The sequence below is a fragment of the Coregonus lavaretus genome, assembly GCF_964263955.1.
Source record: "Coregonus lavaretus genome assembly, chromosome: 39".
NCBI classification, from domain to species: Eukaryota; Metazoa; Chordata; class Actinopteri; order Salmoniformes; family Salmonidae; genus Coregonus; species Coregonus lavaretus.
The window spans coordinates 15,215,853-15,287,941 of NC_140026.1; the positions used below are offsets into that span (position 1 = coordinate 15,215,853).

At 44.1% G+C, this 72,089-nt stretch overlaps 1 protein-coding gene and 2 long non-coding RNA genes across 4 annotated transcripts; 1 reads left to right on the forward strand and 2 right to left on the reverse strand.

Annotated features, from left to right (window-relative positions):
* Positions 1 to 8,743: 8,743 nt before the first annotated feature.
* LOC311112798 lies at positions 8,744 to 16,744 on the reverse strand. The gene is made up of 3 exons (XR_014610906.1): positions 16,430 to 16,744; positions 10,919 to 11,179; positions 8,744 to 10,730 (listed from the first exon to the last, which is right to left on the reverse strand). It is a non-coding gene; the product is annotated as an uncharacterized lncRNA (long non-coding RNA).
* Positions 16,745 to 17,532: 788 nt separating this feature from the next.
* Positions 17,533 to 20,564, reverse strand: LOC311113168. Its single transcript, XR_014610971.1, has 3 exons — positions 20,279 to 20,564; positions 19,902 to 20,150; positions 17,533 to 19,717 (listed from the first exon to the last, which is right to left on the reverse strand). It is a non-coding gene; the product is annotated as an uncharacterized lncRNA (long non-coding RNA).
* A 1,210-nt stretch (positions 20,565 to 21,774) lies between these two features.
* LOC311112767 (neuralized-like protein 4) lies at positions 21,775 to 57,571 on the forward strand. Of its 2 annotated transcripts, none has more exons than XM_084155905.1 (30): positions 21,775 to 21,948; positions 34,676 to 34,879; positions 35,189 to 35,489; positions 35,619 to 35,684; positions 35,858 to 36,285; positions 36,837 to 36,948; positions 37,591 to 37,679; positions 37,761 to 37,833; positions 40,704 to 40,977; positions 44,704 to 44,903; positions 45,165 to 45,250; positions 45,498 to 45,660; positions 45,859 to 46,069; positions 46,206 to 46,297; positions 46,402 to 46,480; positions 46,737 to 46,912; positions 47,203 to 47,331; positions 47,449 to 47,594; positions 47,728 to 47,946; positions 48,206 to 48,304; positions 49,208 to 49,351; positions 50,775 to 50,945; positions 51,126 to 51,284; positions 51,927 to 52,106; positions 52,726 to 52,816; positions 52,919 to 53,026; positions 53,698 to 53,842; positions 54,166 to 54,278; positions 54,649 to 54,823; positions 55,031 to 57,571. In XM_084155905.1, the coding sequence occupies exons 1-30, from the start codon at positions 21,784 to 21,786 to the stop codon at positions 55,233 to 55,235; spliced, it is 4,803 nt and encodes a 1,600-aa protein (XP_084012031.1). In that variant the 5' UTR covers positions 21,775 to 21,783; the 3' UTR covers positions 55,236 to 57,571. The 2 variants fall into 2 exon arrangements, with proteins under 2 accessions (XP_084012031.1, XP_084012032.1); XM_084155906.1 differs by having other exon boundaries at positions 44,704 to 44,885; positions 46,206 to 46,282.
* The last annotated feature ends 14,518 nt before the right edge of the window (positions 57,572 to 72,089 follow it).

Consider the following 72,089-nt stretch of genomic DNA (forward strand, 5'->3'; position numbering starts at 1 on the left):
GGTTGTCCTTCTGGATGGTACTCTCATCTCCACAGAGGAACTCTGGAGCTCTTTCAGAGTGACCATCGGGTTCTTATTCATCTCCTTGACCAAGGCGCTTCTCCCCCGATTACTCAGTTTTGCTGGGCGGCAAGCTCTAGGAAGTCTTGGTGGTTCCAAACTTCTTCCATTTAAGAATGATGGAGGCCACTGTGATCTTGGGGACCTTCAATGCTGCAGAATTTTTTTGGTAACCTTACCCAGATCTGTGCCTCGACACAATCCTATCTTGGAGCTCTACGGACAACTCCTTCGACCTCATGGCTTGGTTTTTGCTCTGACATGCACTGTCAACTGTGGGACTTTAAATAAACAGGTGTGTTCCTTTCCAAATCATGTCAGATCAATTGATTTTACCATATGTGGACTCCAATTATGTTGTAGAAACATTTCAAGGATGATCAATGGAAACAGGATGCACCTGAGCTCAATGTTGTGTCTCATAGCAAAGGGTCTGAATACTTGCAATGCAAACATTTCTAAAAACCTGTTTTCGCGTTGTCATTATGGGGTATTGTGTGTAGATTGATGAGGGAATATTTTAGAAGAAGGCTGTAACATAACAAAATGGGAAAAAATTCAAGGGGTCTGAATACTTTCCGAATGCACATTTAACCCCTTTTTTTTTGTTGCCTCAAAACTACTTTCATTAATTTTTTTAACCGGTACCAGGGTACCTTCAGTTGAGTCCCGTGACACTTGTGGGGGTCGTAGCTAGCCTATGCTGGTTTACTTTTTATTTGTAAGGAAGGTAACATGCGTTGTACACGTAACTACAGTCAGTCGTTATCTAGATAATTTTCATAAGCACCTGGCTAACCACAGATCTTTGACCTAACCAAATTAGCTTGTTAGCAGCTAGCAAACAAGCAAACAGGGCTTGCCTTATCACACGGCTCCAGCAACACCTCTTGTTTACGGAGGTCGGACAACAATAAAATGCACGTGTGCTTATCGGTGTAATGGTTACAATCCGGTACATAGCGCAGAACTATCCTTGCTTCTGATCGACGGAGAGATCTAAGGTTAGCTAGTTAACTACGAAGGTTAGGGTAATTCCAAAAATTATATTAATTAAAAAATGCTAAGTTAGGTAATTTGAAAGATGCTAAACAACAATACACACAAGAAATACACTATATCAATTATTTAAATGTGAAACTACAAAAAGGCTATAATATCTACTAGTTATTCTATTTTACTTTACTTGCTGAGAGTTTTCTTGGAGACATTTAATTTTTTACCCCACCCTGCAACATCTTGAGTGATGACGTCAAAGCTTGTGACAGGATGTGTAGTTCTGTATGATATCCACATTAGCGGCTAATTAGGGGGGGGGGGATTGATCAAAGTTACCTTGTCCGAGAGAGATTTACGTAGTTATCACAACATCAAGCCAGGGTATGCCTACACGAAACACAGAGCTTATATGAAGTCGTTCTAAAATCCACCATGGAAAAATGAATGGTGGTAAAACGATTGGAACCATTTCAATGTTTGACCACTAGGTTTTATGGGTATGGGTATTATGACTCATACTGTGGTACTCAATTGGGCTGCAGCTACCCATACTTGCATTTTCTTTTGTGACTTGCTCCTCAAGAAATGATGGCGGCCATGACAGAAGCCAAATCTGAGTTGGGTTGGGGGAGTGGTTTCTTGCATGTGTCCTTGCCACCACCAAGACACACCCATCTTTTAGAACCTTGCCCGCAGCTGTTTTCCCCCACTCAATCACAACAAACCTCCTGCAGGTTGAGTTCAATAACTACAGGCAGATAGATGTATGGTGAGATGTCGGAGGAAGCTTTGAATAGGTCAGAAGCCTACAGAGTAATATGAGAATGCAATTGTTGAATGTATGTAGATATTCGAAACTAAGTGTTTTGATAACTTTCAAATGTGAGAACAGGTCCATGTAGAATAAACCACCCTTTACATAATACCATAGAAGCAGTGTTCTGCTAATATAACAATAATCAGTTCAAATCAAGTTTTATTTGTCACATGCACCGAATACAACAGGTGTAGACCTTACCGTGAAATGCTTACTTACAAGCCCTTAACCAACAATGCAGTTTTAAGAAAATAGAGTAACACAATAAAATAACAATAATGAGGCTATATACAGGGGCTACCGGTACCGAGTCAATGTGCGGGGGTACAGGTTAGTTGAGGTCAATATGCACCTTTCATTGTCATTCCCAGCCGATACAGATACTGTGTCTATCGACATTTTGTCTGGTGGTAATGGCGCTACCTTGGAAAACATGTCAGTGTGTGGTATACATCCCGTATACAACAGGAGTTCCTTGATCCTGGTGCAGAATACACATGGTTTTACACTCCCCATATTGACTGATACCATTCAATTCAATAATAAGAAAAGACAATACAAGTGAAAGTTGTGTCTAGTAAAAATTTTATGCCGAGTGCAAGGTCTCTCTCCATTCATAGACATCAGTATCAAGCCTATCTGTCGGTCAGGACTCCATCACATCATCTTGCAAGTCTCCAAGTGCTGGCTCAATAGATGCATCTGTGAACACATACACACATAGTCACTGTTCTATTACCAATGGCAGTTAGGATAGGTGATATCTGACAAACAAACATATACTGTGTTGAAGTTTTAACAGGTCAGACTAAACCTACCTAATTCTGGTCTCCCCATCGATGACTGATGGTGAGCAGGCAAGAGGTGAGGCTGGTCTTTGCCAGGGCCCCTCATCAGAAATACTGGTCGGTCACACACACATACACACACACAGAGCACTGATTACATTATCAATGGTGGTTATGATTAGCATGGTGGAACCAAACTGATCGCTGCATTCACCTTTCTATTCCGTGTCAAATATCATGATACAGTGGGGAGAACAAGTATTTGATACACTGCTGATTTTGCAGGTTTTCCTACTTACAAAGCTTGTAGAGGTCTGTAATTTTTATCATAGGTACACTTCAACTGTGAGACGGAATCTAAAACAAAAATCCAGAAAATCACATTGTATGATTTTTAAGTAATTAATTTGCATTTTATTGCATGACATAAGTATTTGATACATCAGAAAAGCAGAACTTAATATTTGGTACAGAAACCTTTGTTTGCAATTTCTAGTAGGTCTTGACCAGGTTTGCACACACTGCAGCAGGGATTTTGGCCCACTCCTCCATACAGACCTTCTCCAGATCCTTCAGGTTTCGGGGCTGTCGCTGGGCAATACGGACTTTCAGCTCCCTCCAAAGATTTTCTATTGGGTTCAGGTCTGGAGACTGGCTGGGCCACTCCAGGACCTTGAGATGCTTCTTACGGAGCCACTCCTTAGTTGCCCTGGCTGTGTGTTTCGGGTCGTTGTCATGCTGGAAGACCCAGCCACGACCCATCTTCAATGCTCTTACTGAGGGAAGGAGGTTGTTGGCCAAGATCTCGCGATACATGGCCCCATCCATCCTCCCCTCAATACGGTGCAGTCGTCCTGTCCCCTTTGCAGAAAAGCATCCCCAAAGAATGATGTTTCCACCTCCATGCTTCACGGTTGGGATGGTGTTCTTGGGATTGTACTCATCCTTCTTCTTCCTCCAAACACAGCGAGTGGAGTTTAGACCAAAAAGCTATATTTTTGTCTCATCAGACCACATGACCTTCTCCCATTCCTCCTCTGGATCATCCAGATGGTCATTGGCAAACTTCAGACGGGCCTGGACATGCGCTGGCTTGAGCAGGGGGACCTTGCGTGCGCTGCAGGATTTTAATCCATGACGGCGTAGTGTGTTACTAATGGTTTTCTTTGTGGTCCCAGCTCTCTTCAGGTCATTGACCAGGTCCTGCCGTGTAGTTCTGGGCTGATCCCTCACCTTCCTCATGATCATTGATGCCCCACAAGGTGAGATCTTGCATGGAGCCCCAGACCGAGGGTGATTGACCGTCATCTTGAACTTCTTCCATTTTCTAATAATTGCGCCAACAGTTGTTGCCTTCTCACCAAGCTGCTTGCCTATTGTCCTGTAGCCCACCCCAGCCTTGTGCAGGTCTACAATTTTATCCCTGATGTCCTTACACAGCTCTCTGGTCTTGACCATTGTGGAGAGGTTGGAGTCTGTTTGATTGAGAGTGTGGACAGGTGTCTTTTATACAGGTAACGAGTTCAAACAGGTGCAGTTAATACAGGTAATGAGTTGAGAACAGGAGGGCTTCTTAAAGAAAAACTAACAGGTCTGTGAGAGGCGGAATTCTTACTGGTTGGTAAGTGATCAAATACTTATGTCATGCAATAAAATGCAAATTAATTACTTAAAAATCATACAATGTGATTTTCTGGATTTTTGTTTTAGATTCCGTCTCTCACAGTTGAAGTGTACCTATGGTAAAAATACAGAACTCTACATGCTTTGTGAGTAGGAAAACCTGCAAAATCGGCAGTGTATAAAATACTTGTTCTCCCCACTGTATGTGAAGTGAAATAGAATGGTAAACGCAGCAATCAGGCTGGTTCCACCAGGCTAGGTTATGAAGGTGAATTGGGACAAAACTCGAAACTGTTTTGACCTTTGACCAGGTCAAATGTTACCAACCTGATTCAAATATCCTCCCTGTTCCATTTATAGGAATACTCACAATACAGCGCAGGTCTGCGTGATGCTGAGGGTCCCCTTGCTGGTCTTCTCTATGTTGCATGTTCGGCTACAAACTGGATATCTCTTGAACAACTGCAGCAGGCAATCCTCATAAACGATGTACTTCCTCATCTTATGAGGTAGTGTTGACTGGGAGGGCATGTGACAGGGTGATACAATAGACAGCCTAGTGGTAAATTGCATTTTGTTAAAAAGGACAAAGCTTTTTGATAATGCAATTCACAACCAAAATGACTACTATTTGTATCTGCTTGTCTGGGTAATTAACCTACTACACTGAACAAAAATATAAACACAACATGTAAACGGTTGGTCCCATGTTTCAAGATTCCAGAAATGTTCCATATGAACAAAAAGCTTATTTCTCTTAATTTTTTTGCAAATTTCTTTACATCCCTGTCAGTGAGTATTTCTCTTTTGCCAAGATCATCCATCCACCTGACAGGTGTGGCATACCAAGAAGCTGATTAAATGGCATGATCATTACACAGGTGCACCTTGTGCTGGGAACAATAAAAGGCCACTCTAAAATGTGCAGTTTTGTCACACGACACAATGCCACAGATGTCTCAAGTTTTGAGGGCGCATGCAATTGGCATGCTAACTGCAGGAATGTTCACCAGAGCTGTTGCCATTTAATTTACTGTTAATTCTAAAAGAATTTGGCAGTATGTCCAACAGACCTCAAAACTGCAGACCACGTGTTTGGCGTCGTGTGGGCGAGCGGTTTTCTGATGTCAACGTTGTGAACAGAGTGCCCCATGGTGGTGGTGGGGTTATGGTATGGGCAGGCTTAAGCTATGGACAACAAACACAATTGCATTTTATTGACGGCAATTTCAATGCACAGAGATACAGTGACAAGATCCTGAGGCCCATTGTTGTGCCATTCATCCACCGCCATCACCTCATGTTTCAGCATGATAATCCACGTCGCAAGGATCTGGACACAATTCCTGGAAGCTGAAATGTCCCAGTTCTTCTATGGCCTGCATACTCACCAGATATGTCACCCATGTACAACAGCGTGTTCCAGTTCCCACCAATATCCAGCAACATCGCACAGCCATTGAAGAGGAGTGGGACAACATTCCACAGGCCACAATCAACAGCCTGATCAACTCTATGTGAAGGAGATGTGTCATGCTGCAGAAGGCAAATGGTGATCACACCAGATACTGACTGCTTTTCTGATCCACACCCCTACCTTTTTTAAAGGCATCTGTGACCAACAGATACATATCCCAGTCATGTGAAATCCATAGATGCTTTGAGAGACTAGTCAAGGATCATAATAATAATAATAATAATATGCCATTTAGCAGGCGCTTTTATCCAAAGTGACTTAGTCACGTGTGCATACATTTGAACGTATGGGTGGTCCCGGGGATCGAACCCACTACCCTGGCGTTACAAGCGCCATGCTCTACCAATTGAGCTACAGAGGATCATATCACCTCTGCCTTACATGTCAACCTAGACCCACTTCTATTTGCTTACCGCCCCAATAGATCCACAGACGATGCAATCGCCATCACACTGCACACTGCCCTATCCCATCTGGACAAGAGGAATACCTATGTAAGAATGCTGTTCATTGACTATAGCTCAGCACTCAACACCATAGTACCCTCCAAGCTCATCATTAAGCTCGAGGCCCTGGGTCTTAACCCGCCCTGTGCAACTGGGTCCTGGACTTCCTGATGGGCCACCCCCAGCTGGTGAAGGTAGGAAACAACATCTCCACTTCGCTGATCCTCAACACTGGGGCCCAACAAGGGTGTGTGCTTAGCCCTGTACTCCGTGTTCACCCATGACTGCGTGGCCAAGCACGCCTCCAACTCAATTATCAAGTTTGCAGATGACACAACAGTAGTAGGCTTGATTACCAAAAATGACGAGACCGCCTACAGGGAGGAGGTGAGGGCTCTGGGAGTGTGGTGCCAGGAAAATAACCTCTCATTCAATGTCAACAAAAGAAAGGAGATGATCGTGGACTTCAGGAAACAGCAGAGGGTGCACCCCCCTATCCACATTGACGGGACTGCAGTGGAGAAGGTGGAAAGCTTCAAGTTCCTTGGCGTACACATCACTGACAAACTGAAATGCTCCACCCACGCAGACAGTGTGGTGAAGAAGGCGCAAAAGAGCCTCTTCAACCTCAGGAGGCTGAAGAAATTTGGCTTGGCACCTAAAACCCTCACAATGCACAATTGAGAGCATCCTGTCGGGCTGTATCACCGCCTGGTACGGCAACTGCACCGCCCGCAACCGCAGGGCTCTCCAGAGGGTGGTGCGGTCTGCCGAACGCATTACCAGGGGCAAACTACCCGCCCTCCGAGACACCTACAGCAACCGATGTCACAGGAAGGCCAAAACGATAATCAAGGACATCAACCACCCAAGCCACTGCCTGTTCACCCCACTATCATCCAGAAGGCGAGGTCAGTACAGGTGCATCAAAGCTGGGACCGAGGGGAATGAAAAACAGCTTCTATCTCAAGGCCATCAGACTGTTAAATAGCCATCACCAACATATTTTCCATAGCCGCGGGAAGTAGGGGTTCTGAGGGTGCTGCAGCTCCCCTGAAAAATCTGGAAAAAAATTACAAAATGAAGGAACCAATGGGATGCTCGAGAAGGGGGGCATGCAGGAACGCCCCGAATTAAGGGCTGCAGTTGCACACTATTGTTTTCAAAGGGATTAGTTGCTTTTTAGGTGTTTCCATTATTTTGGCAGTTACCTGTAGCTCTGTAGCTGAAGGTTCTGGAGACCAAGTTTTGCATGATGAAGTCACATGGTCATGTGAAAACTCCTGGCCATAATCACAAGCTACAGTAGCCACAACTGGGGCCTGTTCAGAAGGGGGTTCATTTCATCTCACCCGGGCGCCCATGTAGGAGTGTTTTACATCGGATGAAAGTTGATTGCATTCGATTTGGAACTGGGCTGCCTCCGGGGTATGAGCCAGGTGCCCTGTTCAAAGCCCACGGCGAAGTCGGCTCAAAACAAAAGTGACCCAATTTAAGCACGTGTAGTAATTAGTAGGATTCTGTGTTTTCCCATGCAAAAGGTACTGCTTTTGATAAAAACGCTTTATCTGCCTTCCCTATGAAAAATAGAAAATTCAAACATTTACTTAGGGAAAAATAGATGTTTCTGGACGACGCACCATGCTGCCTTATTGACAACATGACAGAGCGACAGATTAATATTCAATTTGAGAAGGGTGCTCCTCCCTCCCCGTTTCAGCCAATGACGTGACGGCCTTTGCCCGGTGCCCCGCGGCTTAGCATAATCGAATCCGCCCAAGGATGTTGTTACAGAATGTTCCGATTCAGAAATGTATAGTGTAGAACCACAGGTGGCCGGTGCCACCTTAATTGGGGAGGACAGGCTCATCGTTATGGCTTGAACGGAATAAATGGAATGATAACAAACACGTCAAACACAGTGTCCATGTGTTAAACACCATTCCATTCACTCCATTCCAGCCATCATTATGAGCCTTCCTCCCCTCAGCAGCCTCGTGTAGAATAGATGTGATTCGTTGTCAGATAAAATGAATAGAGCTGACATGATTCCTTATTCTAGTTCCATCAGCACCTGTCAGAATGCAATAGTGTGTGATTGAGGCCCACAATTCAGGGCGTTCCTGCATGTGGGCATTCCATATCAGTTTTTCACGCCCGCAATCACAGCCTTCTTGAATGTTTCACATCATTGAATACAGCCCTGCTTGATCTTGATGACTTCTAAACATGGATGTGCTAATTCAGGGAGGCATCTGTCTGCTCAATGTATTATTGTGAAATAAACTTCTTGAGGGCTTGAGTCGTCATTGAATAGTGACTGGGTGATAGTCACTCCAAAACAAGAATAATAGAGCCTATCATTAGAGCCTTATATTTTACACAGTCAACGTATGATTTTATCAGATGTTCATCTATTCTACATTACTGACATCTGTATACAAATTTATTTCAAAATTAATGTGTGGTACTACGCTCAATCATAGCCAAGTCTAACGGTTGTTTATGGATTAACAAGTAAACATACATGTTTGTAGTGAAACAACATTTTACAACTTTATTCACAATTCCAAAATAACAATGAATAACAAACCATTATCAGAATGAAAGTTACAGGTTGTGCATGTAACCTGCATTCCATTTTTGTTTACATGCACATTATTCATACATGGTACTTTTATACAAGGTATTACATGTCAGAAATACAGTTTGATATACACATTACACCTTAAATGGCACGCAGACATTTCCGGTATGCATGATATGGCGTTTTCAGTCCTAACTATTACAGATTATGAGCTTTTAATTCCACCCCACCTATTGCCGTAGACCACCATCTCTTGATTTCCATGTACCATATATTTCCAATATATTTAGATCCCCTCCAACATTAGAAAGATGAGAAATTGTCATTTCCAATGATATGCAATGATTATTTTTTTTTATAGTCAAACCAACGCCGCAGCCTCCTCTGGACAACCCTGAAACATATGGATTCTGAAATGGGTGAAATCCTTATATTTCTTGCCACATTTCCCACAGACGTGGGGTTCGGTGACAGAGTGAAGTTTCAATATGTGGGTTTTAAGGTAGGACGCCAGAGCAAAGGTTTTATCGCAGTGATCGCAGGTGAACGGCTTCTCTCCGGTGTGCAAGGCTGCATGGACTTTAAATGATTCGTGTTGATAGAAGCCCTTGCCACATTCGTCACAGGTATAAGTCGGTTTTTCGGTGTGGGTGCGTTCGTGTCTCTTGAGCCCACGTTCACCTTTGAAGCCTTTCCCACAGTGGCTGCACGCAAACGGCTTGCTGGTCAGGTGCGAAGCTTGATGAATCTTGAGGTAATAAGACCGAATAAAGGTCATTGGGCATTTTTCGCAAGCATACGGCTTGGAATCCGTGTGCGTCTTCTTATGGTCGTTAAGAGTATACTTGGTTTTGAAACACATCTGACACTGAGGGCACTGAAATGCTCTCTCTTCTGAATGAACACTTGCGTGAATTTTCAAATTTTTATTTTCTGCGAAGCACTTCCCACATGTCGGACATTGAAATGGCTTCTCTCCCCTATGGACTGATGCTTGGTGCCGTTTGAGCTCGGAAGGAGTCTTGAAACCTTTCCCACACAATTCACAACGGTGAGCTCCTCCTCCACTGTGAGTTAGCTGGTGATTCTTGAGGTATTTCAACTTTGGGAAGGTTTTTGGACATTTGTCACAAGCATATGAATCTGAATCTGAATTGTGCAACATTGTGTGTTCCTTGAGGCCACTTTTACTTTTAAAACACTTCTGACACACGAGGCATCGGAACGGTTTCTCTGTTGAATGAACGCTTGCGTGAGTGTCCAAATAATGCTTTGTTGCAAAGCACTTCCCACATGTTGGACACTCAAGCGGCTTCTCCCTTCTGTGGACCACTGCTTGGTGTAGTCTGAGCTTCCAAGCAGTCGGGAAACATTTCCCACATAGTTCACAACAATAAGGTCTCTCTCCTGTGTGAGTCTGTTGATGCAGTTTTAAATTACTTGAATTCTTAAAAACCTTACCGCAGTCCAGACAGTGGTGCTCTTTCCTGGTGGTGGTAGTCTTGTTTTTTTTTATGTTGGGCCTTTGCTTTATGTTGTGAACAGATACGTCATTCGAGGTTTGTCCAGCTTTAGCATTCTCCTCCTCCCATTGGTCATCATTGGCATTTTCCTCACTTCCGTCTGATTCTGCCGCCGTGGGTTGTGCTTCTGTTCTCTTCTTCTTCCTCCTGGGTCTGGTGGACATCACAGAGTCCCCACTGGGAGTTTGGGGGTCTATACTTGGGGCCTTTTTGTCTGTAGGCCTGCTTGCTGCCTTTTTGTCTGTAGGCCTGCTTGCCGCCTGTTTGATAGACTCAGTGAGTGAGGAGGAAGGTATTTTAGCCAGAGATATAAATGATTGTTCCATCTCTATGGTTTTAGCTCTGATCGTGGTCTCCTTCTTGACATTTGTAGTGTTGGCAGCCTCAACACTGGGAGTTGGCAGGTCAACCTGAAAAAAAAAAGATTGACATTTTTTTAATTGTAACTCAGTCGCAGAGCAGTGCCCAAGTGTACAATGGCAGTACCAGTCAGTCCTGGGATTCAAGGATAATAATAGTAAAAGGCTCATTCCCACAGATAACTTCAGCCCCATGGTCAAACTGCACAATTCTGGCAAACATGTAAAATATAACATACCTCAAAATCCTCTGCAAACTCTGGTGATAATGGTGCTTCCGTCCATTCCTCCTCTTCCACAGTATGTGGGGCTCTTCCCACTGTCTTTTCAGGTATCTCCTTACCATCAGTCATCTCCAATAGCTTCATTTTCAGAGATTTAATCTCACTTTGACTCTGGCATATCTCTGAACGCAGGGCTGCTGTGCCTTTGGAGATCAACTGGTTGATTTTGATGATAGTCTGTTTCACAAACTGTTTCATCACACATGTCAACTGGACCTAAAATCAGAAAACAGATATATACTTATTTTCCATTCCACACCAACCTTTTTTCAAGCGGTTGACATTTGTCATCATGAGTCTTGCCCTGGAGCAGGGTTTCCATGTCATCGGTTCTCTCACCAAATTGGGGTACTTTGAAAACGATGTTGCGGGTGAAAATGTATTGGTTGCGTGTTTTTGGCCTACTTATAAATTGCACCACGGCTGCCATGGCATTTCTCTTTTGCTGCAGCAGCAGGCAGCTGAGTCACGTGAGAGAGGAGACTGAGCAGCACGCGAGTACATCGTGACAACAGTCGCTCGGAGGTGGTTTAAACTGGACTTTGCTTATGGAAAACCGTATCAAGCGAAGGGTTTTACCCATGCTCAGTTCTTGGGTCTCGAGCGCTGCGTGAGTGGAAATTTGAAATGGAAGTTATGGAACTCCCTCGCGTGCTTCTGTTACGGGGAAAAGTCCACAATGAAACTGACATTAAATGTGGAGAATGATACATTTGCATCTGTTGGCCATCAAGTAGCCTAATAATCAAATGTAGCCTACCATTTGATACAATAAATATAAATATGTTGAAATGATGATCACTGGAGTCTTTTTAAATCAATTTGTGCCACTTGTGTAGCGCACCTGGAGCTGGCAAACTGATTTAATAAATAGCCTATAGCTTTATTTATTGTTGTTGTAGCCATGTGTTATTATGCAATTATTAATGGCCATTTTAAGTTAATTAAATTGGAAGTTATCAATTGTGATCATTATCACACCTCTATCACAATTGACGATAAACTGTTGTTAGAACGCAATTAACGGTATCAGTCAGTCAGATAAGCATATTCAGTTCATATCCATATTATTAATCATATTTGATTCAGTGATTGAAATTACGATCCCAGCCTATTCCAGCAGGCTATTGGGCAACACAAGTACTTCTTACCTCGAATCGCCTCACTATTCATGCTGAATAAATTATTCTGTCAATTTGAACTAAGCAAGCTGCTAAATCCTTCAGTTTAGGCGCCATCTTGCCTTACTAGCGTTACTGTAGGCCATCTGAAATGAGACATAGGCTTATCAGGGGCTCCTGTCTTTGCTACCTGCATCTAGCTAAGCAAACCATGGCAAAGTTGAATTACAATCACAAACCCAGATTTTAGAAATGACAAGTCAATCTCGCAAATAGGCAATTTATAGCGGTTTGTAGTTTTGACATCTGGCACATAATAACGGCACAATTGCCAGAAAATAGCCAAACTTTCTTTTTTTGAAGTTTGTCCAAGTGTTTCTTGCTCTGTCCAACTTTCATCACTCAAACTCTCCTGACGGATTTATCTATAGTTATGTGCAAAGGCAATTTATTTACAATTATAAACTGGGTGGTTCGAGCCCTGAATGCTGATTGGCTGACAGATCAGACCGTAATCCACGGCTATGACAAAACATTTATTTTTACTGGTCTAATTATGTTGGTTTATAATAGCAAGTTTAACCAGTTTATAATAGCAATATGGCACCGCGTTGCGTCGTGCATAAGAACTGCCCTTAGTGGTGGTATATTGGCCATATAACACACCCCCTCGGGCCTTATTGCTTAATCATAGCAGTCAAACAAGTTAAATCGACATCCATTGATGGAAAATGATCTGGCGAGTTTGATAAGGTTGAATTATGTTTTTTCTTGCGATATATTCAGATTCCTTTATTAGGTCATGTTACGGGTGTTGTTTCGTCTCGGGCTGGCAAACCGTGCCAATATATCCTCCTAACACCGTCTTCGAGTGCATTATCACCTTTTTATACAACGGGTGGTTCTAATCCTGAATGCTGATTGGTTAAAACCGCATTCCAGCTGGCGTCTATTCCACAAATTACCACCGGCTATATCTATGACGTTAAAATGCCTATTAACTCTGTTCAATCTGACTGCACAATCCACTGTCTCAACATCCCAGCCAGGTAATTTATAAACTTGAAAAGCATCTAGACATTATCTCACATTTCTTTTAGACTAACATTTAGTTTTCAACAGCGGAGATCTGTATACTGTAGTACTGAACGTTTCGGGAGTCGGGACGAGACACACAGGCAGGCAGCGTTTCTCAGCCAGTAGAAATCATGAATCAGCTGGCATCATTTTTATGGATATTTACACAGAAATCTAAATTGAAAAAAGGTCAAATGAAGTACAGCTAGTTTGCGGTCTTTCCAGCTTCAGTTTGAAGTGATTGTGTTAGCTGTGTTGTTGGCTAGCTCCTCTGAACAACAGTGTCCTGACGAGAGAGCACATTTTCTATGCCAGTTAAAATCGTGCTTCATTAGCTCATTGTTATGGATGTATCCAAATAAATGTCACTAGAAAACAGCTTAAAACAAATGCAGCTACTGTTGTTATTCTGGCTGCACTGTTTGACGTGACTGTAAGTTAGCTGTAGTTGGCTTGCTAGCAAGCAAATGGTAAGAACGTTGCCAGCCAGTATGGCAATGGAACATTTAGAACGAATGACTGGGTCGCGTCCATAGATACAGAACAAAAATACTGAACGACTAGGTCACGTCTCTGGCAACCGAACCGATAGAACGAACGACCAGCTGGCTTGGGTAGCAACCCTAGATTTGTGTCGGGACTATATCTTGTGGAAGGATGAAATAATATTATTAAATTCATGAAAATAATGTTTTTAATGAAAGTATTCAAATAATGATTTACATATGTTGGTAACCCTTTGTATAAAAGTGATAATGCCCTCGAAGCCGGTGTTTGAAGGGTATATTGGCTCGGTTTGCCAATAACAACACCCGTGCCAATATATTTGTTGAATATTGAAACAATGTTGCAAATGTCAGAGAGAGACTGCAAGGTTTATACAAATCTCCGCTGTTGAAAACTAAATGTTAGTCTAAAAGAAATGAGATAATATCTAGATGCTTTTTATAGTGGAGATCAAGTTTATAAATTGCTTAGCTGGGTTGATGAGACCGTGGATTGCGCAGTAAAATGGAACACAGTAAATAGGCATTTATTTTAAAGTCATAGATTTAGCCAGTGGTAACTTGTGGAATAGACACAGGCTGGAATACGGTTTAAACCAATCAGCATTCAGGATTAGACCCACCCGTTGTATAATCTATCTTAATTCGCTCATTAATGTTATTTCCTGGGAAGGAACTTTATGTGTGGTGACGAATGGTATACTTCAGAGTATTCAGACCCCTTGACTTTTCCACATTTTGTTACTTTACAGCCTTATTCTAAAATTGACTCAATTGTTTTTTTCTCCTCATCAATCTACACACAATACCCCATAATGACAAAGCAAAAACAGGTTTTTAGAAATGTTTGCTAATTTATTAAAATATATATTACATTTACATAAGTATTCAGACCCTTTATTCAGTACTTTGTTGAAGCACCTTTTGCAGTGATTACAGCATTGAGTCTTCTTGGGTATGACGCTACAAGCTTGGCACACCGGTATTTTCTCCCATTCTTCTCTGCAGATCCTATCAAGCTCTGTCAGGTTGGGTGGGCAGCGTTGCTTCACAGCTATTTTCAGGTCTCTCCAGAGAAGTTTGATCAAGTCCAGACTCTGGCTGGGCCACTCAAGGACATTCAGAGACTTGTCCAGAAGCCACTCCTGCGTTGTCTTGGCTGTGTGCTTAGGGTCGTTGTCCTGTTGGAAGGTGAACCTTCGCTCTGAGCGCTCTGGAGCAGGTTTTTGTCAAGGATCTCTCTGTACTTTGCTCCGTTCATCTTTGCCTTGATCCTGACTAGTCTCCCAGTCCCTGCCGCTGAAAAACATCCCCACAGCATGATGTTGCCACCACCATGCTTCACCATAGGGATGGTGCCAGGTTTCCTCCAGACTTGATGCTTGGTATTCAGGCCAAAGATTTCAATATTGGTTTCATCAGACCAGAGAATCTTGTTTCTCATGGTCTGAGAGTCTTTAGGTGCCTTTAGGCAAACTCCAAGCGGCAGTCATGTGCCTTTTACTGAGGAGTGGCTTCCGTCTGGCCACAAAGGCCTGATTGGTGGAGTGCTGCAGAGATGGTTCTCTCATCTCCACAGAGGAACTCTGGAGCTCTGTCAGAGTGACCATCGGGTTCTTGGTCACCTCCCTGACCAAGGCCCTTCTACCCCGATTGCTCCATTTGGCCGGGCGGCCAGCTCTAGGATGAGTCTTGGTTGTTCCAAACGTCTTCCATTTAAGAATGATGGAGGCCACTGTGTTCTTGGGGACATTTTTTGGTAGCCTTCCCCAGATCTGTACCTCGACACAATCCTGTCTCTGAGCGCTACGGACAATTCCTCCGACCTTATGGCTTGGTTTTTGCTCTGACATGCACTGTCAACTGTGGGACCTTATATAGACAGGTGTGTGACTTTCCAAATCATGTCCAATCAATTGGATTTACGACAGGTGGACTCCAATCAAGTTGTAGAAACATCAAGGATGATCAATGGAAAGAGGATGCACCTGAGCTCAATTTCGAGTCTCATTGCAAAGGGTCTGAATACTTATGTAAATAAGGTACTTATTTAAATGTATTTTTTTAGATTTGCAAAAATAAAATAAACTGTTTTCGCTTTGAAATTATGGGGTATAGTGTGTAGATTGCTGAGAAATGTTTTATTTAATCAATTTTAGAATAAGGCTGTAACGTCACAAAATGTGGAAAAAGTCAAGGGGTCTGAATACTTTCAGAATGCACTGTACAAGACACATAACACAAAACCATGTAGACTACAGTATAATACTAATAAAAACTTAAGTTAAGGAATTTGATGGATGTTGGCACAAAACTAGAAGCTGCTCTGGAAAAAGTGTTTATTGGTTAAATGTGGCAACTCCGCTTGCTGCAAGAAAAAAAAATAGGGAAAGTTTTCCGGCATTGGGTCAGGTTTCAGTGATCTTTACTCTTCAAATATTAGCTCAACCTGGCAACCCTACCCTGGTGGCAGTTTCGCCAGCTGCAAAGTAAAAATGGGCTATATCGTAAAAATTTATGAAAACACAAGAAAATTGCTTTTTGGTCTTAATTTAAGGTTAGGCATTAGGGTTAGCAGTGTAGTTAATGTTAGGTTTAAAATTAGATTTTATGACTTTGGCTGTGCCAGCTAGCGACCACTCCGCAGAGCTGCCTCCAGTACATGAATCATCTCAATAAATGCCAACCTGCACTATCAATAGCAAACTAATTAACACATACGTTAACAGTTTCAATTTGTAGAAGTAAAGTTAGCCACTTACTTTAACCTCCAACTTGGATTCTCTTTCAATTTCTCCCGTCTCCACTGCATCAATGTCTGTCCTGTCTTTTGTGGAAAAGACTAAGACCGCCATACATTTGTCAATTTCATCCTCCAACGACGTCATTAAATCATCCATAACAGAGACCAACTCATTATGGAAAGGATCGGGCTGCCACATCTTGTATTTGGTAGTTAATTAGCTATCAACGGCTAATGTTAAATGTTAAGTACAACCACAGACCATATGACAACACATCAACCGATCTATTCTTCCACTAGCTGCTTAACATTGCTGTACGTTATAAAGAAAGGCGCGTTACTGCCACCTGCTGAACTGGATGTTAACACGTAGACCCTCCTCCAAGAGCCTCGTGCGCCGTCTAGTGGTCGATCTTGTAGCACGATCTCTGCAACGTTGCCATCGAAACAATGAAGGAAATAATGGAATCTTTCGCTGTAAAAATGTTTTCTTTATAGCACACTTTCGGGGAAAATAATTTCCTTAAAATACTGTGATATCTCAATGCACAGCAACTGATAATGTCCCATTCAGTGAGCAAGTATCTACTCCTGTCGAGTCATCATAAAGACTTGAATTTGCAGTATTTAGCTGACTCACGTACTGCAATTATTGATTGATCTCTATTTGAATGTCTACGTATTCTTAATGAACAGTATCACTGAAGCATAATGAATGCCTTATATAGTGCCTCCTGTGCGGATGCTGAACGAACCAGACACTGGTTCTATGCGTTTCCCTTTCTAAGAGGATAGTGCATTGACTTTTCTAAAGGGCCTGCAGACGGTTTATCCTGGTGAGGTCACATGGGCATGTGAAAACTCCTGGTCCTAACCACAAGCTCCAGCGGCCACAGCTGGGGCCTGTTCAGAGAGATGTTGTTAGATAATGTTAGATTCAGAAACGTATCGTGTAGAACAGATATGATTGGTTGTCAGAATAAGGAATCAAGTCAGCTCAATTCATTATAATGCTATAGGCAACTGTCAAAATGTTTCACATCCCTTCATGATCTTGATGACTTCTAAACATGGAGATGTGTTAATTCAGGGAGGGTGTCTGTCTGCTCAAGGTATTATTGTGAAATAAACGAATTGAGGGCTTGAGTCGTCATTGAATAGTGACTGGGTGATAGGCTCTATTATTATTGTATATTGATTAACAACTAAACATACGTTTGTAATGAAACAATAACTTATTACAACTTTATTCACAATTCCAAAATAACAATGAATAACAAAGCATTGTCAGAATGAAAGTTACAGGTTGTAACCTGCATCCAATCAGGGGTGTAATTTAAGAGGGGGTTATAGATCCACTCCAAAGTCTGTATACATAAAATATATTTTCAAAACGAATGTGTGGTACTGTGCTCTATCATAGCAAGTAAACGTGCATTTCTGTAGTGAAAAAATAACATATTACAACTTCACAATTCCAAAATAACAATGAAAAACATTTAAGTCAAACCAACACCGCAGCCTCCTCTGGACAACTCTGAAACATATGGATTCTGAAATGGGTGAAATCCTTATATTTCTTGCCACATTTCCCACAGACGTGGGGTTTGGTGACAGAGTGATGATTCGCTATGTGGGTTTTAAGGTAGGACGCCAGAGCAAAGGTTTTACTGCAGTAATCACAGGTGAACGGCTTCTCTCCGGTGTGCAAGGCTGCATGGACTTGAAACGATTCCTGTTGATAGAAACCCTTGCCACATTCGTCACAGGTATAAGGCGGGTCTTCGGTGTGGGTGCGTTCGTGTCTCTTGAGCCCACGTTCACCTTTGAAGCCTTTCCCACAGTGGCTGCACGCAAACGGCTTGCTGGTCAGGTGCGAGACTTCATGCCTCCTGAGGTAATGCGACCGAATAAAGGTCATTGGGCATTTGTCGCAAGCATACGGCTTGGAGTCCGTGTGCGTCTTCTTATGGGCGTTAAGAGTATACTTGGTTTTGAAACACATCTGACACTGAGGGCACTGGAATGCTCTCTCTCCTGAATGAACACTTGCGTGATTTTTCACATTTGTCTTTGTTGTGAAGCATTTCCCACATGTCGGACATTGGAATGGCTTCTCTCTCCTATGGACTGATGATTGGTGCTGTTTGAGCTGAGAAGGAGACTTGAAACCTTTCCCACACAATTCACAACGGTGAGCTCCTCCTCCACTGTGAGTTAGCTGGTGATTCTTGAGGTATTTCAACTTTACGAAGGCTTTTGGACATTTGTCACAAGCATATGAATTTGAATTTGAACTGTGCATCATTGTGTGTTCCTTGAAGCCCTTTTTACTTTTAAAACACTTCTGACACACGAGGCATCGGAACGGTTTCTCTGTTGAATGAACGCTTGCGTGAGTGTCCAAATAACTCTTTGTTGCAAAGCACTTCCCACATGTTGGACACTCAAGCGGCTTCTCCCTTCTGTGGACCACTGCTTGGTGTAGTCTGAGCTTCCAAGCAGTCGGGAAACATTTCCCACATAGTTCACAACAATAAGGTCTCTCTCCTGTGTGAGTCTGTTGATGCAGTTTTAAATTACTTGAATTCTTAAAAACCTTACCGCAGTCCAGACAGTGGTGCTCTTTCCTGGTGGTGGTAGTCTTGTTTTTTTTTATGTTGGGCCTTTGCTTTATGTTGTGAACAGATTCGTCATTCGAGGTTTGTCCAGCTTTAGCATTCTCCTCCTCCCATTGGTCATCATTGGCATTTTCCTCACTTCCGTCTGATTCTGCCACCATGGGTTGTGCTTCTGTTCTCTTCTTCTTCCTCCTGGGTCTGGTGGACATCACAGAGTTCCCACTGGGAGTTTGGGGGTCTGTACTTGGGGCCTGATTGTCTGTAGGCCTGCTTGCTGACTGTTTATCTGTACTAGTTTGTCTGTACTGTTTGTCTGTACTAGCTGCCTGTTTGTCTGTAGGCCTGCTTGCTGCCTGTTTGTCTGTAGGCCTGCTTGCTGACTGTTTGTCTGTAGGCTTGCTTGCTGCCTTTTTGTCTGTAGGCCTGCTTGCTGCCTTTTTGTCTGTAGGCCTGCATGCTGCCTTTTTGTCTGTAGGCCTGCTTGCTGCCTTTTTGTCTGTAGGCCTGCATGCTGCCTTTTTGTCTGTACTAGCCAACTGTTTGATAGACTCAGTGAGTGAGGAGGAAGGTATTTTAGCCAGAGATATAAAACATTGTTCCATCTCTATGGTTCTAGCTCTGATTGTGGTCTCCTTCTTGCATTTTGTAGTGTTGTCAGCCTCAACGCTGGGAGTTAGAATGTCAACCTGAAAAAGGATTGCAATTTTTGGAATTCTAACTCAGTCGCAGAGCAGTGCCCAAGGGTACAATGGCATTACCAGTCAGTCCTGGGATCCTAGGATAATAATAGTAAAAGGCTCATTCCCACAGATAACTTCAGCCCCATGGTCAAACTGCACAATTCTTGCAAACATGTAAAATATAACATACCTCAAAATCCTCTGCAAACTCTGGTGATAATGGTGCTTCCGTCCATTCCTCCTCTTCCACAGTATGTGGGGCTCTTCCCACTGTCTTTTCGGGTATTTTCTTACCATCAGCCATCTCCAATAACTTCATTTTCAGAGATTTCATCTCACTTTGACTCTGGCATAACGCTGAACGCAGGGCTGCAGTGCATTTGGAGATCAACTGGTTAATTTTGGTGATAGTCTGTTTCATCACACATGTCAACTGGACCTACAATCAGAGAACAGGCTACTTATGTTTCATTCAACAACAAGCTGTATCCAAGCTGTTTATATAAAACAAATGAGTAGCACGTAAGATAACATTTTGTATTTTTAGAAGTAAAGTCGGCCACTTACTTTTACCTCCAACTTGGATTCTCTTTCAATTTCCCCTGTCTCTCCTGCATCAATGTCTGTGCTGTATTGTGTTGAGGAGACCGAGACCGCCATACATTTGTCAATTTCCTCCTCCATTGACATCATTAATTCATCCATAATAGAGACCAACTCATTATGGAATGGCTCGGGCTGCCACATCTTGTATTTGGTAGTTAACTATCAACCGCTAATGTTAAACGTTGAACACAAAACTGATGAAGTTCAAAAGTACAACAACACACGGATATATCAAAGACAGTACAGTGGATATATTCTTCTGCCAGCTTGACATGACATAGAAAGGTGCATTACTGCCACCTGCTGTACTGGATGTCAAAATTTATGTACATCTTAATGTTTTAGTAATTTAGGCGACGCCCTTATCCATTTAAGTCATTTAGCAGACGCTCTTATCCAGAGCGACATACAGTTAGTGAGTGCATCCATTTTTCATACTGCCCCCCCGTGGGAAACGAACCCACAACCCTGGCGTTGCAAGCGCCATGCTCTACCAACTGAGCTATCCAGAGCGATTTACAGGAGCAATTTGGGTTAAGTGCCTTCCTCAAGGGAACATATACAGATTTTCCACCTAGTCAACTCGGGGATTTGAACCAGCAACCTTTCGGTTTCCGGCCCAGCGCGCTTAACAGCGAGGCTACCATCTTGTAGCAAGATATCTGCAACTTTTCCAATGAAACAGTGAAGGAAATAGAGCAGTGGAGCTTTCATAAAACCTATAAAACCTAGCGGTCCAACAGGGAAATGGTTCCAATCGTTTTTACAGATTTCATTTTTCCCATAGAGAATTTTAGAAACACTTAAAATAAGGGTTGTGTTTCGTGTATGTTTTATGGGTATTATGACTCATACTGTGGTACTCTATAATGCAGTCTTTCACTGTACAAATGTTTTCTTCATAGCACAAGTTTGGGCGAAATTATTTCCATAAAATAATGTGATATTTCAATACACAGCAATTGATAATGCCCCATTCAGTGACCAAGGCATACTCATGTAAAGCCATCATAATGACTTGGATTTGCAATATCCAGCTGACTCACACACTGCGATCAATGATTTATCTTTATTTTAATATAGGTATTATTAATTAACAGTATCATTGTAGCAAAATGCATGCCTTATATAGTGCTGCCTGTCTGGATGCTGAATGAACCAGAAACGGTCAGTTCTATGTGCTTGAAATTCCTGGTTTCAAAGCGTTTATATTAAGTTTATGGCAGAAGTATGCATATAAAACAAGGCCCATTCTCGGAAATCAGTGATAAATGTTCTGTTGATTGTCAAGATTTTTTGTCGAGAGAAAGCGGGCTACACACTTCCATATAGAAATGTTGCTTGCTTGACCTTATACCGTTCTTCGAAAAATAAGTGGGCGTGTATTTGGATTTACATGCAAAAAAATAAAAGAGCTTTATATTGTCGCAAACCCGTGTGTCGCGAAGCAAGCCGCCCCTGTGAAGATGGCGGCTGAGCTGCACCCGTGTAGCGGAAAGCTAATCGGACTGTCGAATTCGAACCGAACCGCTCAGCGGAACCAACCAGTCCAGGAATTTAACCACGGTTTGGTTCTAAGCAGAGAGCCGCTGAAAGACCGCGATGTATTCACCGTCCGTATTGACAAGAAGGTAAATAGAACTGTCACTTTCGGATGGGGGGAGAGTGCAACTAACGTTAGTGTCAGTGGGACGGGGTCTCTGTTGTCCGCAGTGGTGCTCGTACCTTCTATTCCTTGCTGCTTGGGCGTGCGCTGTATGACAATCAAGCAGTACAGGATTTACAGCTATAATTTTAGCTATATCCTGTCCAAAATGTACTAACATATTTTTGTAACGGCCCATTGACAACTGACATTGTTGAACAGAATTAGCGAGCTAGCATGGGGTGCTGTTTGTGTGGTCCCGTCAATATGTTTTTGAAGGTGGCTAGCTAGTTAGCTAGTTTAGATGGCTAACTAGCTATGTCTTTGCTACCGACTAAGTCTAGCTCTACAGTAGTTATCTAAGTTATAGCTGACGTTATCGTATTAGCGAGCTTTTTTGGTGTGTTGATCGAACCAGCAGGTGCATCGCTGTCAAAACACTAAGTTAACGTTAGCTAGCTAGTTAGTGACTAGTTTAGTCAAGTGCCTATTATTCCCACGACCAACATTTTTGACAGCAGCACTCTAGCTAGCTAGCAACAGTCACTTGGTTGACAGCAGCAGTTCAGTTAGTGACATGTCCAGCTAGTAGTCAGAGGACGTCTACCTAATGACAACTAGACGAGAGAAGCATACTGGTTGATTCAAGTTAACCTATCTGTCAGGTAGGCCCTATGGCACTACTGTGGTCTTGACCATAGATACATAGAACCCCATTTAATATATTCTCGGTGGTCTTGATAAGAAAAAGACTGGGAGTAAAGGGCAAAGCAGATCTCAGTCTTATCCTAGTTGGTGCATGGTCACCTCGAGGTAGAAGTTGCATTCACCCCTAACCACAGCTCTATGGTCAGATAATTGACAAATGTTGACAAAAACAACTGACCCGTCTGTGTCCGTGGCTAGGGGAAAACTTCTCCCTATTATGCACAGGCTCATTCCTGAAAAACATAGCTGTAGTTTCTTAGTGATGCACATTGTTTTGAGCCCTAATTTATCAGAATGTAGTCTTAGGCTAACAGTTAGTTACTGTTGTTATAGGTCTACCTGCCTATGCAGCATTTAGACTCCTTATCTCTATGCCAACCGCAGCACCTAGTTTGCCTGTTATCCAATTATAATGGCAGATAGCCGGTCTGTTGCCATGATTACCGGTCTGCTGGCCTGGTGGTGTGTCAACAACATATCAGGAGTAGTCAGTGCCCCTCACACCTCTGTGGGTTGTTGGCAGAGGGCATTAGTACTGTTTCCTCCTATGCCAATTTAGCCTGGGTGGCACACAGCTCAGTGAACACATATACAGTAATAATAATAATTGGTCATTTAGCAGACGCTCTTATCCAGAGCAATTAGGGTTAAGTGCCTTGCTCAAGGGCACATCGACAGATTTTTCATCTAGTCGGCTCGGGGATTAGAACCAGCGACCTTTCGGTTACTGGCACAACGCTCTTAACCACTAAGCGACCTGCCGCCCCTATATACAGTGGGGAAAAAAAGTATTTAGTCAGCCACCAATTGTGCAAGTTCTCCCACTTAATTACAGGCCTCTCTCATCTTTTTTTCATCATAGGTACGTCAACTATGACAGACAAAATGAGAAAAAAAAATCCAGAAAATCACATTGTAGGATTTTTAATTAATTTATTTGCAAATTATGGTGGAAAATAAGTATTTGGTCAATAACAAAAGTTTCTCAATACTTTGTTATATACCCTTTGTTGGCAATGACACAGGTCAAACGTTTTCTGTAAGTCTTCGCAAGGTTTTCACACACTGTTGCTGGTATTTTGGCCCATTCCTCCATGCAGATCTCCTCTAGAGCAGTGATGTTTTGGGGCTGTCGCTGGGCAACACAGACTTTAAACTCCCTCCAAAGATTTTCTATGGGGTTGAGATCTGGAGACTGGCTAGGCCACTCCAGGACCTTGAAATGCTTCTTACGAAGCCACTCCTTTGTTGCCCGGGAGGTGTGTTTGGGATCATTGTCATGCTGAAAGACCCAGCCACGTTTCATCTTCAATGCCCTTGCTGATGGAAGGAGGTTTTCACTCAAAATCTCACGATACATGGCCCCATTCATTCTTTCCTTTACACGGATCAGTCGTCCTGGTCCCTTTGCAGAAAAACAGCCCCAAAGCATGATGTTTCCATCCCCATGCTTCACAGTAGGTATGGTGTTCTTTGGATGCAACTCAGCATTCTTTGTCCTCCAAACACGACGAGTTGAGTTTTTACCAAAACGTTCTATTTTGGTTTCATCTGACCATATGACATTCTCCCAATCCTCTTCTGGATCATCCAAATGCACTCTAGCAAACTTCAGACGGGCCTGGACATGTACTGGCTTAAGCAGGGGGACACGTCTGGCACTGCAGGATTTGAGTCCCTGGCGGCGTAGTGTGTTACTGATGGTAGGCTTTGTTACTTTGGTCCCAGCTCTCTGCAGGTCATTCACTAGGTCCCCCCGTGTGGTTCTGGGATTTTTGCTCACCGTTCTTGTGATCATTTTGACCCCACGGGGTGAGATCTTGCGTGGAGCCCCAGATCGAGGGAGATTATCAGTGGTCTTGTATGTCTTCCATTTCCTAATAATTGCTCCCACAGTTGATTTCTTCAAACCAAGCTGCTTACCTATTGCAGATTCAGTCTTCCCAGCCTGGTGCAGGTCTACAATTTTGTTTCTGGTGTCCTTTGACAGCTCTTTGGTCTTGGCCATAGTGGAGTGTGACTGTTTGAGGTTGTGGACAGGTGTATTTTATACTGATAACACGTTCAAACAGGTGCCATTAATACAGGTAACGAGTGGAGGACAGACGAGCCTCTTAAAGAAGAAGTTACAGGTCTGTGAGAGCCAGAAATCTTGCTTGTTTGTAGGTGACCAAATACTTATTTTCCACCATAATTTGCAAATAAATTCATTAAAAATCCTACAATGTGATTTTCTGGGGTTTTTTTCCTCAATTTGTCTGTCATAGTTGACGTGTACCTATGATTTTACAGGCCTCTCTCATCTTTTTAAGTGGGAGAACTTGCACAATTGGTGGCTGACTAAATACTTTTTTCCCCACTGTAGAGGGCAACGGAACATATGGTCCTTATCTTTCATCAGCGATAAAGAATCTTTCAAATAAAAAAAATACGCTTACTGTCGCAGTTTTGCACAGATCCATACAGCTATGGGTGCCTCCATCCGACGAAGCTACACTTCCCGAGTTACGCTTACACACAGGCGTTTGTAGCATGCTAGATGGTTAATTAGCACAGGTGGTCGCCTCTTGTCTTCCGTCTGTTTTTCGTAAACAAGCACTGTAACATGGAGATGTGTCCGTGTGGGAACACTAACCCTATCAAGGTGTGTATCAATTTAACCTTTTGTTGTTTGAAAATTATTTCTCGCTGGTATGAAAGATAAGGTCCTTATGCTTCCAATACCATACCGCAAGCGATGTGTGTTAATGTTCAGATTGAGAGTCGGGGCTCTTAACAAAACTCCCCCGTGCAGAAGACATCTTCGTCCAATGACTCTTATGTGTAATGTAATGGAACAGAGAGTCATGATCAAGGGCTAGAAATAACTATCTAGCTACATGGATAACACTCATACAGCAAGCCTTCACATGAAGAGCATAGTTAGCTAGGCAGATAACATTAACAGATAGGCCTTACTTCCTCCCAACACTGAGTGACCCGATATGTCTTCTCACTGATGATAGTTTCATGGCCAGTATCATCACATGTATCGAAGTTATAATGGACCCCTATCCGGGAATTGCATGAGGGATATCAATATCTGTGTTAGTGCAACAAATGTGGCATTGTTGCTACAGTAATGCTTGTAGTGAATTCACATTGATTGAGCTTGCTCTTGTGTCCCGTCCAAATGCACCAAAACCAAGCTCGTAGATTGATATATGCAATGCATTTTCACGCTTCATATCCAAATAATCTATAAGTAACATCATTGAGTTACACAATCCATTTTTAGATACTTTAGGATGATTTGGACATGAAGCGTGAAAATGCCTATATAGGTACCATTGACTTGCACTGGATTTCTGACACAAATGCTAAAAAGTTAGCGTTTGAAACAGTGATCAGGTAAACAAAACCAAAGCATGGATTGCTGTCATACCTGGTCCATTGACTGCTGACAGGGTAAGAAAACCACAATGTAATTTGGGTGAACTATCCCTTTAACAATGGGGGGATTCTTTTAAATTTAAATTTCAACAAAATAATGTGAATCTTACCTGTTTCTAACAACAAATGATTTCAGAACAATCTGAGATGGTGAGTGTTGAAATTCTCTTTCTTTTGTTTTTGGAGGTGGAACGACCCATCAGTTTGTTCTGGGTGGAATATTATGGTGTTGGTAATGTTGACAGTAGCGTATATGCGGGACAGTAGTTTGGTAAGCAGTAGTATGTGCCTACCTGCCTGGCTATCCCCCCCGGTTGCTGTCTTTGCAGTGTGTGTGTCAGAGAGATAAGGAGCTGCAGCTGATTGTTCACAGATCTGTGTTTGTTTTTCTGTGTTTGTGTACACTTTCGTTTGCAGATGTGTTTCAAGTTTTATTAGTCGTATGTACGGGATATGCATGGTATACATCGTCCAAGAAATGTTTACTTGCAGCATTTCCTTGGACGATGTATGCCATGCCTATCGCGTACATATGACTAGAAAGAGAGCGAAATGGATATGAGTGTGCTTGTGTTTGTTTGTATGCGTATGAGAGAGACTGAGAGAGGGCCTAGATTGCAACATTTGAATTTACACATCTCGCATACTGTGTTGTTTCGAGATGGACTTGGGTGGCTATGTGAGTGGATGATGGAGATGGAGAGAGAGTTATCTTCTCTTTCCACCATAGTGATCCTATTAAATTACTAGAGGGGCTATGTCAGGGATCATCAACTCGATTCAGCCGCGGTTAGATTTTATTCTGGAGTGGATGGTCAGGTTGCCGGAACATAATTACAAATAATTTGAATACTGAAAATTGACTGCAAGAAGCCCAAACAGATACAATATTTGACTAAAACATAATAATTTGAAACCTTGCTTACATTTACATACGATCACATATATCTCACTATTATGCGTGGAAATACTTTGGAACAGTGCTGGTGTTTTTAGTCTTTTATGTCCAACAGAGAACTTTGGGAGCCAAATAAAGTCACCATGCCTGCCACCAGTTGGGGAACCATGGACTATGTCATAAACCCTCAAACTTCCAGAATGGGGTGAAAATGGCAGCCATTTTCTTTAGGGAGAAATCTAAACCAGTCTAATTGGAATGAATGGCAGGAGAGGCATAATCCAGATTTAAAAAAAAAAAAATTAGGGGGTAGATCAGCTTTGATATTGCAGATAGATTGTAACTTCCAACAATGTAATTGTCTGCATCACTTCCAATCCCCCATGTTTTTTTCTCTCGCAAATATATATATCTGTGGAAAAATTAAGAGACCACTGCAATTTTTTCTTAAATCAGCATCTCTACATGTGTGACAGCCATTCCATTTCAGTGTCTGTTGAATTCCAACACAGGCACACCTCATTCTACTGAATTAGGTACTGATTAGGTCATCACCTGAACCAAATCTTATTTAACGAGGAAAAGTATAAAAACCACTGCTGTGGTCATCACTATCCTCTTGCAATAGGACCAGCTGGATGGCAAAAACAGTGCTAATAGTACCTCAAAAGTAATATTAATGAAAAAATAACTATTGACCATTCCAAAAGAGTTGAAAAGGAAAGTTGTGAGTGAGGAAAATAAGGGTTCAATTCTGGCTTTAATGGCAGAGGGATACAGTGAGCGTCAGATTGCTTCCATCCTTAAAATTTCAAAGACGGCGGTTCATAAGAACAAGGTCAAGCAGCAGACATTGGGGACAACAAAGCTACAGACCGGCAGAGGGCGAAAACGACTCTCTACTGACCGCCAACTAATTCGAATGTCACTCAACAACCGTAGGAGGACATCAAGTGACCTACAAAAAGAATGGCAAACGGCAGCTGGGGTGACATGCACGGCGAGGACGGTTCGAAACAGGCTCCTAGGGGCAGGGCTGAAGTCGTGCAAAGCTAGAAAAAAGCCCTTCATCAATGAGAAGCAAAGAAGAGCCAGGCTGAGGTTTGCAAAAGACCATAAGGATTGGACCGTAGAGGACTGGAGGAAGGTCATCTTCTCTGTTGAGTCCAATTTTCAGCTTTGCCCAACACCTGGTCGTCTAATGGTTAGACGGAGACCTGGAGAGGCCTACAAGCCACAGTGTCTCGCACCCACTGTGGAATTTGGTGGAGGATCGGTGATGATCTGGGGGTGCTTCAGCAAGGCTGGAATCGGGCAGATTTGTCTTTGTGAAGGACGCATGAATCAAGCCATGTACAAGGTTGTCCTGGAAGAAAACTTGCGTCCTTTTGCTCTGACATTGTTCCCCAACTCTGAGGATTGGTTTTTCCAGCAGGACAATGCGCCATGTCACACAGCCAGGTCAATCAAGGTGTGGATGGAGGACCACCAGATCAAGACCCTGTCATGGCCAGCCCAATCTCCAGACCTGAACCCCATTGAAAACTTCTGGAATGTGATCAAGAGGAAGATGGATGGTCACAAGCAATCAAACAAAGCCGAGCTGCTTGAATTTTTGCGCCAGGAGTGGCATAAAGTCACCCAACATCAATGTGAAAGACTGGTGGAGATCATGCCAAGACGCATGAAAGCTGTGATTGAAAATCAGGGTTATTCCACCAAATATTGATTTCTGAACTCTTCCTAAGTTAAAACATTAGTATTGTGTTGTTTAAAAATGAACTTATTTTCTTTGCATTATTTGAGGTCTGACAACACTTTTTTGTTATTTTGACCAGTTTTGAACATTTTCTGCAAATAAATGCTCTAAATGACAATATTTGTATTTGGAATTTGGGAGAAATGTTGTCAGTAGATCAGATCTTCAACCAAAACCTAATATTAGATAAAGGGAACATAAGTGAACAAATAACACAACAATTACATATTTATTTCATAAACAAAGTTACGCAACACCCAATTCCCCTGTGTGAAAAAGTAATTGCCCCCTTACACTCAATAACTGGTTGTGCCACCTTTAGCTGCAATGACTCCAACCAAATGCTTCCTGTAGTTGTTGATCAGTCTCTCACGTCGCTGTGGAGAAATTTTGGCCCACTCTTCCATGCAGAACTGCTTTAACTCAGTGACGTGTGGGTTTTCAAGCATGAACTGCTCATTTCAAGTCCTGCCACAACATCTCAATTGGGATTAGGTCTGGACTTTGACTAGGCCATTCCAAAACTTCAAATTTGTTGCTTTTTAGCAATTTTCATGTAGACTTGTGTGTTTTGGATCATTGTCTTGCTGCATGACCCAGCTGCGCTTCAGCTTCAGCTCACAGACGGATGGTCTGACATTCTCCTGTAGAATTCTCTGATACAGAGCAGAATTCATGGTTCCTTCTATTAAGGCAAGTCGTCCAGGTCCTGAGGCAGCAAAGCATCCCCAAACCATCACACCACCACCACAATGCTTGACCTTTGGTATGATGTTCTTACTGTGGAATGCAGTGTTTGGTTTTCGCCAGGCATAATTGGACCCATCTCGTCCAAAAAGTTGACTCAAGTTTGCCAAAAAGCACCTGGATGATCATCAAGACTCTTGGAAGAACGTTCTATGGACAGATGATTCAAAAGTTGGACGACATGAAGTTTTGGACGACATGGTTCCAGTAATGCCTGACGAAAACCAAAATCAGCGTATAATGACACCTTTGTTTTTAAGCCCTGGATTTCTAATCCCTTGATATTATTGTTGGATCTGATTTTAATAGCTAACATCTCAATGGCCGTAATAAATAATAAAGCGGGAAAATAAAAGTAAGGCATGTGATATATCAGAAATTGTGTAATATATAATTATTGTCAACATAAAATATAGTTTATAATTATAAATACAGTTTATATGGGTTTTATACCAATTCTCTGTATAAATAGCCTCTAAAATATATGTAAACAGACCATAAATGTCTCAGTTTTAGTTTTCTTGGAAAGCTGTGAGTGCTATTGTATGATACAATATCAGTACTTGTTGCATTTACAACTTGTCTAAGTTCTATCATCAACTGTTGTCAGCCAGTATATGGCTGGGGATTGACTGCATTGTTTGAATGGAATGTTGGCATATTGGCAGTTAGACACATTTATGGAATCATTCCTCTAAAACTGGCTGGTTAGCTAACAAACATACAGTGCAGGTACACTATATATACAAAAGTATGTGGACACCCCTTCAGATTAGTGGATTCGGCTATTTCAGCCACACCCGTTGCTGACAGTGTGTATAAAATAGAGCACACAGCCATTCAATCGCCATAGACAAACATTGACAGTAGAATGGCCTTACTGAAGAGCTCAGTGACTTTCAACATAGGATGCCACCTTTCCAACAAGTCAGTTCGTCAAATTTCTGCCCTGCGAGAACTGCCCCGGTCAACTGTAAGTGCTGTTATTGTGAAGTGGAAACGTCTAGGAGCGACAACGGCTCAGCCGCGAAGTGGTAGGCCACACAAGCTCACAGAACAGGACCGCTGAAGCGCGTAGAAATCGTCTGTCCTCGGTTGCAACACTCACTATCGGGTTCCAAACTGCCTCTGGAAGCAACATCAGCACAATAACTAATCGTCGTGAGCTTCATGAAATGGGTTTCCATGGCCGAGCAGCCGCACACAAGCCTAAGATCACCATGCGCAATGCGAAGCGTCGGCTGAAGTGGTGTAAAGCTCGCCACCATTGGACTCTGGAGCAGTGGAAACGCGTTCTCTGGAGCGATGAATCACGCTTCACCATCTGGCAGTCCGACGGAAGACTCTGGGTTTGGCGGATGCCAGGAGAACGCTACCTGCCCGAATGCATAGTGCCAACTGTAAGGTTTGGTGGAGGAGGAATAATGGTCTGGGACTGTTTTTCATGGTTCGGGCTTGGCCCCTTAGTTCCAGTGAAGGGAAATCTTAATGCTAAAGCGTATGATGACATTATTCTGTGCTTACAACTTTGTGGCAACAGTTTGGGGAAGGCCCATTCTTGTTTCAGCATGACAATGCCCCCGTGCACAAAGCGAAGTCCATACAGAAATGATTTGTCGACATCTGTGTGGAAGAACTTGACTGGCCTGTACAGAGCCCTGACCTCAACACCATCGAACACCTTTGGGATTAATTGGAACGCCGACTGCGAGCCAGGCATAATCGCCCAACATTAGTGCCCGACCTCACTAATGCTCTTGTGGCTGAATGGAAGCAAGTTCCCGCAGCAATGTTACAACATCTAGTAGAAAGCTTTCCCGGAAGAGTGGAGGCTGTTGTAGAGGCAAATGGGGGGACCAACTCTATATTAAAGCCCATGAGTTTGGAATTAGATGTTCGACGAGCAGGTGTCCACATACGTTTGGTCATGTAGTATAAATTCTTCAAATTCATTATTTTACATTTTATCTTATCACAGCACTGGCAAACAATGGTTGGCAAACTCCCTGACCAAAATGGCTGACCTTTATAGTCCCAGTCAGTATTAGATAGAATGTCGCAGCCCTGCCCAACTGTGGGGAAATAATAACAGCACAGCAGTTTTTCAGGCATGTTCTGTTATTTCTGTATAACAAATAATCAACGACGAAGTTGGCTCTTTTACAATGGGGGTCAATAGGAAATAATGTTTTCCCAAATTTGTGGTCGATGGGAATTCCTTATTACGTGAATATGGACTCGGGAGTATACCATCATAAGAAGATTCATGTCCATTCTAGTATTCTAATTCCTAATTCTATGCCTTCCACACGGTAAGGCATTGCCAGTCTTAGGCTTAGTCTAGATCTGTAACTCAGATCCCTGGACTGTTGTAACTCTCTTACATAGCCTAGCCCTAGCATCTAACCAACTGGAGGAAGACAAGACAGACAGGAAAGAGATGGTGAGAGTGTTTGGGTGGGGAGGTAAGAGCAAAATATTGGCATGGTGAGAAGAAGCTATAGTGGTTTTAAAAACGCTCTTTTTGACACATTGAATTGTATGTTTTAATGTTTCAAATGACAGATTTGAGTGTGCAGTTCCACTCTGTGTGCATTCAATGAATGAAATTGATACACACCTCGTGATCATTCACACTTTCCAAGGGCACGCAATGACAGAATGGTTTTGTGGTGCCGGTGTTGACTTTGGCCTACACATCATGTAATACTGTCATACAAAAAATCACAAGATCTGGCATTCCGGCATCCATCCCAGCAAGTACATTATCATAAATCTGAAAACCTAGCTAACAGACATGACACAGCCCTGTAAAACCCCTCTAGATATGAATCCTCTGGCTTAGTTTACAGTATATTATTGACTCCTGGTTTAACCCAGCTGACCTGACTTCTCCTGTAGGCCTAAGATTTTACTGGGATGCCTTTACTGACTTGATTTGATTTGATTGACTCAGTTTGATTCTCTGTTTGTTGTTCACATAATGTGCCATTATTAGGAGTTGACTGTTAATAGATAAAGTGTAAATAAATGTTAAAAAGGACTCAATAAAGATAGACCTAATAGACTGGTTGTCTGACAACATGACAAAAATGAAGCGTGCGCATGGATGTGGCCGGAAGACTGAACGGTCAGATAGCTAGCAACAATGACAAGAAGCTGCCATGTGGGGAATCGTAGGTGGCTCTTTTCAGCTCGTTGTATCTTGTTATTGATACCATGTCTTGTTTTGACTGATGTCATGTCTATGCTAAAATTCGCTAGCTATCCAAGAACTGTAACGATGTATTTGAGACAAGTGCTCATTGTGCAAAGGTATTTATGTTTTCAAGAAACATTTGGAGACATATATACACTGCTCAAAAAAATAAAGGGAACACTTAAACAACACAATGTAACTCCAAGTCAATCACACTTCTGTGAAATCAAACTGTCCACTTAGGAAGCAACACTGATTGACAATAAATTTCACATGCTGTTGTGCAAATGGAATAGACAACAGGTGGAAATGATAGGCAATTAGTAAGACACCCCCAATAAAGAAGTGGTTCTGCAGGTGGTGACCACAGACCACTTCTCAGTTCCTATGCTTCCTGGCTGATGTTCTGGTCACTTTTGAATGCTGGCGGTGCTTTCACTCTAGTGGTAGCATGAGACGGAGTCTACAACCCACACAAGTGGCTCAGGTAGTACAGCTCATCCAGGATGGCACATCAATGCGAGCTGTGGCAAGAAGGTTTGCTGTGTCTGTCAGCGTAGTGTCCAGAGCATGGAGGCGCTACCAGGAGACAGGCCAGTACATCAGGAGACGTGGAGGAGGCCGTAGGAGGGCAACAACCCAGCAGCAGGACCGCTACCTCCGCCTTTGTGCAAGGAGGAGCACTGCCAGAGCCCTGCAAAATGACCTCCAGCAGGCCACAAATGTGCATGTGTCTGCTCAAACGGTCAGAAACAGACTCCATGAGGGTGGTATGAGGGCCCGACGTCCACAGGTGGGGGTTGTGCTTACAGCCCAACACCGTGCAGGACGTTTGGCATTTGCCAGAGAACACCAAGATTGGCAAATTCGCCACTGGCGCCCTGTGCTCTTCACAGATGAAAGCAGGTTCACACTGAGCACATGTGACAGAGTCTGGAGACGCCATGGAGAACGTTCTGCTGCCTGCAACATCCTCCAGCATGACCGGTTTGGCGGTGGGTCAGTCATGGTGTGGGGTGGCATTTCTTTGGGGGGCCGCACAGCCCTCCATGTGCTCGCCAGAGGTAGCCTGACTGCCATTAGGTACCGAAATGAGATCCTCAGACCCCTTGTGAGACCATATGCTGGTGCGGTTGGCCCTAGTTTCCTCCTAATGCAAGACAATGCTAGACCTCATGTGGCTGGAGTGTGTCAGCAGTTCCTGCAAGAGGAAGGCATTGATGCTATGGACTGGCCCGCCCGTTCCCCAGACCTGAATCCAATTGAGCACATCTGGGACATCATGTCTCGATCCATCCACCAACGCCACGTTGCACCACAGACTGTCCAGGAGTTGGCGGATGCTTTAGTCCAGGTCTGGGAGGAGATCCCTCAGGAGACCATCCGCCACCTCATCAGGAGCATGCCCAGGCGTTGTAGGGAGGTCATACAGGCACGTGGAGGCCACACACACTACTGAGCCTCATTTTGACTTGTTTTAAGGACATTACATCAAAGTTGGATCAGCCTGTAGTGTGGTTTTCCACTTTAATTTTGAGGGTGACTCCAAATCCAGACCTCCATGGGTTGATAAATTTGATTTCCATTGATCATTTTTGTGTGATTTTGTTGTCAGCACATTCAACTATGTAAAGAAAAAAGTATTTAATAAGATTATTTCATTCATTCAGGTCTAGGATGTGTTATTTTAGTGTTCCCTTTATTTTTTTGAGCAGTGTAGTTTACATATTGTCAACAGTCTAAGCCCACCCTGTCTGTCTTGCCTCATAGTTGTGCACCCAACGCTTTTGTTGCTAAACAACCGACCCATCTAACAGAGGAAAAAGTAAATAAACTCATTTGGAATGACGTGTAGGCTTACTAATCTATACAATATATTGAACATAACTGACTAAATGTCAAAATTGACCAATAAATTAATAGATGAATAAATAAATGTAGATAAACACACCCTTCTCTTCCTGCTACAGGTGAACTCTTGGAGCGGCTCCATAGAGATCGGGGTGACGTCTCTGGACCCGGCTGGTCTCGACTTCCCCAGCAGCGCTACGGGTCTGAAGGGAGGCTCCTGGATCGTGTCTGGCTGCTCGGTGCTACGTGACGGCCGCTCCGTCCTCGAGGAGTACGGCCGCGACCTGGACCAGCTGTCTGAGGGCGACCGTGTGGGCATACAGGTAGGTAGCCTATTGGCTTAGCAAGGCGGACTAGTGGCCGGAAGGTCGCCGGTTCAAGCCCCAGGCAAGGTACTGAATTGGTAACAGAAGGTGTACTGGTCTCTGATCCTTGCCGTTGTGCCCTTGAGCAAGGCACTCAATCTCTACAATTGCTCTCCATCCAGCGGCGCTGCTTCATGGCTGACCCTGTGCCTCTCAATTCTCTGTGTATTTGGGGAGGTTTAGATAGGCTAGCCAGAAGTCAAATGTCTGTTTCTCAAAAAATGGACAATGAGTTATCATTTTTTTTGTTTCTGTTCTACTGTACAGCGGAGCGCCCACGGCGAGCTCCACCTGTGGGTGAACGGGCAGGACTGTGGCGCAGCTGCCAGTGGTCTCCCGACGGGCCTCTGGGCGGTGGTGGACCTCTACGGCAAGTGTACGCAAGTGACTGTGGTGAGCTGCGAGCCGCCGTCCTTGGCGGAGAGAGACACTGAGAGGGAGACGGTGGAGGAGGTGGAAGAGGAGGTGGAAGAGGAGGTGGTGGTGTGCGGGGTCAGGGAGGGGGACGTCGGGGGTCTGACGTCAGTGGTGATCCTGGCAGCGGCGACAAACGGGACGATAGAGGAAGGTAGGAGGTTGTTGATGTTTTTGTTGACAATGTTTATCTATTGAAATGGAGGGTTTGTTGTGTCATCGTGTGAAAGGGTGTAGTAATGAGGGAAAGAGGGTTTGTCTTCTCCTTCCTGCTTTGTCTCAGTGCCTGAGCTCCCTCCTACTCATAACCGACCTGACAAGCTCCCCAACAACCTAGAGCCTGAGACTGGTAAGAAAATCAAAACCCTAAAACCTCTACCCCAATCTCTGTTACATTTGGTCAATTGTGCAACTGACTCGCCATCTTTGTCTCTCTTTCTCTCTTTCTTTCTCTCACACAATCTCTCTTCCTCTCCACTCTCTCACACACACACTTTATTTTTCTCTCGCCTGCCCCTGTAGTTCTGACAGAGCACCAGCTCTTTGACGTGTTAAACAATGCCATCGTATCCCTTTACCGCTCAGAGGACAACGGGGGAGGAGGGGGAGACCTGGGGGGGGGTGGAACAGGGACAGACTCAGGAACAGGAAGTAGAGGGGACAGGGGGAGCATCAGCGGAGGGGGATCCGTTAACAGTAGTGACAGCGGGGGCGGGACCGGCAATACTGGAAGCGTCAATAACAGCCCTGCAGGCGGCGGAGGGGCGAGACCCGGGGCACTGACGGGCGGGATGCTAACCAATGATGCGCTGCTGTTCCACGAGAAGTGCGGCACACTGATCAAGCTGAGCAACAACAACAAGACGGCTGAGAGGCGGCGACCGCTGGACGAGTTCAACAACGGCGTGGTCATGACCAACCGGCCACTTCGACACAACGAGATGTTTGAGGTGCGGCCAATCACTTGCTCCGATACTGAGATATGTGAATGCTTGGAAGGAGTTGAAACGAGGGGCTTAGATCAAGGTGTTTTACAACAATAATAACATTTGTCTGGTCATTCTTAATTTGAATGCTCATAAGGAATAGCCTACATAGCACTGTCATAGTAATAACATAACAGCTGTCATTGCTGACACCAGCTGTCATAACTGGTTACGTTAATTTGGTTAGCATCCCGCCCGTCATAACATGTTATGACGCTGGGTGTCAAGTGAAGTGTTACCGAATATTCATATGTTACAGCCACAGGGTGTGAATGAATAGATTAGTGCATTTCCATTGGGGTCTGATGGACTGTAGCTTGAGATGAATAATGTAAAATGTAAAAATATTAAATGTTTCTATAATCTAAAAGAGAGTGAGAGAATTCACTAGAGACCAAAGCAGGGAAGGGACTGCCTGAACTTCTCCAATAAGAAACGCTTGTTTCCGTTTTCCGTTGCAATACTTTTTGCGCCCCTGGTTTCTGAATGCGCCCCTGGTTTCTGTTGTGCCACAGATCCGCATAGATAAGCTGGTGGACAAGTGGTCGGGGTCGATCGAGATTGGCGTGACGACACACAACCCCAACAACTTGGACTACCCAGCCACAATGACAAATCTGCGCTCAGGTACGTAACATACACACACGTAACACGCATACATACACACGCTAGCGAGGTGTTGCTCAAACCCAATATACAACTTGATCTATTCATTCCACAACAAACTGCACACATGTTCAATCCCTCCAGGATTCTGCGATCAATTTTGTTGTTGTTGCAAAAGCAACAATTCCCCGCATATTTTGCGAGGGCTTGCAAGTTTGACCAATCACCGCACTATTTTTACAATAAAACAGTAAAATCATCGCAATATTATCGCATAAAACTGACCCGTCACTGCAGTACAAAAAGAGGGCTTGCATTTTCAACCAATCACCACACATTTACCACATAATATGGTTAAATCAAGCTACACGTCAACAAACCTTTTCCTTCGTTAGCGTGTTTTCGCGAGAAACTTGACAGTCATTGCATATTGCCATGCAAAATGTCATTATCTTTTGCCCGCAAATATCACCAAAAAATCCCAGCGAAATCCAGGAGGGGCTGTTCATTCTTGTTCTTTGCAAAGTATAAGGCTACATTGATAGAAGTTACAATCTATCTGCAATATTAAGCTGATCTACCCCCAGAATAAAAAGAAAAAAAAAAAAGAAGAAAAAAAGTATAAGGCTACATCTTGCTGTGTGTTTCTTTCTTGCCTTCCAGGTACAATCATGATGAGTGGCTGTGGGATCCTGACTAACGGCAAGGGAACCCGTCGGGAGTACTGTGAATTCAGCCTGGATGAACTGCAGGTCAGTGTCTCACGCACAGACACATATAGACACACACATCCCTAACATCTTAACCATGACACTCTGTGACTTCCATTCCAGGAGGGGGATCACATAGGCTTGATGCACAAGGCCAGCGGAGCTCTTCACTTCTACATCAATGGCATCGACCAAGGTGAGAGTGACACGCCAGGAGCATCCGTCAATGTAACGGGGGATTGAATGGCTGTAGCATGGTGTTAGAGCAGGGGTGTCAAACGTCCGGCCCGCAAACGGGTTTAATCCGGCCCGCGAGATGATTAAAAAAAATAAAAATAATTGTAAAGTATAAAAATGCGCTGCAATTTAAAATAAACTGCTGTTCCAATTGCGTCCACTGGATGGCGCAATAGCAATTGTGTTAAGCAAGCAAACTGTTTATACCGGGGCAGAGCAAGTAGGTCAAGCACGTGCAGCCAATGACCTACTTTGTTTTGCCCGCGATATTTATTACGGCTTATACTTTTAACATGATGTGCTTTGGCACCCTCATTGCCCCAATATGTCTCTGTCAAAAAAGAGAAAAGTGGACGCAGAGTGTTCCAAGAAAAATGGTCATCCTATTTATTCACGGAATTGAATGGGAAAGCTGTATGTTTGGTGTGTTCAGAGCATGTTGCAGTGCTGAAAGAATATAACCTTCGTCGCCACTATGTGAGTCTTCATGCCGACAAATATGACAACTTTCAAGGACAGCGGAGATGAGAGAAGGTGAATGAACTGTTGGCGGGTCTGAAGAAACAGCAGTCTGTGTTTACTCACAGCCGAGACATCAGTGACGCTGCAGTGAAAGCTAGCTACCTCATTGCTAATGAAATCGCAGTGGCTTCAAAACCATTTAGTGAGGGTGAATTTGTAAAAACATACATGATGAAGGCAGCGGAGATTGTGTGCCCTGAAAAGCGGCAGGCTTTTGCAAATATCAGCCTGACAAGAAACACAGTTGCAGACAGGATTTCCGATCTTTCAGTGGATTTGGACAGCCAGTTGAAGCAAAAAGTAATGTAATTTATTGCGTTTTCGGTTGCAATTGATGAAAGCACGGACATTAGAGATGTTGCACAACTGGCCATTTTCATCCGCGGAGACATTGACCGTCACCGAGGAGTTCGTGGAGTTGGTGCCGATGACAGATACAACGACAGCAGCTGATATTTTTACCGCACTCGTCGCCGCGCTGGACAGGGTCGGAGTGGACTGGTCCCGCGCTGTCAGCGCCCTCAATGATCGGGAAAAAAGCAGGCGTTGTGACAAAGTTCAGAGAGAAAGTGCAATCTGCAAATGGAGGACGTGATTTTTTGACTTTTCACTGTATTTTGCACCAGGAGGCTTTGTGTTGCAAGTCATTAAAGATGGATAACGTCATGAAGGTGGTCATCCAAACTGTTAGTTTCATCCGATCCAGAAGCCTGAATCACCGTCAGTTTGACAGCCTTCTCAGAGAGAAAGACCACATCTATGGCCTGCCATACCACACTGAGGTAAGATGGTTAAGCCGAGGTGCTGTGCTGAGGCGTTTCTTTGATTTACGAGAAGAAATTGAACAGTTCATGGAAGAAAAGGGCAAACCAGTGTTAGAATTTCATTCCGCAGAATGGATGCAGGACCTTGCATTTATGGTGGATATTACAGAGCACCTGAATAACTTGAACAAACAGCTGCAAGGGCGCAACAAAGTTGTCACGCAGTATTATGACAGCATACGTTCTTTCAAGTTGAAGCTGTCATTGTGGGAGACGCAACTTGCCGGTGGTGATGCAGCTCACTTCCCCTGTCTGAAAAATGTGTGCGCAACCCAACATGTGGCAGACATGAAGCGGTTCAAAGATAAAATAACGGGACTGTTACGGGAGTTTGAGCAACGCTTTCAGATTTATGTTTATATGTTTTTATGTTGATGTGCTATTGTTTTTAATTGTTTTTATTTTATTTGTATATTTAACCTATTCTTGACTCTGTGGTTCTTGCACTTGTTTGGGGAACAGGATTTCATTATTTGTATCTACATTTCTGCCTGAGAAATGACACCCTGATATAGTTCTGTGATCTGTGATATACTTCTGTGAATCACTGAGGCATTGTGTGTTTGTGTGTTCTTTGTCCTCAGAACTTTCAAATAACTTGAGGTGTTTTATGATTAATAGTGATGTTGTGCTTTTGGACACTGTCCACAGGCTCCAGCTTTATGTTTATATGTTTTTATGTTGATGTGCTATTGTTTTTAATTGTTTTTATTTTATTTGTATATTTAACCTATTCTTGACTCTGTGGTTCTTGCACTTGTTTGGGGAACAGGATTTCATTATTTGTATCTACATTTCTGCCTGAGAAATGACACCCTGATATAGTTCTGTGATCTGTGAAACAGTTCTGTTAATCACTGAGGCATTGTGTGTTTGTTCTTTTTCTTTAGAATTTTCAAATAAACTTGACGTGTTTTATGATTAATAGTGATGTTGTGCTTGTACTATTTTGGACACACTGTCCTCAGGCTCCAGCTTTATGTTGTATGTTGATCGTATTAAAACAAAGAAAACAATCTGAAGTTGTTGTTTTTAAGTTATATATATACCATGATTTTTCCGGTCCGGCCCACTTGGGAATAGATTTTCCTCCATGTGGCCCCTGAGCTAAAATGAGTTTGACACCCCTGTGTTAGAGGGATAGGAGCTTTGAGCTCATATGTTGATAGAGTAGCTATTAACATTGCAGTGTGAAGGACAGGCAAACCATAATGCTGCAATTTGTATGGTAATACTGAAAATGCAGCAAAAATGCATGAAGTATATTATTTATTAAGAGGCACATCATTGAAATGCTTGCTATGTTTTACATACTTGTTGTCATTTGATGGATTGTTTACATAATTGTCATGCAGAGGAGTTTTGCCCCATACAATGTATAAATATCATTGTCAGTTCGAGAAACACGTACAATTGCAAATCATTACCACATTTCATCCAAGTCGTTCATAACCTCAATTTGACCTCTTACCCTGCCCCCTAGGCGTGGCAGCGGCCCAGACACCCACTGTGGTCTACGGCGTGGTCGACCTCTACGGCATGGCGGTCAAGGTGACCATCGTCCACAATCACAACCACAGCGACCGTCTCCGCCGCAACAACGCCATCATGCGGGCGCTGTCGCCAGATGTTGGCCGCCCCCGGCCCGCCCTCTCCCTCACACCGGACCCCGACGCCCCTGACCGCCTCCTCTTCCACTCCAACTGTGGCCAAAAGGCAGCCATCATCAGCGAGGGCAGGACGGCGCTTCGCCCTCAGTACGTATTGTAACCATGGCCTTGTTTCGAACAATATCATATCTTTACCAACTGTTTGTAAGATTTAATTGGTCATAGTATATTTAAGCAGTAAGGCCCGAGGGGGTGTGGTACAGTGCCTTGCAAAAGTATTCATCCCCCTTGGCGTTTTTCCTATTTTGTTGCATTAAAACCTGTAATTTAAATGGATTTTTATTTGGATTTCATGTAATGGACATACACAAAATAGTCCAAATTGGTGAAGTGAAATGAAAAAAATAACCTGTCTCAAAGAATTCAAAAGAATATATAATGGAAAAGTGGTGCGTGCATATGTATTCACCCCCTTTGCTATGAAGCCCCTACATAAGATCTGGTGCAACCAATTACCTTCAGAAGTCACATAATTAGTTAAATAAAGTCCACCTGTGTGCAATCTAAGTCAAATCAAATCAACTTTTATTGGTCACATGTCTCCTGAGTGGCGCAGTGGTCTAAGGCCCTGCATCGCAGTGCTAACTGTGCCACTAGAGATCCTGGTTCGAATCCAGGCTCTGTCGTAGCCGGCCGTGACCGGGAGACCCATGGGGCGGCGCGCAATTGGCCCAGCGTCGTCCAGGGTAGGGGAGGGAATGGCCAGCAGGGATGTAGCTCAGTTGATAGAGCATGGCGTTTGCAACGCCAGGGTTGTGGGTTCGATTCCCACAGGGGGTATGAAAGAAAGTAATAATGTAAGTCGCTCTGGATAAGAGCGTCTGCTAAATGACGTAAATGTAAATGTGGAGGCTAAACAACGTTTGTTGTTGAATTACTACATTTAAATACAAGTCACTATACAAGTCACATGCGCCGAATACAACAGGTGCAGACATTACAGTGAAATGCTTACTTACAGCCCTTAACCAACAGTGCATTTATTTTAAACAAAAAAAGTAAGAATAAAACAACAACAAAAAAAGTGTTGAGAAAAAAAGAGCAGAAGTAAAATAAAGTGACAGTAGGGAGGCTATATATACAGGGGGTACCGTTGCAGAGTCAATGTGCGGGGGCACCGGCTAGTTGAGGTAATATGTACATGTGGGTAGAGTTAAAGTGACTATGCATAAATACTTAACAGAGTAGCAGCAGCGTAAAAAGGATGGGGTGGGGGGCAGTGCAAATAGTCCGGGTAGCCATGATTAGCTGTTCAGGAGTCTTATGGCTTGGGGGTAGAAGCTGTTGAGAAGTCTTTTGGACCTAGACTTGGCACTCCGGTACCGCTTGCCGTGCGGTAGCAGAGAGAACAGTCTATGACTAGGGTGGCTGGAGTCTTTGACAATTTTGAGGGCCTTCCTCTGACACCGCCTGGTATAGAGGTCCTGGATGGCAGGAAGCTTTTCCCCAGTGATGTACTGGGCTGTACGCACTACCCTCTGTAGTGCCTTGCGGTCAGAGGCCAAGCAGTTGCCATACCAGGCGGTGATGCAACCAGTCAGGATGCTCTCGATGGTGCAGCTGTAGAATATTTTGAGGATCTGAGGACCCATGCCAAATCTTTTTAGTCTCCTGAGGGGGAATAGGCTTTGTCGTGCCCTCTTCACGACTGTCTTGGTGTGTTTGGACCATGATAGTTCGTTGGTGATGTGGACACCAAGGAACTTGAAGCTCTCAACCTGTTCCACTACAGCCCCGTCGATGAGAATGGGGGCGTGCTCAGTCCTCTTTTTTTCCCTGTAGTCCACAATCATCTCCTTTGTCTTGGTCACGTTGAGGGAGAGGTTGTTGTCCTGGCACCACACGGCCAGATCTCTGACCTCTTCCCTATAGGCTGTCTCATCGTTGTCGGTGATCAGGCCTACCACTGTTGTGTCGTCGGCAAACTTAATGATGGTGTTGGAGTCGTGCCTGGCCATGCAGTCATGGGTGAACAGAGAGTACAGGAGGGGACTGAGCATGCACCCCTGAGGGGCCCCCGTGTTGAGGATCAGTGTGGCAGATGTGTTGTTACCTACCCTTACCACCTGGGGGCGGCCCGTCAGGAAGTCCAGGATCCAGTTGCAGAGGGAGGTGTTTAGTCCCAGGATCCTTAGCTTAGTGATGAGCTTAGAGGGCACTATGGTGTTGAATGCTGAGCTGTAGTCAATGAATAGCATTCTCACGTAGGTGTTCCTCTTGTCCAGGTGGGAAAGGGCAGTGTGGAGTGCGATAGAGATTGCATCATCTGTGGATCTGTTGGGGCGGTATGCAAATTGGAGTGGGTCTAGGGTTTCTGGGATTATGCTGTTGATGTGAGCCATGACCAGTCTTTCAAAGCACTTCATGGCTACAGACGTCAGTGCTACGGGTCGGTAGTCATTTAGGCAGGTTATCTTAGAGTTCTTGGGCACGGGGACTATGGTGGTCTGCTTGAAACATGTTGGTATTACAGACTCAGTCAGGGACATGTTGAAAATGTCAGTGAAGACACTTGCCAGTTGGTCGGCACATGCTCGGAGTACACGTCCTGGTAATCCGTCTGGCCCTGCGGCCTTGTGAATGTTGACCTGCTTAAAAGTCTTACTCACATCGGCTACGGAGAGCGTGATCACATAGTCATCCGGAACAGCTGGTGCTCTCATGCATGCTTCAGTGTTGCTTGCCTCGAAGCGAGCATAGAAGTGGTTTAGCTCGTCTGGTAGGCTTGTGTCACTGGGCAGCTCGCGGCTGTGCTTCCCTTTGTAGTCTGTAATAGTTTTCAAGCCCTGCCACAGGTAAGTGTCACGTGATCTGTCACATGAGCTCAGTGTGTATATATACACCTGTTCTGAAAGGCCCCAGAGTCTGCAACACCACTAAGCAAGGGGCACCACCAAGCAAGCGGCACCATGAAGATCAAGGAGCTCTCCAAACAGGTCAGGGACAAAGTTGTGGAGAAGTACAGATCAGGGTTGGGCTATACAAAAATATCAGAAACTTTGAACATCCCACAGAGCACCATTTAAATCCATTATTAAAACATTGAAATAATATGGCACCATCACAAACCTGCCAAGAGAGGGCCGCCCACCAAAACTCACGGACCAGGCAAGGAGGGCATTAATCAGAGGCAACAAAGAGACCAAAGAGAACCCTGAAGGAGCTGCAAAGCTCCACAGCGGAGATTGGACCACTTTAAGCCGTACACTCAACAGAGCTGGGCTTTACGGAAGAGTGGCCAGAAAAAAGGCATTGCTTAAAGAAAAAAATAAGCAAGCACGTTTGGTGTTAGCCAAAACGCATGTGGGTGACTCCCCAAACATATGGAAGAAGGTACTCCGGTCAGATGAGACTAAAATTGAGCTTTTTGGCCATCAAGGAAAATGCTATGTCTGGCGCAAACCCAACACCTCTCATCACCCCGAGAACACCATCCCCACAGTGAAGCATGGTGGTGGCAGTATCGTGCTGTGGGGATGTTTTTCATCGGCAGGGAGTGGGAAACTGGTCAGAATTGAAGGAATGATGGATTGCGCTAAATACAGGGAAATTCTTGAGGGAAACCTGTTTCAGTCTTCCAGAGATTTGAGACTGGGACAGAGGTTCACCTTCCAGCAGGACAATGACCCTAAGCATACTGCTAAAGCAAGACTTGAGTGGTTTAAGGGGAAACATTAAAATTCCAGGTTGTAAGGCAAAAAAATTGGAAAAATGGCAAGTGGGGTGAATACTTTCGCAAGCCACTGTATATTACATAAATAGATACATTTGATTTAATTGATTGGTTGTTTGTGTGTATTTTTCCTCGGGCAGTGCTTCGGACGACTTCAATCACGGCGTGGTCCTGAGTGGCCGCCCGCTGCGCTCCAACGAGGTGTTCCAGGTGCGCATCGACAAGATGGTGGACAAGTGGGCGGGCTCCATCGAGATTGGCGTGACCACGCACAACCCCGCCTACCTGCAGCTGCCCTCCACCATGACCAACCTGCGCTCAGGTAATACCAACCAATCAGGTAATACCAACCTCTTACCCCTACCCCCTAGCAGGGTTACTTGTAGATCTGAAAGCAATACACTAGCAGGCCCAACTAGCCTTCTTTTTAGGCTAGGGGCTTGATTCATCTACTTTTCCATACTCAAACAATGTTTGGAAAGGGCTGTTTGACTGATTTGATGATTTTGTTGTAGTTTGACTGATGTTCTGGATTTGTTGTAGGTTGACTGATTTGATGATTTTGTTGTAGGTTGACTGATGTTATGGTTTTGTGTCCCAGGGACTTGGATGATGACCGGGAACGGGGTGATGCACAACGGAACCACCATACTGGACGAGTACGGACACAACCTGGACCGACTCAAAGTGAGTGGGAGACATACTTTACAGTCATCCTTAGATTAATAAACTCTATCCCCCTCTCTCTATTTCTCATCCTCTCTCTCTCTCTGTCCTGTTCCTGCTCTCACTCTTTTTCTTCTTCTCACTCACTATCAACACTTACATTCTATCGTACTTCTCACCCATATCACCTGTTGTTGTGTGCTTTGAGGTTGTCAATTTAACACTGATCTCTTTCTCTCTGACCCCTGTCTTCTCTCTCTCTCTCCAGGCGGGGGACACAGTGGGTGTGGTGCGTAAGGAGGATGGGAGCCTCCACTTCTTTGTGAACGGGGTGGCGCAGGGCCCGGCGGCGTGGAACATCCCACTCAGTGTCTACGCCGTGGTGGACCTCTACGGCCAGGCCGCGCAGGCCACCATCATGGACGACATGGGTGAGCATGGAGGAGGGTTGACAAAGATAAAGGTTCCCAAGACAATTCCAAAGGCTTCTAGTGCGTCACAGATCAAAAAGGTTTTGGAACCACGTGTATACTGAAGACATGGAAATGTATCTGTAGATAGTATGTGAATATCCTCATCCAACTAGCTTTGCCTCAACAACCATCCACAACCATTTCTACGCTCTCTAGCAGACCTCCCCCCTCTCCCTGAGGACAGCTCGGAGGGCCCCGTCGTCATGTCGCCCAGCAGCCCATGCTCGGTCGCCGGGGGCAACAGTGCCAACGACCTGCGCTTCCACCAGCTGCACGGCACTAACGCGGTAATCACCAACGGGGGGCGCACCGCCCTCAGACAGAACTGTCGATCCGAGTTCAACGACGCCATCGTCATCTCCAACAGGTCAGTGACACACACACACACACACACACACACACACACACACACCTGCGTCATCTCCAACAGGTCAGAAGGTCCACACACACACACACACACATCATGTGTTTGTGTGTCCTGACTGTGTGTTGTCCGTTTTCAGGTGCCTTCGAGATGGAGAGCTCTTTGAGATAGTCATTCAGAAGATGGTGGACCGTTGGTCGGGGTCAATAGAAGCAGGTAAGATAATGGCAGGTAAGGCGTTTCTATTTAACCCTCTCGACCTTCTCACACAGCCCTATCCACACACACAGCAGTGGGGTGATATATGTTTGTCCGTGTGTGTGTGTTCTATCCAGGTGTGACCGCCATCAGGCCAGAAGAGCTGGAGTTTCCTAACACCATGACGGATATAGACTACGATACCTGGATGCTTAGGTGTGTGTTGGGTGGGGAGATGTGAGTGTTTTGTGTCTGTCTCAGTGCTTGAACATTCTAAATGAATGATTTTCAACCCTCTTGTTTTGAAACATAGATTAGATTAAATCTACTGTTATCGACTCCTACTGTTGTATCTATCTACTACAGTGGATCTCACTAAGAAGCATCTAAGGGAATACCTTCCTCTGTCTTGTGCATGAAATAAACCAAGTTTAATTTGAACTCCCTCTCTCACCCCCCCCCCCCCCACCAGTGGCACGGCCATCATGCAGGACGGCAACACCATGCGTAACAACTACGGCTGTGACCTGGACACTCTGACCACGGGCAGTAGGATCGGCATGATGCGCTCGGCCACCGGCGACCTTCACTACTACATCAACGGGGTAGACCAGGGCGTGGCCTGCACCGGGCTGCCGCCAGGTAAAGGTGAATGGAACCAGTTATCATAAAACCCATTTTACGACCCCATACATGGGCTAGGGGTTGGGGACAAAAGGCTCATGAATTGATTGGATTGAAATGGAACTGATGGTGTGTACTATGCACTTTGATGCTAAGTGTCTCTGAATAAATCCACTTAGCAGCTCTCTTGTGCTAAATCAAGGCTAGTCTCATTGATCTCTTTGTCAAGCGTCTCCACTTTCCAAATATATGGTGAACTTGGTAAACCCCTCTTTCCTCTCTCTCTTGTCTCCCTCCCTCCTTCCCTCCATTAGAGGTGTACGCGGTGATAGACCTGTATGGTCAGTGTGTTCAGGTGTCCATCACCAGTTCCTCTGGCCCTCAGGATAACAGTCTGTGTACCAGCAACATCACAGAAAAAAGCTTCCCCATACACTCCCCAGGTACTGACCATGGATGGATGTGTGTGTGTGTGTGTTATTTTCTCTCAGGCTATGGATCTAAATAAGTTGTTGAACGACAGTCTGGCTCACATCTCTCCTTCTTCCCTGTGTGTGTAGTGGCAGGCGTGGCCCACCGGCTCCACAGTAAGCATGGTAAAAACGTGGTTCTGCTGGGAGAGGGCTGCCAGGCCGTCAGGCTGGGAGGATATGCACACGGCATCGTCTTCAGCGCCAAGGAACTCAAAACAGAAGAACTGTTTGAGGTGCGTAGTGTTCTGTTATCTATTAGACTGCTGTATTTCCATAACACTTGATTAATCTGCTGTCTCATACACACACCCACTTCATAACATTAATTATTGATGTTGTATTATTGTCCCTCCACCCAAACCCCAGGTGAAGATAGACGAGGTGGATGACCAGTGGTCTGGTTCCCTCCACATGGGTCTGACCACCCTAGCCCCTCCAGAGCTGCCCTCCTGCCCCATTTCAGGCCTGTCCCCCTCCCTCACACAGCTCCGGGCCAAGGTCACCTGGCTGCTAGCGGGGTCAGAGGTCAGACGCAACGGGCTCCTGCAGAGACAGAACTACGGCGCCTCCCTGGACAGACTGACGGTGAGAGACAGGACGTTGGATTCCAGAGCTCTGTTGAATCAATAATTTGTACTTATTTTGTCAGTTGTTGCAGAAACAGAGAGAAACATGGGGGGGAGGGAGGGAACAACAGGTTGGGATTGGAGGAAGAAAGAAAAAGACAAAGATGGACACTATAAACATTAGTGCATATGGAATGGATAGAAGGATTGTGATGAATAGATTAATAGCTAAGTAGGTACTACATTTGGTGCCTGAGTTGGATTCTGTGTGTGTCTAGGTGGGGAACCGCGTTGGGGTGAAGAGATGCAGCGATGACACCATGCACGTCCTTATCGACGGAGAGGACATGGGACCAGCTGCCACCGCTGTGGCCAAGGTACACACACACACACTTCATGAACGTACAAACTGTTCTCTCATACACACACGTCATACTTGTTCAATTCACACATTATTGTTTTCCTAGACTTGTGGGGACCAAACAATTTATTCCCATTCAAAATCCTATTTACCTTAACCCCTAACCCTAACTCCTTACCCTAATTCTAACCCTAACATGCTGACCAGACCGCACAGGTGTTGATTTTTTCCTCCCACACCAGACACGATCAGGACACGCAGGTTGAAATATCAAAACTAACTCTGATTCAACTATATTAACTTGGGGACAGGTCAAAAAGTATTAAACATTTATGGCAATTTAGCTAGCTAGATTGCTGTTGCTAGCTAATTTGTCCTGGGATATAAACATTGGGTTGTTATTTTACCTGAAATGCACAAGGTCCTCTACTCCAACAATTAATCCACAGATAAAACAGTAAACCAAGTTCGGGCTTCCTTCAGGCTTCTTCTTCTTCTTTGGACTTTATATGTCGTTTGGCTACCAACTTTAAGATGCATTACCACCACCAACTGGACTGGAGTGTGGACCTCAGTTAATCTTTCAATCACCCACGTGGGTATATGCTCCTAAAAACCAATGAGGAGATGGGAAAGGCAGGACTTGCAGTGCGTCGAGCGTCACAAATAGAACCAAGCTCTATTTTAGCGCCTGGCTACACAGACGCGCGCGAGCAGTGTGAGTGCAATGATTGAATAACATCTGTGTACATTTTATTTTGCAACGCTCGCGCATGCGTCCGGTCAGCATGCAATTGTAAACCTAAGCCTAAAATAGCCTATTTCCTAGTAGGGACCGGTGAACTGTTCGAATGTTCCTTGTTTTACTAACACACAACACCCCACCCCACTAACCCCCACCTCTCTCCCCTACCTATAGAACGTGTATGCAGTGTTGGACCTGTATGGTCGTGTGACAGCGGTGTCCATCGTCAGTTCATCAGTGCTGGAGGACGCAGGGCGCATCAAGGCCCCCTCCCTCTCCTCAGACAGCTGCAGCGAAGGAGAGGAGGACCGCACACCGGTGAGACACGGGTGTGGGGATAGAGGGATAGAGGGAGAAGGAGATAGGTGAGGGAAGGAGGGACCGATGGATGATATGCTTTCGTCTGGATCTTCAGTGATTATAGCTTCACAACTATAATGTTAGACTTTGTTTCTTGTAAAGTAAGAAAATGTGTGGAATTTTTATTTCTCTGCTTTTGTCATGCAAGCATCTCAAAGTACAGAAGGAAACCGGCAATTACTCCATAGGTGGTTAAATACACTGAGTGTACAAAACATTAGGAACACATTCATAATATTGAGTTGCACCCCCTGCCCCTTTTTCCCTCAGAACAGCCTCAATTTGTCAGGGCATGGACTCTATAAGGTGTCGAAAGCGTTCCACAGGGATGCTGGCCCATGTTGACTCCAATGCTTCTCACAGTTGTGTCAAATTGGCTGGATGCCCTTTGGGTGGTGGACCATTCTTGATACACACGGGAAACTGTTGAGCGTGAAAAACCAAGCATCGTTACAGTTCTTAACACAAACCAGTGCGCCTGGCACCTACTACCATACCCCGTTCAAAGGCACTTGCATCTTTTGTCTTGCCCATTCACCCTCAGAATGGCACACATACACAATCCATGTCTCAATTGTTTCAAGGCTTAAAAATATATTTTTTAACCTGTCTCCTCCCCTTCATCTACGCTGATTTTAAGTGGATTTAACAAGTGACATCAATAACGGATCATAGCTTTCACCTGGATTCACCTGGTCAGTCTGTGTCATGGAAAGAGCAGGTGTTCCTAATGTTTTGTACACTGTATGTAAATACAGTTTGTTTCATCTCGATCTCCCTCTCCTCTCTATCTTCTCTCCCTCAACCCTCTTTCTATCTCTATCTCTCCCTCTCCTCTCTCTCTCTCTCCCTCTCCTCTCTCTCTCTCCCTCTCCTATCTCTCTCTCCCTCTCCCCTCTCCTATCTCTCTCTCCCTCTCCCCTCTCTATCTCTCCCTCTCCTATCTATCTCTCCCTCTCCTCTCTCTCTCCCTCTCCCCTCTCTATCTCTCCCTCTCCTCTCTATCTCTCTCTCGATCTCTCTCTCCCTCTCCCCCCTCTCTCTCTCTCTCTCTCCTCTATCTATCCCTCTCTCCTCTATCTCTCCCTCTCCTCTCTATATATCTCTCTCTCTCTCTCTCTCCCCTCTCTATCTCTCCCTCTCCTCTATCTATCTACTCTCTCTCCTCTATCTCTCTCTCTCCCTCTCCCCTCTCCTCTCTATCTCTCCCTTTCCCCTCTCTCTCTCTCTCTCCTCTATCTCTCACTCTCTCTCTATCTACTCTCTCTCCTCTATCTCTCCCTCTCTATCTCTCCCTCTCTCCTCTATCTATCTACTCTCTCTCCTCTATCTCTCCCTCTCCTCTCTCTATCTCTATCTATCTACTCTCTCCATCCATCAGGTTGAGACTGGTGAGCCGGCCCTGGTGCCCAACACAGTCATGACCTTCCTGGAGAACCATGGGAAGAACATCCAGCTGTCCAATCAGAACCTGACGGCGGCCCGCGTCTCCAGCTACAACCAGGGCCTCCTGGTCACAGCACAACCCCTGCCCCGACAACAACTGTTCCAGGTACTGTGTGTGTGTGTGTGTGTGTGTGTGTGTGTGAGTGATGGGGTTAGGGGTGTGTGTGTCAGGATTTGATTGGGGTAGCCAAGGGGGTGTTTAATTGTTGTATAGGGACACATCTTTTATAGTGCATTCTGTTCCCATAGTTGGTGAATGACATTTCGACTATCAATGTTGCCATAGTTTCAGATTGACCGCCTGAACGCGTCGTGGACGTCGTCCCTGTCGCTAGGGGTGATAGGCCACTCCCCAGACCGCCTCAACTTTCCCTCCACTGCGTGCTGTCTGAAACGCTCTGTGTGGCTGCTGCAGAGAGACTCTGTCTTCCACAACTCACTGAAGGTACTGGACACACACCAGTGTTTCCCCTATATTCATTTAGCAGCAGCGCACCGCCGCTGCTAAATCATTGCCGCCACTGCAAATAAAAATTCTGCCAAGATGAGCTTTTAAGATCAGAGTGACAAGGTACAACAAGTTACATATCTTCCTCAGATTGTCATCAGATCGTCTGAGAAACCTCCAAGCTAACTAGCTTGTAATCCTGGAAGTGGAACCATCCCTATTAAGATACAGTAACATTACACTAGTGAAATAATTTTTGCGGTTAATATAGAAGTGGCTGGTGATTTTGAGATCAATAGATAAAATTAAACTGTCCTCGATTTTCAGATGAGTTTCAAAGGAAGAGAACATTTCATTTTAATGCATTTGACTTAAAAAAAGTCAACTTAAGTTTTGTTGAATAACTGAAAAGGTCCCCCCCGCTATCTCTGCCACAGCTACTGAATTAATTCCTAGGGGAAACACTGCGCGCACACAAACACACACACAAGGTACACACACACACACACACACACACACAAGGTACAGATAGCAAGACAAACACAACACGCATCTTAATTGAAATGTACCCTCTCCCTCTCTTCTCTCTTTCCCTCCATCACTTCACCTCCATTCTCTCCCCGTTTTCCTCCCCATCAGATCTGTGAGAACTATGGTCCAAACCTGGACACATGTCCAGAGGGTACAGTCCTGGGTCTGCTAGTGGATGTGAACAGCTGTCTGCACCTTTATGTGAACGGTATGGACCAGGGAGTAGCAGCCCTGGACATCCCTACACCATGCTACCCCCTCATAGACCTATACGGACAGTGTGAACAGGTACGTCTGTCACCCGCCCCCACTCCCATTCAAAACGGTCAGAATTATTTTAGAGGTTGAAGAAGTTCAGACATTTCTACCTGGACATGATTTAATGATGAACGGTCATGGTGGAAAACCAGACCAGCATCCAGGCAGCCCTCTGAGCCTATATCAGGTGGGAGGGCTGGGATTAGCGTTTCTAGCTATTGATCTAAAAGTGGCCCCGAGTAGGACTGAGTCCCAAATGGCACCCTATTCCCTATATAGTGTGCTACTTTTGACCAGAGCCCGGCCAAAAGTGGTGCACTATTGGGCTCTGGTAGCACACTATATAGGGAATAGGGTGCCATTTGGGACTCAGTCCTACTCGGGGCCACTTTTAGATCAATAGCTAGAAACGCTAATCTACTAGTCTTTCGCTCTATGACCTTTAATCTTGAAATACCTCCACCTGGCCAAAGTTACACAGTGTAACAGTCATAATCCCAATCTCATTTAGACGCTCCGTAATCCCAGCCCTCCCACCAGGCCGGTTTAATGATCTCAGTTGCCCAGCCTGGCCTGGGACTGCATAATCTGTGTCACACCAGGGGCCGAGAGATTTCAGTGACACCCTCTGATGTCATTGTCATGGCAGGTTACCATAGTGACCAACGTGTCAACCGTGGGAGGGGAGAGCGGCGAGGCGCGTTGCCAGGGCGACATGGAGAAGGCTGACATGGTTGATGGTGAGAGGAGGAGAGCATGACGAATATGTCAACTTAATACAGGCCTTTTACATCTGTGGCTCTGGGCTGAACCAGTGCTAACCTTTGACATCTGACCTCCAGGGATCAAAGAGAGTGTGTGCTGGACACCCCATCCAGAGGTCAACCCCAACAAGACCTGTGAGTACCAGGCCCTGTGCTCGCGCTTCAAGGACCTGCTCGCACTGCCAGGTGAGGAACATACACACTACTGTCTCTGTGTACTGCCCTCTCTCTCTCTCTGTCTCTTTCTCTGTCGTCTCTCTCTCTCTCTCTCTCTCTCTCTCTCTCTGTCTCTCTCTCTCTGTCTCTCTCTCTCTCTCTCTCTCTCTGTCTCTTTCTCTCTCTCTTTCTCTCTCTCTCTCTCTCTCTGTCTTTCTCTCTCTCTCTCGCTCTCTCTTTCTCCGTCTCTCTCTCGCTCTCTTTCTCCGTCTCTCTCTCTCGCTCTCTTTCTCCGTCTCTCTCTCTCTCTCTTTCTCCGTCTCTCTCTCTCTCTCTCTCTCCGTCTCTCTCTCTCTCTCTCTGTCTCTTTCTCTCTCTCTCTCTCTCTCTCTCTCTTTCTCCGTTTCTCTCTCTCTCTCTTTCTCCGTCTCTCTCTCTCTCCGTCTCTCTCTCTCTCTCTGTCTCTCTCTCTCTGTCTCTTTCTCTGTCTCTCTCTCTCTGTCTCTCTCTCTCTGTCTCTGTCTCTGTCTCTCTCTATCTCTCTCTCTCTCTCTCTCTCTTTCCCTGTCGTCTCTCTGTCTCTCTTTTTCTCTGTCTCTGTCTCTCCGTGTCTACTCGTCTCTCTGTGACTTAATCATAACTTCTCCATATTTCATTTTTCTCTCCCTCTCTCTGCCCCCTCCCCCTATCATCTCTCTCAGATGGTTACTTCAACGAGGATGCTAAGTATAACCTGTGTTACTGTGAGTCGTGCCACAAGCTGCGGGGGGACGAGTCCTACTACAAGAGAGGGGAGCCCCCCCGGGATTACGCCCTGCCCTTTGGCTGGTGCCGCTTCGCTCTGAGGTCAGAGGTTACAGACAGCCAATCAGTGGGCTTCAAAAACTGTCTTCAACCAATCACACTGTAGCTCAGTTGGCTGCAAAACTATGTTCAACCAATCACTCTTAACATCAGTGACGGTGCTCTTCAAGTCCAATGAATCAGCCTGAATTAGTTTTATCTAGTTCAATTAACTAATTACTTAATTAATTACTTATTTTCACCTTGACGGGAGAAGGAAAGTAAAAACAGTAAAGCTTTGAGAACTGGCTTTGAGTATCAATGTCATAGGACTCTGGTAGAGGGGTTATCTAACAACTTGGTGTGTATGTTCTCCCTCCCTACAGGATCAAGCCCCACTGTGAGGTGTCCAATTCGTTTAAGAAGTGGCACATAGCCTACCACGGCACCAGCGTAGGGGCTCTGAGACGCACCCTGGACCATGCTCAGCTGCTCTCTGGTACGACATGGCATTTGTTTCCTTATCCACTTTATGGACTAACTAACTGTTGTGAATTGACCACAGGTTGCTTATTTTGATGAGCATATCACCTCAAGGTGTTTCTCTCCGAAAGCAATAACCGGATTTCAATTGGCCCAGCGTCGTCCGGGTTTGGCCGGTGTAGGCCGTCATTGTAAATAAGAATGTTCTTAACTGACTTGCCTAGTTAAATAAAGGTAAAATTAAAAATAAATTAAAATAATCTAGCCTTTTGGAACTCATGGTCGATTTCCAGAACCATTTCCATCACCACAAACATTTCCCCTAATGATTAAAGAATGGTGATGGTGTTGTAAATGAACTAAACCGTGTTGTCTTGGTGTTTCAGGGACGTCGTCCATTTTCTCTGTGTCTCCGTTGAAGACGGAGGGTCCTAACGGCTACAGTGAGCCAGAGGAGAACAGCAGCAACAGTCTCCCTGACAGGGACAGGGAGGCGCCCCGGGTACAGCTGTCCCCCACCATGCGCTACTCCGGCCTGGAGATGTTCGCCCCCAAAGTGCAGTACGTGTCAGTCAATACCACTATTTTCTGCCCTGTTATTTGTCCCATCTATTGTTGCATCTCTCTCATGCTCTGCTCTCTATCTGCCTTTTGCTCTTATTCAAATTTAAGTGATTATTACTGTCTTGTTCTTTCACTATCTTGCTTTCATTCTTCTTCCCATGACTCCTGCTGTCCTCACTCTGCCCTTTCACTCTCTCCCTCCAGATTCCGGGACCCCCGTTCTCACCGCTGTCACCAGGCCCAGGTGGGTTTCCAGGTGTGTGTGCGGCCGGGCTCCTATAAGGTGGGGGCCCAGACCCTGGGAGCCAGCGAACCCCTGGATCCCCGCTTCAGCAACACAGAGATCGAGTGGATCACTAAGGAGCAGGGGGGCACCGTCCTCTACGGCCTGCTCATACGGGTGGAGTGATAGCGGGAGTGATGGAGAGATTGATGGATGGAGAGAGAGAGAGGGGGAAAGGGAGCTACTCTATCCCAGCGGTGCCTCCAAAACTACTACTTCTCCATCAAACATATTCCAGACTTTGAGACTCTTTGGAATTTGTGGAATTTCCCTCCTGTTCCTGTTGCTGGGGGGATTGTTGACTGACAATTCAGTATTATTTTTGTTTTGTTTATTTTGGACAATGTTTTGTTTATTTGTTTTTGTTTGTTCTCTGACACTTTTAACGGGAAGGAGCTAAGGTGGATTCAGAGAAAAACAACCAGACGGACACTGCCTGCACTTTATGTTTTGGACACTTCGTGGGCGATAAATTTTTTATTTTAACATTTATTTTTTATCCTTCATAATACAACACTTGTTTTTGGTCACAGCTATTTTTCTTTTAGCGCAGTTTTATTGTCCTCCCCCCTCTCTCTCTTGTTCTCTCCCTCTAGCTCTTGTTTTTATCAACCCCTATGCCCCAGACTGATCAGTTTGGTTCTCCTGTGAAAAGGCACAGAGTGCACAACCCAAACCGGTCATGTTGCGTTCCAAGACTTGGACCGTTTGTTGAGCCACTTCGCAACGGCGACCTCCACCCGTCACCGCCTGCTGCGCAAGACGGTCACTGACTATTGGGTTTTTTAAACGAAATACTTAACCACGGGTCAGAAGGAAATGGAGGAAAAGAGCGATAGATCAAACAATGACCCGAAAGGAGGAAAAAAGACTGGAAAATAACCCTGAACAGGAGGACCTGAGAGCATCTGTAGAGGGAGGAACTCAAAAACTGCCGCAAAATGTTTACAGGTGTAACGCTAACTGCACTGATCTGAAAACAAAGGATAGGTGAAAACGATCAGGTGGCTGTTGCCTAATGGGAATTTACTTTCACCTGTCCAGTTCCGGTTCATTCATATCAGTGCAGATAAAGGAAAGGAGACGAGGAGAGGAAGCCATGAAGGACTATAGTGATGGAGACTAACACCACCGTCAGAACTAGTGGGAGAGAAATGTTCAATGTTTTTCAACCAGTCAGTCTGGCCATTAAGCTTTGTCTCCTGAATTCTCCCCTATCACTGCTTTACACCTGTCATATTCACTTCACTGGAGGTTAGAGGGATTCTACACATGCAGGGTAGAGGGAATAACAGGGGTGTGTTCAGCAGGGAGAAAATGTTTTGAAAACGGGGAGGTTCTACCTGAGCTTGTCCAATGAGAAAACAGTTGTTTTCCTTTGCTAAATGTCATTCTTTACGGTGTGCCATACTAAACATGACCCTGATGCATAAAGGCCCAGGCCCGATTCTATTTAAACTAGTAATCGAAATGGGCCCGGACCTAAAGATATCTCTTCTCATTTTCTATAGCTAGTTCAGGAGGAAAACGTTGCGTAACGCTGCAGATAGAAATGTCATGAATAGAGCTGACAGCGTTCTATACCAGAGAGGCATGTTTGTTCTTCATAAGGTATTTCTATCTGAACTTTCCACAACGTTGTGCCCTGCTGAACATACCCGTTTTCACACATCGTTGTTTACACTGGTTACGTTTGTCTTCCTCTGATCCATCCATTCTGTCATCGTTTACCAGGGAGGAATGTTCAGAGCCAATCACATCATAGGGGTGTGGCTTCACCTTGGCGTGTTCATGCAAAGACTCTTGGGAAATGGAGTCTTTACGAAATGCAGGCCCTGATGCTGGAGTTTACGTTGCGAATGTGATTCATAAGGGTTTTTGTCGTTTTGTTTTTCATAGTCCGTTTACGTTCTACCTGTCTGCTTTACGTTAAAACTAACACCCTTCAGTTTACATAATACATTACATAGATTAACACAGGGGTTCATTCATTCCTGATCCAAATATTCAGCTAATATTTGATTGTATTTGGACAGCTCTCCAAGCATATCTTTTAACCATGTTTAACCACCTGTTTTGTTTGGCAACAAAATTATCTGAGATACTTACATCACTACATGCATAAATAACCCAGCCATCTTGCCAAGTTATTGTTTTGACAAAAAAGGAGAGGAAAACAGTGGTTTTGAGTCAAGATTCAGTCAACTTTCCTCACACAAAACTGTGTATAAACTAATTTATTGCAAAAAAGGTGGGGTTTGAAAAAATGTACTTGCTTGCAACGTCCAATCAAAATGTGAAAAATATATGGGGTTGTTTAAAGGCCCAGTGCTGCTTTTTACCATAATTAATTTGTATTTGTATTTTTTTCTGTATGTTGCGTTGTACAGGTTGTTACATAACATTAAATCATCTTCCTGATTTGTAAAAAATGAATAAACCAATAGACAGTATGCACATTATGACTCTGGACTGGCTTCATGTGTTTCTCCTTTTAAGGCTTTCCTTGGTCTTGGTTCCTTTTTTACATAATTTTTTTGGAGTATAATCTTTTCTCCAGTCACTGACATGTTATTGCAGTGTTGCATATTTCCTCAATCACACCTTTTTTCACAATTATTTATAGGACTGATTTCTTAACGCCAATAGTGTTCTATCAGCTTTCCCAAAAAACTGACGGCTCATTCAGGCTCTGTTGCCTTGCCAATGTGTTATGATGACTCGTTCAAGTGCTAGTCGGAACCTAGGTCGGAACTAAAGGAAACTGAAATTTCCGACATGCTAACTGGTTGAACACATGGCACGTGTATACCTACAACCAGTTAGCAAGTCGGACATTTCTGAGTTTCCTAGTTCCGACTAGCATGTGAACACCGCATGAAAGACACACCCACCCACATCAGTCAATATACAGGGCATTCGGAAAGTATTCATACCCCTTGACTTTTTCTACATTTTGTTACGTTACAGCCTTATTCTAAAATTGATTAAGTTGTTTTTTCCCCTCATCAATCTACACACAACACCCATAATGACAAAGCAAAAACAGGTTTTTAGACATTTTGGCAAATTTATACAAAATAAAAAAACTGAAATATTTACCTAAATATTCAGACCCTTTACTCAATACTTTGTTGAAGCACCTTTTGGCAGCGATTACAGCCTTGAGTCTTCTTGGGTATGATGCTACAAGCTTAGCACACCGGTATTTGGGGAGTTTCTCCCATTATTCTCTGCAAATCCTCTCAAGCTCTGTCAGGTTGGAAGGGGAGCATCGCTGCACAGCTATTTTCAGGTCTCTCCAGAGATGTTCGATCGGGTTCAAGTCCGGGCTCTGACTGGGCCACTCAAGGACATTCAGAGACTTGTCCCGAAGCCACTCCTACGTTGTCTTGGCTGTGTGCTTAGGGTCGTTGTCCTGTTGGAAGGTGAACCTTCGCCCCAGTCTGAGGTCCTGAGCGCTCTGGAGCAGGTTTTCGTCAAGGATCTCTCTGTACTTTGCTCCGTTCATCTTTCCCTCGATCCTGACTATTCTCCCAGTCCCTGCCACTGACAAACATCCCCACAGCATGATGCTGCCACCACCATGCTTCACCGTAGGGATGGTGCCAGAATTCCTCCAGACTTGACGCTTGGCATTCAGGCCAAAGAGTTCAATCTTGGTTTCATCAGACCAGAAAATCTTGTTTGTCATGGTCTGAGAGTCCTTTAGGTGCCTTTTAGCAAACTCCAAGCGGGCTGTCGTGCCTTTTTACTGAGGAGTGGCTTCCGTCTGGCCACTACCATAAAGGCCTGATTGGTGGAGTGCTGCAGAGATGGTTGTCCTTCTGGAAGGTTCTCCCATCTCCACAGAGGAGCTCTGTCAGAGTGACCATCGGGTTCTTGGTCACCTCCCTGACCAAGGCCCTTCTTCCCCGATTGCTCAGTTTGGCTGGGCGGCCAGCTCTAGGAAGCAAACGTTTTACTTCTAATAATGATGGAGGCCACTGTGTTCTTGGTGACCTTCAATGCTGCAGAGAGGCAGATATAAATATCAGAGCAAACTCAAAGCAGAAAAAGACAGTCACACAAAACACAATCCAAAATCCATACAGATTTGTATTTTTGTATTGAATTCTAAAACACAATCTACCTGCAGTGAAAACGCTCAACATTTACATTACATTCAGTAATCTACAGTGGGGAAAACAAGTATTTAGTCAGCCACCAATTGTGCAAGTTCTCCCACTTAAAAAGATCAGAGAGGCCTGTAATTTTCATCATAGGTACACGTCAACTATGACAGACAAATTGAGAAAAAAAAATCCAGAAAATCACATTGTAGGATTTTTTATGAATTTATTTGCAAATTATGGTGGAAAATAAGTATTTGGTCACCTACAAACAAGCAAGATTTCTGGCTCTCACAGACCTATAACTTCTTCTTTAAGAGGCTCCTCTGTCCTCCACTCGTTACCTGTATTAATGGCACCTGTTTGAACTTGTTATCAGTATAAAAGACACCTGTCCACAACCTCAAACAGTCACACTCCAAACTCCACTATGGCCAAGACCAAAGAGCTGTCAAAGGACACCAGAAACAAAATTGTAGACCTGCACCAGGCTGGGAAGACTGAATCTGCAATAGGTAAGCAGCTTGGTTTGAAGAAATCAACTGTGGGAGCAAGTATTAGGAAATGGAAGACATACAAGACCACTGATAATCTCCCTCGATATGGGGCTCCACGCAAGATCTCACCCCGTGGGGTCAAAATGATCACAAGAACGGTGAGCAAAAATCCCAGAACCACACGGGGGGACCTAGTGAATGACCTGCAGAGAGCTGGGACCAAAGTAACAAGGCCTACCATCAGTAACACACTACGCCGCCAGGGACTCAAATCCTGCAGTGCCAGATGTGTCCCCCTGCTTAAGCCAGTACATGTCCAGGCCCGTCTGAAGTTTGCTAGAGTGCATTTGGATGATCCAGAAGAGGATTGGGAGAATGTCATATGGTCAGATGAAACCAAAATATAACCTTTTGGTAAGAACTCAACTCGTCGTGTTTGGAGGACAAAGAATGCTGAGTTGCATCCAAAGAACACCATACCTACTGTGAAGCATGGGGGTGGAAACATCATGCTTTTGGGCTGTTTTTCTGCAAAGGGACCAGGACGACTGATCCGTGTAAAGGAAAGAATGAATGGGGCCATGTATTGTGAGATTTTGAGTGAAAACCTCCTTCCATCAGCAAGGGCATTGAAGATGAAACGTGGCTGGGTCTTTCAGCATGACAATGATCCCAAACACACCGCCCGGGCAACGAAGGAGTGGCTTCGTAAGAAGCATTTCAAGGTCCTGGAGTGGCCTAGCCAGTCTCCAGATCTCAACCCCATAGAAAATCTTTGGAGGGAGTTGAAAGTTTGTGTTGCCCAGCGACAGCCCCAAAACATCACTGCTCTAGAGGAGATATGCATGGAGGAATGGGCCAAAATAGCAGCAACAGTGTGTGAAAACCTTGTGAAGACTTACAGAAAACGTTTGACCTGTGTCATTGCCAACAAAGGGTATATAACAAAGTATTGAGAAACTTTTGTTATTGACCAAATACTTATTTTCCACCATAATTTGCAAATAAATTCATTAAAATCCTACAATGTGATTTTTTGGATTTTTTCTCTCTCATTTTGTCTGTCATAGTTGACGTGTACCTATGATGAACATTACAGGCCTCTCTGATCTTTTTAAGTGGGAGAACTTGCACAATTGGTGGCTGACTAAATACTTTTTTTCCCCACTGTAGCAGACTCCCATCCAGAGCGACCCAAAGGAGCAACCAGGGTCAAGGGCCCCGCCCAATGGCACAAGGACATATCCCCCACCCAGTCGAATCGGGGACCCGAACCAGCAACCTCTCGGCCACCGGCCCAAGCTCCCCAAAAGACCACCCCACAATTCCCCCCGAAAAACCTCCCCCTCCACTCCCAGTACATTCAGAGTACACACACACACACATGCAGACAGGGTTGCCCACCTGCGCACACACACACACAGCTCTGTGCTTTAAACTTAAATCAGATCAACAGCATTGTTTACAGGCAAACAGTGTTAACAAACAGGATACCCAACCAACAACCCCCCCCCCCCTTTGCCATGATGTGCAAAGCTGTCATCATGGCAAAGGATGGCTATGAAATATATTTAGATTTGTTTAACACGTTTTTGGTTACTACATGATTCCATATGTGTTATTCATTATTTTGATGTCTTTACTATTATTCAAGAATGTAGCAAATAGTAAAAATAAAGAAAAACCCTTGAATGAGTAGGTGTTCTAAAACTTTTGACCGGTAGTATATACACTGCTCAAAAAAATAAAGGGAACACTTAAACAACACAATGTAACTCCAAGTCAATCACACTTCTGTGAAATCAAACTGTCCACTTAGGAAGCAACACTGATTGACAATACATTTCACAGGCGGAAATTATAGGCAATTAGCAAGACACCCCCAATAAAGGACTGGTTTTGCAGTTGGTGACCACAGACCACTTCTCAGTTCCTATGCTTCCTGGCTGATGTTTTGGTCACTTTTGAATGCTGGCGGTGCTTTCACTCTAGTGGTAGCATGAGACGGAGTCTACAACCCACACAAGTGGCTCAGGTAGTGCAGCTCATCCAGGATGGCACATCAATGCGAGCTGTGGCAAGAAGGTTTGCTGTGTCTGTCAGCGTAGTGTCCAGAGCATGGAGGCACTACCAGGAGACAGGCCAGTACATCAGGAGACGTGGAGGAGGCCGTAGGAGGGCAACAACCCAGCAGCAGGACTGCTACCTCCACCTTTGTGCAAGGAGGAGCAGGAGGAGCACTGCCAGAGCCCTGCAAAATGACCTCCAGCAGGCCACAAATGTGCATGTGTCTGCTCAAACGGTCAGAAACAGACTCCATGAGGGTGGTATGAGGGCCCGACGTCCACAGGTGGGGGTTGTGCTTACAGCCCAACACCGTGCAGGACGTTTGGCATTTGAGAAGAACACCAAGATTGGCAAATTCGCCACTGGCGCCCTGTGCTCTTCACAGATGAAAGCAGGTTCACACTGAGCACGTGACAGACGTGACAGAGTCTGGAGATGCCGTGGAGAACGTTCTGCTGCCTGCAACATCCTCCAGCATGACCGGTTTGGCGGTGGGTCAGTCATGGTGTGGGGTGGCATTTCTTTGGGGGGCCGCACAGCCCTCCATGTGCTCGCCAGAGGTAGTCTGACTGCCATTAGGTACCGAGATGAGATCCTCAGACCCTTTGTGAGACCATATGCTGGTGCGGTTGGCCCTGGGTTCCTCCTAATGCAAGACAATGCTAGACCTCATGTGGCTGGAGTGTATCAGCGGTTCCTGCAAGAGGAAGGCATTGATGCTATGGACTGGCCCGCCCGTTCCCCAGTGGTCCTCTGTAGCTCAGCTGGTAGAGCACGGCGCTTGTAACGCCAATGGTAGTGGGTTCGATCCCCGGGACCACCCATACACAAAAAAAAAAAAAAAAAATGTATGCACGCATGACTGTAAGTCGCTTTGGATAAAAGCGTCTGCTAAATGGCATATTATTATTATTATTACCTGAATCCAATTGAGCACATCTGGGACATCATGTCTCGCTCCATCCACCAACGCCACGTTGCACCACAGACTGTCCAGGAGTTGGTGGATGCTTTAGTCTAGGTCTGGGAGGAGATCCCTCAGGAGACCATCCGCCACCTCATCAGGAGCATGCCCAGGCGTTGTAGGGAGGTCATACAGTCACGTGGAGGCCACACACACTACTGAGCCTCATTTTGACTTGTTTTAAGGACATTACATCAAAGTTGGATCAGCCTGTAGTGTGGTTTTCCACTTACATTTTGAGGGTGACTCCAAATCCAGACCTCCATGGGTTGATACATTTGATTTCCATTGATAATTTTTGTGTGATTTTGTTGTCAGCACATTCAACTATGTAAAGAAAAAAGTATTTAATAAGATTATTTCATTCATTCAGATCTAGGATGTGTTATTTTAGTGTTCCCTTAATTTTTTTGAGCAGTGTATATAATAAAATCACTCAATAGATTTGATCAAATTATTCATGATTAGGAAGATGCACAAATCCCACAGCACCTTATGAATAGATGCTTTGCCTTCACCTTCTGAAAATCTTCCAACTTTTCAGATTGCCATGCCGGCTCTACTTCTCATTCCCAATAATCAGTCTTATTTTAAACACAAACTGCATAAATGTATAGCACTGTAATATTTGGAAAACATGGTTTCAATGTTTAAAGTGAGACAATTATAAATATGATAGAATATTCAATGAAAAATGCATAGAATAACTAAGACTGGAATGTTAACGAATAGGTTATTATGAGCTTGATATGACAGCCAAAATAACAGTGTAAACCAGAGGTCTCCAACCTTTTCTAGCATCAGAGCTACTTTAAAAAAAGAAATATGTCACAAGCTTCTATTTTTTTTCTAGCTTTCAAATAGGCATATTCTTCTCCTCTCCCATGCAACTCTTCCTTGGGTCCTTAGTGTACAAGAGAAAGTAGTGCACTATGTTTTCTGCCAATATATCTGCTAAAATAATGGTTAATAAACAACTCTAAGGGGGCCTTATAAAATCTGTGATTTTCTTCCCAAATTATGTTTTTTTCCGTTTTATTATTCCTCGTTTTAGATTTTGTTTCGTTTTTCACTCTCAAAATTACAATTGTTCATAGAGAAACAACGAAATTGGATGTTCTGAGTACATGTCAATGCTTAAATCACATCATGAGGAAAAAATTGTTTTGTGTGATTCCCATTTAATTGCGCATCTGACGCTTTAATTGCACATCTAGCTAGTGGGGAATGGGCAGTCTAATGCGCCATCTAGTGGTGGTTGTCAACTGCTGCTGCTCAGTTCATGACAATTTTACCAAATAACAAATAATATATATAAATGATATACTTACTCATGATATACTCCTGCCAGGTAAGCCTGCTTTGCAGTTAACATTTAATTGAGAAGGTTTTGGGGAAAGTATTTCATTAAACCCACAAGATGGTTATCGCATCAACTGGCTACACACAGAGTGATAGACAAACGTGTACACCACACAGACAGACAGGGGCAATATTGCTGGAAATTAATTGGCAGATATTGTGTTAGGTTTGGCTTTGAAGTCAATAGTGGCTAACCAGATGTAGGACAATGTAACATTGAGAGTGTGTATAGTCCACAACTCCACACAGGCAGAGTGACAACCGGCGCACGCAAAAGTAAGAAGGAAACAGAACTGGCAACAACTGATGACATCGCTCCCGAACCGCACAGATAAAAGCAAACTAGGACCTACTGCGAAACAATAAGGAATACTTAGTGCATTACTATAGTTATTTTTGTATTATTAATTAACGTGAATGTTTAGCCTACATTTACTTTTATTCCTATTTTTGTGGTATTAGTATAGTTTATACATAATCTGACAACTAGTGTAGCCGCGACTGATTAAATAGAGGACGATTTCTAATCATTGACGGGCAAGGCAACGATTTTACAAGTGGACACTTCTGGATAGTCGTTGAATGATTGTGAACTGACGTGGTTTGCAAATCTCTACTGGTGAGTAGCATGCACCTGATTCCGTGGTTGCCTCTCTCTCTGATTTTGACAGTTGTTTGACAAAACCAATTGACACATCAAATGTTGTGCATTAGTTGCACTTTAATTCCGATTGCAAGCTTTAATTGCACACATGGTCCAAGCCAGGAATGTTTTTCAAACAGTCTTGAAGGAGTTCCCACATATGCTGAGCACTTGTTGGCTGGTTTTTCCATCACTCTGCGGTCCGACTCATCCCAAACCATCTCAATTGGGTTTAGGTTGGGGAATTGTGGAGGCCAGGTCATCTGATGCAGCACTCCATCACTCTCCTTCTTGGTAAAATAGCCCTTACACAGCCTGGAGGTGTGTTGGGTCATTGTCCTGTTGAAAAACAAATGATAGTCCCACTAAGCCCAAACCAGATGGGATGGCGTATCGCTGCAGAATGCTGTGGTAGCCATGCTGGTTAAGTGTGCCTTGAATTCTAAATAAATCACAAAGAGTGTCACCAGCAAAGCACCCCCACACCATAACACCTCCTCCTCCATGCTTTATGGTGGGAAGTACACATGCAGAGATCATCCGTTCACCCACACCGTGTCTCACAAAGACACGGCGGTTGGAACCAAAAATCTCAAATTTGGACTCCAGACCAAAGGACACATTTCCACCGGTCTAATGTCCATTGCTCGTGTTTCTTGGCCCAAGCAAGTCTTCTTCTTATTGGTGTCCTTTAGTAGTGGTTTCTTTGCAGCAATTCGACCATGAAGAACTGATTCACAGTCTCCTCTGAACAGTTGATGTTGAGAGTTGTCTGTGACTTGAACTCTGTGAAGCATTTATTTGGGCTGTAATTTCTGAGGCTGGTAACTCTAATGAACTTATCCTCTGCATCAGAGGTAACTCTGGGTCATCCATTCCTGTTGTGGACCTCATGAGAGCCAGTTTCATCATAGCCCTTGATAGTTTTTGAGACTGCACTTGAAGAAACGTTCAAAGTTCTTGAAATTTTTCGTATTGACTGACCTTCATGTCTTAAAGTAATGATGGACTGTCGTTTCTCTTTGCTTATTTGAGCTGTTCTTGCCATAATATGGACTTGGTATTTTACCAAATAGGGCTATCTTCTGTATACCCCCCATACCTTGTCACAATACAACTGATTGGCTCAATTGCATTTAGAAGCAATGGTCCTCTGTAGCTCAGCTGGTAGGCTGGTAGAATCTGACTTTGTGGCTATGGAATAGTGGAAACCAGACGGGAGGCGAGGGAGACGAAGAAGTGAATTTTATCACAAAGTACTAGGGTAGTGAATTCGGCTCAAAGCTAGCAAGGAAAGTTGGCTTACAATAAAGCAAAAAGCTGCCGGTATTGTCTTGCATTGTAAAAGTGTTCTAGCCTGTATGGACATTGTTTTGCGAAGAGTAATGAACAGTTTCAACATTTCTACATGCCGTGTTGCATTATTCAAGTGTGTTAACTTCAGTGCAGCATGAGTGGGGAGCCAACATTGCAGCCCAGACAGCTCTAGCAATGAATGAGTAAGTTGAGCAGGCACTTCAGAGGCTGCGCTGATAGACCGACTTGATCCTCTCAATCACGTGAGACACATTTGACAGAAGTACCCGAACAATACAAAAATTATACCACATGTAATGTCCCAGTCTCCCTTTTCCCCTCGCCTTAAACCAGGCATCTGTCCCTCTCTGAGGCTGGGGCTCTTGCTGGGGCTAGTTTTGACTAGCACCAGGCTCCAGCCAGCCTTGGGTTTTGTCCAGGGGGCACAGTGAAAATATGTTCTCTCCTGTCTGATGCAGTTGTCAACTCAGAGCTGTGGGGCAAAGCTTTCCTGAAAAGAGTGACAATGTTGTCTCAAGATCCCCATAGTTAAGGGTCAAGCCAGGGCAAACAGAGAAGTAGAAACAGCTCTTTGTCAGATGAAGATGTCAAACTTTTAATCCATCTGTATGTGCAGGTCATGAGGGTGAGGGACTCATTCTGTGAATCATATTTTTGGGTTGTTCCAAGATGAAGACTTAAAGTAACTGTCCAGTGTTTCCAGATTTCTATGAAATATGACCGATAATTACTTATAATATGAGTGAAATTGTTTTCCTTCCAAAACAATTAAAAGTAATTAATTGTGTTAGGTGAGATGAGGGCAGTGGGAAGGTAGGCCCCTAAATGGCAGGTAATCCAGGAAAGAAGACGAGTAGGCGGCCACTACATTGTAATAAACTTTTTTGTGAACTATTAACTGAAAATATATACAAAAGAATACATACAGGAGCCGATCAGCTTTGTACATGAGGACGCACAACTGCATGTGCAATGCTCATCTGCTGTTATGTATTCTTTTGTATATATAAACTGAACAAAAATATAAATGCAACATGCAACAATTTCAAAGATTTTACTGAGTTACAGTTCATATAAGGAAATCAGTAAATTGAAATAAATTCTTCAGGTCCTAATCTATGGATTTCACATGACTGGGAATACAGATATGCATCTGTTGGTCACAGATACCTTAAAACAAAAAAAAGGTAGGGCCGTGGATCAGCAAACCAGTCAGTATCTGGTGTGACAACCATTTGCCTTATGCAGCGCGACACATCTCCTTGCATAGAGTTGATCAGGCTGTTGTGGCCTGTGGAATGTTGTCCCACTCCTCTTCAGTGGCTGTGCGAAGTTGCTGGATATTGGCAGGAACTGGAACAAGCTGTCGTACACGTTGATCCAGAACATCCCAAACATACTCAATGGGTGACATGTCTGGTGAGTATGCAAACCATGGAAGAACTGGGACATTTTCAGCTTGTGGGAATTGTGTACGATCCTTACGACATGGGGCCGTGCATTATCATGCTGAAACATGAGGTGATGATGGAGGATGAATGGCACAACAAATGGGCCTCAGGATCTCGTCACGGTATCTCTGCATTCAAATTGCCATCGATAAAATGCAATTGTGTTTGTTGTCCGTAGCTTATGCCTGCCCATACCATAACCCCACCGCCACCATGGGGCACTCTGTTCACAATGTTGACATCAGCAAACCGCTCGCCCACGATGCCATACACGTGGTCTGCAGTTGTGAGGCCAGTTGGACATGCTTCCAAATTCTCTAAAACAACAGAGCCGGCTTATGGTAGAGAAATTAACATTCAATTCTCTGGCAACAGCTCTGGTGGGCATTCCTGCAATCATCATTCCAATTGCACGCTCCCTCAAGACTTGAGACATCTGTGGCATTGTGTTGTGTGACAAAACGGCACATTTTAGAGTGGACTTTTATTGTCCCCAGCACAAGGTACACCTGTGTAATGTAATGATCATGCTGTTTAGTCAGCTTCTTGATATGAAACACATACTAATTTTCACAAAGTCTGCTGCCTCAGTTTTGATGATGGCAATTTGCGTATACTCCAGAATGTCATGAAGAGTGATCAGATGAATTGCAAAGTCCCTCTTTGCCATGAAAATGAACTTAATCCCCCAAAAACATTTCCACTGCACTTCAGCCCTGCCACAAAAAGCACCAGCTGCCATCATGTCAGTGATTCTCTCGTTAACACGAGGATCCTGGCGCCGAAGATGGCGGCCTCGCGACTAGCTCTTAGGAAACTTTGCAGTATTTTGTTTTTTTATGTATTATTTTTTACATTATTAGCTCAGAAAGTGTTTTGCATCATTACATACAGCCGGGAAAAACTATTGGATATCAGAGCGGCGGTAACTTACCAGCATTACGACCAGGAATACGACTTTCCCGAAGCAGATCCTTTGTTTGCTCTCCCCAGGGCAACTGAACTGATTCCAGCGGCTGACCCAAAACATCGCCGGCGGAGGAGAGGCACTCGGAGCGGCCTGCTGGTCCGACTTAGGAGGCGCGCACACCACCCACCGCTTCCAAGTATTCTACTCGCTAATGTTCAATCTTTAATTAACAAAGTCGACGACCTACGGGCAAGGATTTCTTTCCAGAGAGACATCAAGGCCTGTAACATACAATTTTTCACGGAAACATGGCTCTCTTGGGATATTCAGATGGGTCCAGCCAGATGATCCAGCCAGATGGGTTCTCAGTTCATCGCGCAGACAGGAATAAATATCTCTCCGGGAAGCAGAAGGGCGGAGGTGTGTGTTTCATGATTAACGACTCGTGGTGTAATTGTAGTAACATAGAGGAACTCGAGTCCTTCTGTTCACCCGAGCTAGAATATCTCACAATCAAATGCCGACCGTATTATCTCCCAAGATAATTTTCTTCGGTTATAGTCACGGCCGTGTATATCCCCCCCTCAAGCCGATACCACGACGGCCCTCAAAGAACTTCACTGGACCTTATGCAAACTGGAAACCACATATCCTGAGGCTGCATTTATTGTAGCCGGAGATTTTAACAAAGCAAATTTGAGGACTAGGCTGCCGAAGATCTATCAACATATCGATTGTTGTACTCGCGCTGCTAAAATCCTTGACCATTGCTATTCAAACTTCCGGGATGGTTATAAGGCCCTCCTTTCGGGAAATCTGACCACGACTCAATTTTGCTTCTCCCTTCCTATAGGCAGAAACTCAAACAGGAAGTATCCGTGCTATGGACTATTCAACGCTGGTCTGACCAATCGGAATCCACGCTTCAAGATTGTTTTGATCACGCGGACTGGGATATGTTCCGGGTAGCTTCTGAAAAATAATTTTGTGATATATATATATATATATATATATATATATATATATATATATATATATATATATATATATATATATATATATATATATATATATATACAGTGCCCTCCACAATTATTGGCACCCCTGTTTAAGATGTGGTCGAGGACTTCCAAAAATTCTCTTTTTTTTTTAAATAACATAGAACCCAAATGCAAAAAAAGAGAAAAATCCAACCTTTTATTTAAGTACATTACTTTGGTGTAAAAAAAAAAAATCACACATTTAGAAAAAAAAAACTTGAAATCATGTGTCCCACAATTATTGGCACCCCTGATGTTAATACTTTGTACAACCCCCTTTTGCCAACAAGACAGCACTTAATCACCTCCTATAACATTTCACAAGATTGGAGAACACAGAGAGAGGGATCTTTGACTATTCTTCTTTGCACAATCTTTCTAGATCATCCAGTGTCCTGGGTCCTCTCTTATGCACTCTCCTCTTTAGCTCGCCCCACAGGTTTTCGATTGGGTTGAGGTCTGGGGACTGAGATGGCCATGGGAGGACCTTGAGTTTGTGACTGCTGAACCATTTTTGTGTAGATTTTGCCACATGTTTTGGATCATTATCCTGCTGAAAGACCCAATGACGACCCATCTTCAGCTTTCTGGCAGAGGCCATCAGGTTTTTATTTAAAATGTCCTGGTAGTTCAAAGTGTTCATAATGCCATGCACCCTAACAAGGTTCCCAGGGCCTTTGGAAGAGAAACAGGCCCACAGCATCACAGATCCTCCACCATACTTCATGGTGGGCATGAGGTGCTTTTCGGCATACTCATCTTTTGTTTTACGCCAGACCCACTTAGAGTGTTTGTTGCCAAAAAGCTCAATCTTAGTCTCATCTGACCAAAGCACACGATCCCAGTTGAAGTCCCAGTGCCGCTTAGCAAACTCCAGACGTTTACGTTTGTGAGTGTTAGTGAGAAAAGGCTTTTTCCTTGCATGCCTCCCAAACAGCTTGTTGGCATGTAGAGAGAATCTGATGGTTGTTTTGGAGACTTTGTGACCCCAAGATGCCACTCTTTGATGCAATTCTGTGACAGTGAGCTTAGGACTTTTTTTTACTTCTCTTACCATCCTCCTCACTGTGCGTTGTGGCAAGATAAACTTGGGACCTCTTCCAGCCTTGTTTGTCACTGTTCCAGTTGTTTTAAACTTCTTAATGATTCCTCTGACTGTAGATACGGGCAAGTTAAGGCGAGTGGCTATTTTCTTGTAGCCATTTCCTGACTTATGAAGGTCGACACAAATCTGCCTTACTTGAATGGTGTGTTCTCTTGTCTTTGCCATGTTGACAAATGGGTAAGAGAATTAGGCCTCTGTGTCACGTCATATTTATACCCCAGGGAAACAGGAAGTCATGAATTACTAATTAAAAGTTCCTAGATACCCTGACCAACTTTAGCAACTACAGAAAAATATATTTTTTTAAAAATCAATTAAAATTTTCAGCGGAATTGTTAGGGGTGCCAATAATTGTGGGACACATGATTTCAAGTTTTTTTTTTTCTAAATGTGTAATTTATTTTTTACCACCAAAGTAATGTACTTAAATAAAAGGTTGGATTTTTCTATTTTTTTGCATTTGGGTTCTATGTTGTTTTAAAAAAAAGGAGAATTTTTGGAAGTCCTCGACCACATCTTAAACAGGGGTGCCAATAATAGTGGAGGGCACTGTATATATATATATACATATATATATACACTGAAACAGTGACTGAGTTTATCAGGAAGTGTATAGGTGATGTTGTGCCCACTGTGACTATTAAAACCTACCCTAACCAGAAACCGTGGATAGACGGCAGCATTCGTGCAAATCTGAAAGCGCGAACCACCGCATTCAACCATGGCAAGGTGACTGGGATTATGGCTGAATACAAACAGTGTAATTTTTTTTTTAAACATTGTAAAGTGGTTATTCCACTGGCTATAAGGTGAATGTACCAATTTGTAAGTCGCTCTGGATAAGAGCGTCTGCTAAATGACGTAAATGTAAATGTAAATGTAGACGCCAAGGTAGAGGGTTCGATCCCCGGGAACACTCATACACAAAAAAATGATGCACGCATGACTGTAAGTCGCTTTGGATAAAAGCTTCTGCTAAATGGCATATTATATTATATTATATTTAGAAGGAAAGAAATTCCACAAATGAACTTTTAACAAGGCACACCTGTTAATTGAAATGCATTCCAGGTGACTACCTCATGAAGCTGGTTGAGAGAATGCCAAGAGCGTGCAAAGCTGTCATCAAGGCAAAGGGTGGCTGCTTTGAAGAATCTCAAATATAAAATATATTTTGATTTGTTTAACACTTTTTTGTTTACTACATGATTCCATATGTTTTATTGCATAGTTTTGATGTCTGCACTATTATTCTACAATGTAGAAAATAGTAAAAATAAAGAAAAACCCTTGAATGAGTAGGTGTGTCCAAACTTTTGACTGGTACTGTATATATAAACTCAATTTCAATGTTTCATTAATTAACAATTTTCATAAACTTGAATAAACTAAAAGGTTTGAAACAATATTTTTTGGGGGGTACAAATTCAACTATGAGGAAGTGTGGGTTTGTTTCCCACGGGGGGGCAGTATGAAAATGTATGCACTCACTAACTGTAAGTCGCTCTGGAT

Coding starts and splice junctions, on each gene's coding strand:
- LOC311112767 (XM_084155905.1), top strand. CDS start 21,784: ATGGCGGCTGAGCTGCACCCGTGTAGCGGAAAGCTAATCGGACTGTCG. Junction 40,978..44,703: donor AGGACGGCGCTTCGCCCTCA/GTACGTATTGTA, acceptor TTCCTCGGGCAG/TGCTTCGGACGACTTCAATC. Junction 45,661..45,858: donor CACCATCATGGACGACATGG/GTGAGCATGGAG, acceptor TACGCTCTCTAG/CAGACCTCCCCCCTCTCCCT.